Source organism: Malus domestica, chromosome 17 (genome assembly GCF_042453785.1).
Source record: "Malus domestica chromosome 17, GDT2T_hap1".
Lineage (NCBI taxonomy): Eukaryota > Viridiplantae > Streptophyta > Magnoliopsida > Rosales > Rosaceae > Malus > Malus domestica.
In genome coordinates this window covers 27,947,749-28,019,448 of record NC_091677.1, presented here as the reverse complement: position 1 = coordinate 28,019,448, position 71,700 = coordinate 27,947,749, and the positions used below count along the sequence as shown (strand labels likewise).

The 71,700-nt window shown below is 41.7% G+C and overlaps 3 protein-coding genes, 2 long non-coding RNA genes and 1 pseudogene across 6 annotated transcripts; 1 reads left to right on the top strand and 5 right to left on the bottom strand.

The window, feature by feature from the left end:
- Positions 1–18,021: 18,021 nt before the first annotated feature.
- Positions 18,022–21,182, bottom strand: LOC114822757 (chitinase-like protein PB1E7.04c). Its single transcript, XM_029097852.2, has one exon. The coding sequence runs from the start codon at positions 21,113–21,115 to the stop codon at positions 18,281–18,283; it is 2,835 nt and encodes a 944-aa protein (XP_028953685.2). The 5' UTR covers positions 21,116–21,182; the 3' UTR covers positions 18,022–18,280.
- A 1,740-nt stretch (positions 21,183–22,922) lies between these two features.
- LOC139193557 (uncharacterized) lies at positions 22,923–23,612 on the bottom strand. Its single transcript, XR_011577772.1, has 2 exons — positions 23,494–23,612; positions 22,923–23,307 (listed from the first exon to the last, which is right to left on the bottom strand). It is a non-coding gene; the product is annotated as an uncharacterized lncRNA (long non-coding RNA).
- Positions 23,613–34,434: 10,822 nt separating this feature from the next.
- Positions 34,435–35,790, bottom strand: LOC103426102 (fasciclin-like arabinogalactan protein 8). The gene has a single exon (XM_008364193.3). It carries the CDS (start codon positions 35,788–35,790, stop codon positions 34,435–34,437), a length of 1,356 nt encoding a protein of 451 aa, XP_008362415.3.
- An 18,783-nt stretch (positions 35,791–54,573) lies between these two features.
- Positions 54,574–55,410, top strand: LOC139193700 (uncharacterized). The gene is made up of 2 exons (XR_011578121.1): positions 54,574–54,848; positions 54,963–55,410. It is a non-coding gene; the product is annotated as an uncharacterized lncRNA (long non-coding RNA).
- A 339-nt stretch (positions 55,411–55,749) lies between these two features.
- LOC139187538 (cell division control protein 48 homolog D-like) lies at positions 55,750–59,779 on the bottom strand (annotated as a pseudogene).
- Positions 59,780–60,784: 1,005 nt separating this feature from the next.
- Positions 60,785–71,480, bottom strand: LOC103417315 (uncharacterized). Of its 2 annotated transcripts, none has more exons than XM_070817175.1 (21): positions 70,862–71,480; positions 70,148–70,402; positions 69,432–69,556; positions 69,254–69,298; positions 69,066–69,147; positions 68,905–68,973; positions 68,634–68,804; positions 68,474–68,539; positions 67,372–67,440; positions 67,101–67,223; positions 66,935–67,002; positions 66,546–66,773; positions 65,142–65,257; positions 64,032–64,126; positions 63,904–63,960; positions 62,454–62,612; positions 62,328–62,376; positions 62,185–62,243; positions 61,219–61,280; positions 61,071–61,129; positions 60,785–61,002 (listed from the first exon to the last, which is right to left on the bottom strand). In XM_070817175.1, exons 1-20 carry the CDS (start codon positions 71,024–71,026, stop codon positions 61,078–61,080), a joined length of 2,115 nt encoding a protein of 704 aa, XP_070673276.1. In that variant the 5' UTR covers positions 71,027–71,480; the 3' UTR covers positions 60,785–61,002; positions 61,071–61,077. The 2 variants fall into 2 exon arrangements, with proteins under 2 accessions (XP_070673276.1, XP_070673277.1); XM_070817176.1 differs by having other exon boundaries at positions 63,919–63,960.
- Positions 71,481–71,700: the final 220 nt, after the last annotated feature.

Here is a 71,700-nt window from a genome sequence, read left to right as displayed (position 1 = left end):
TCTACCTCTCATCTCTTTCTCCGTTCAAGGAATCCAAGCACACCTCAAAGTCAATGGCATCAAGCAAGGGACAAGCCGTTCTTGCAACCACTGAAGGAAGGATCCTAAGCACTTCTGCCGCAAACGGACAATCCATTGGCGCCACGACCGCTCCTCAACATGCCACTTCAAAATTGGTGCCGCTAAAAGAGCAAGGGGAGCATCCAAGGTGTGAGTCTGTCATCAACCTGACCTGGCTGGGGGCACCGAAACATGATGCTGAGGCACATAAGATGACATCCCAAAGCAGCCAACGACGTTTTTCATCAGCATCTTGGATGTCTAAAGGAAAGTCACGTCTATTGGTCGCACAAGTCATGACTATCGGCGTTACCTCCGTTGAAGAACAACTGGCTCAGATGAATGAAGCAATCGCAAGGCTAACCCGAACTGTGGAAGAAAAAGACTTGCAAATCGCTGCACTCGTCAGCCGACTGGAGCCACAGGACGACGAGAACCCTAACCCAGAAGATAAGCCTCAGGTGGAGAAAAACGATGCGAAGCCGGAGCCAGACCAAGCAGCGGCACTCATGGGATCTCTTTCTATCCAGCAGCTGCAAGAGATGATCACCAACACCATCAAGGCACAGTACGAAAAGAGCTTAAATACCTCCGGGTTGTACTCAAAGCCGTATTCAAAGAAGATCGACGCCTTAAGGATGCCGAGGGGTTATCAACCACCAAAGTTCATGCAATTTGATGGAAAGGGAAACCCGAAACAGCACGTGGCCCACTTCGTTGAAACTTGCAACAACGCGGGGACGGAGGGAGACTACCTCGCCAAGCAGTTTGTGTGCTCGCTGAAAGGAAATGTCTTTGAGTGGTACACGGACCTAGAGCCCGAGTCCATCAACAGCTGGGAGCAATTAGAGCGGGAATTCCTCAACCGTTTCTACAGCACCCGCCGCACTGTGAGCATGCTAGAGCTAACGAGCACAAAGCAGTGGAAGGACGAGCCAGTCATTGACTACATCAACAGGTGGCGGACTCTAAGCCTCGACTGTAAAGACAGGCTCTCAGAAACCTCTTCAATCGAGATGTGCATCCAAGGCATGCAATGGGGTTTGCAATACATCATTCAAGGCATTAAACCACGGACCTTCGAGGAATTGGCCACTCGCGCCCATGACATGGAGTTGAGCATCGCCCATCATGGGAAGAAAGAACCGATCGCCGACTACAAGAACGACAAAGCTCTTGGGACAAAGGTGGAAAAGGCTGCATGGAAACCCACCAAGGAAGCGATGACGGTCAACACATCTCCCGTCAAAATCTCCACACGAGGCAAGACGATTCAAACCAAAGCTTTTCGTGATCAAGAGATGCGTAGACGCACTTTGAAGGAGTTTGAGGAGAAGATTTATCCATTCCCCGACTCTGATGTAGTTGCCATGCTGGATGACCTGTTGGACAAGAAGGTGATCAGTTTGCCTGAGTGCAGACGGCCGGAAGAGATGAATCGTACCGACAACCCAAGATACTGTAAATTCCACCGCTTCATCAGTCATCCAACGGAAAAGTGCTTCGTACTGAAAGATCTCATCCTGAAGCTAGCACAGCAAGGGGAAATCGAGCTTGACCTCGAAGACACGGTGGCGGCACACACTACTACTATCGTGTTTGAATCACTCGATCCTGTGCATCTCCGAAGCATGCATGATCATTCCCGTCAATGTTCAAGTCACATGGCACCTCCTACACAACCATCACCGGGGGCAAGCAACCAAGATGCATCTACTGGTGATAAGAAATGGCGGACATCGGTGACCTACAAAAAAACGAGGAAGCCAAGACCACAAGCCACAAGGCCAAAAGAGGAGCCTAAACCCGCCCCTCGAACTTCAGTCTTCGAAAGACTGAATTATTCAAAACCTAGAATTGCAACACTTGATCGCATCAGTGGTCGAGACCAAACTTCTGTCTTCAAAAGGCTTGAGACGCCAACACCGCAAAGATCAGTCTTTGAAAGGTTATCAAAGCCCAAGAAACAAAGCGGCACAGCTAGATCTCATCTGCAACGGTCGGCTTTGGACAGACTTGAAGAAACTAAGAAGCCTTCTAGAAACAGGAAGACAACGCCAAAGGGAGAGAAGCTCGACAGTCTAGCAGGAAAAAACGATGTTCAAAGCTTGATTCCTTCAAGGATGAAGCGCCAAGCAACTTTGGAAGTCGACACAAAATGACCACTGAAGGTAAGGAGGCGCACCATCATCTACACCGGCCAATCTTCACGGCAACAAACCCAAGAGGACTGCACTGAAGAGAAGGCCCGAGAAGACAAAGAAGACAAAATCCTGGAAGAAGACGTCACTTCCGGCTCTGTCAACTCAAAATCTTCACCTCAATCGCTGGGGGCATGCTCCAAAAACATGCCAGTCAAGCCGAGTGAAGTTGAAGGATGGACTTATGCCACTCCGAAGAAATTGCACAAAAAGCATATGTCTTCTCCACAAGCTCACAAATGGGAAAGGGGGCAAAACAGCTCCTGTTCACCTCTAGAACAATGTGAAAGTGTTGGAGATAATGAAACTTTGACGCGAAGATCATCCATCCCCATCACGATGTGTGACATCTTCCCAGAAGACTTCTTCAACTACTCAGTCAAGGCTCCTTGCTATGAAGATTGCGAGGAACGACTCTCTCAGATCGCTTGACGAACCAAAGCTCATTGTCCGCACGAGCCTAAACTGTAGGACACAAAGCTCCTTGTCCGCACGAGCCTAAACTGTAGGACACAATGCTCCTCGCCCGCACGAGCCTAAACTGCATGGCACGAAGCTCCTGGTCTGCACGAGCATAAAAGGCAACACCAACGCTCCTGGTCCACACGAGCATAAAAGACGACAACAAACACTCCTTGCCTGCATGAGTTGAAACTGCAAACGGCACAAAAAGAAAATACCAAAAAAAATATGTATGTATTTGAACTACGTTTTGACTTGATCTCTTTCTTTGGAAGGGTATGTAGGCGGCTTGAATATTCAATTTCAAGTTCAGTCACATCAAAATAAAAAAAAATATAAATAAATGATTTATTAAATAAAGTCAAATTTATTACAAAAAAAAAAGAAAAAAAATGAATACTTATGTTATTATGTATTTACAAAAAAAAAAGATTTCTTTTACATACATATACATACATATACATACAAATATATATCTATATATATATATATATATATATATATAGATATATATATATGTATGTATATCCATCAGCAGCAAGCCTCTCAAAAAGAGGCCATCCAGGCCCAAGTGGCAGCCTCCAAGCCCGATTCGTCATCTCCCCCGCCTACACAAAGTCCAGTGAGAGAGTTGCCAAAAAATTCCACTCAAGTTGTGGAAGCAGTGCCGGTGTGGCAGGTAGAAAGGGAAATTGTAGCAACAGCTCAAGCAGCAATGACAGTACAAGCAGTGGTGTATTTGCAAGTTTATTCGCTTCCTCAACAACATCGGCAAGCTTGCAACCTCGTCAACAGCCTGCATTTACTGACTTAATTCGAGCCATGGGGCATCCAGATCGATCAACCAACCTAGCTCCATATTCTTGTCCTCTCAACCAGCCATGGATCCTCAATTTTCGAGTCTGCAGGGCAAGAGCGTAGGCAATATGCGCCCCCACCACAACCATCTGTCTGCAACAGCAATGGGATCTCAAGCAGGAGAATGACGACTGGGAAGTTCCTGGACCTCGAAGGCGGGCAAAGGCGGTGAAGCTCGCATAAGAGAAGAAGTTTGGGAAGATGAGTCAGTGCTCTGCTGTATGCGGAAGACTGCTGGGGATGTAGAAGAAGCTGCAGAGGCTGATCCGGAACATGTCCCGAGACCTCATGCGTGCACCACAATTCAACCTGTACTTGACCCGCATCCTCAAGCGCTTCCGCTGATGGCAGCCCAGAAAGCACCACCGGCCCGTCATGCTCCTCCAGCCTCGACTATGCACGCCAAGTGTTCGATCAAATTCCACCTGCAATTCCAAGAGTCGCGACCTGTAAAATCACTTCCTCTCCATCTCAGACTTGTTTAGGCACTCTGTGTGAATCATTCTCAGGTGTAAATTTGCATGGTTGATGTGAAACAAGTTCTGGAAAGCGATGCACCAAGACTCCTCCCTTGCAGCATGCGAAGCCCTCCTTCCTCCACAACAGTGAGCAAAAGGGCAGCCATTGTCACAGCCGCTAGTCATGAGCAGGACTTTTCATCACCACTTGGCTTTCCCATTCCTTTTGCCCAGCGAAGATGCTCCGCTCCAAGTCAGCCCACTGCATATTTTCCACCAGCTCTGCATCTTCCTCTGCAAGCCTTCTCTTTCTGCCCATCAGCTTCATCAGCAAGTGCAGCCCCTTCTCCTTCGTTTTTTCCTCGGACTCGGCCTGGGTTTTCACCCACGAACCCAGTTTGTAGAAAGCACCATATAAAGAAAAAATAATAATATAAAAAGAAAGGAAGGTGTTGGCCGACAAAAAAAAATATATATATATATATAATATAATATAAAAAAATTGTTTTGGGTGCTGGATCAACACCATTCTGATAAAAAAAAAATGTATAAAAATGTTTAAACTTTGGTGCGGCTAGCACCATGATTAAAGGCAAAAATATATATGTAATAAAAAAAAATGTACGATCTTTGGTGTGTCTAACACCATGATTAAAAAAAAAAAAAAAGGTTTGATCTTTGGTGCGTCTGCCACCATGTGAAAAAGTGGGTTGCACCATGATTAAAGACAATATATATATATATATATATATATATATATAAAATTTAAAATTTAAAAAAAAAATAAAAAAAATTTAAATTAAAAAATGTTTTATCTTTGGTGCGTCTGGCACATGATTAAAGAAAAAAAAAAAGTTTGATGTTTGGTGCTCTGGCACCATGTGTAAAAAAAGAAAAAAAAAAGGGAAAAGAAAGAAAAATATAAAAAAATGGATGGTGCATCTAGCACCATGTGAAAAAAGAAAAGAAAAAAAAAAACAACAAATGCATTAAGAGAAATAGAAGTTCATTTTATTTTTCTGGAAATTTTACATAAATGTGTACATACCTTAAAAAAAAAAAAAAAAAAAAAAAAAAAATCAAATCAACTCAAAATTACAAGAGGGGATCTTCAAGGACGATTAGGTGGCGCCTCACAACTCGGCGGAGCTCCAGGAAGAGTAGGTGTCGGAGGTTGACTGTTTGAAGCCTCAGCAGTCGGCAGAGCCTCAGAAGACGAAGGCAAATGCTGCTGGAACAAACCCACAAAACTCTGATGATCAAGTAAAATCTGACCATCAGATTCCTGCATCTGGTCAATCTTCCTCTTCATGTTTGTCGCATAGCTATGTGCGAGCTTATGCAACTGTTTGTTCTCCTGCTTGAGCCCTCTAATCTCCTGTTTGAGACTCATCACTTCAGCCGCCAATGATTCAACTTGACGGGTTCGAGCAAATAGGCGTTGGGCCATATTAGACACAGAACCTGCACACTGCACACTGAGAGCCAGAGAATCCTTAACAGCCAACTCATCAGACCGTTTGGAAAGTAGTCTGTTATCTCTAGGAGTGACAAGGTTCCGGGCCACCACCGCAGCGGTCATATCATTCTTCACCACTGAATCCCCAACGGTAAGAGGACCAGTGGGGGAAATGAAGGATGGGCGCCATATGTTGTCTGAAGAAGAAGGGACTGCCTCTTCACCAAGATTCAAGTCAAAACGACGATCGGAGGGGCCAGACATTTTCAAAGGTGTTAAAGAAAGAAGAGGTCGGACAAATCGAGATCTTAGAAGTGCAAGAAGGTACAAGCAAAAATTCAAGTGTGCTTTGAAATGAACTGCCTGCCTCTATAAAAAATCAGCATTCGACGGGATTTCAGATATCGAAGAGGCGAGCTCAGAATTCGAAGAGGCTATTCAAAAATTGAAGAGGCAAGCTTAGAAATCGGAGAAGCATCTTGCTTTTCCAAACGCGTCAGCACCCGTCACACGCAAACTCAGCTTTGCGGAAATCACGGGTAATTTGTCGAAGCGCCGATCCCAAATATCGAAGAGGCGCCAGTCTTTTTCAGCCGCGTCATCACCTGTCATATGCACACTCAACTTTGCGCAAATCACGGGCAATTTGTCGAAGATTTTCGGTGAAGGAGAAAGCACGTGAAAGTTTACTGTTCAATCACGCGTTAGTTGCCGACACAAGTGAAAGAATAGTACCTCTACAGGTATTAAGGGACCTCCTATAACTGTCCACCTTCACCTTCCAAAGCAAGGCAGACATACAGAACCTTTCTTCATCTCCGAGCATGCCTTCCCAACGAAGCCTCTCGAGTCACTTAGTGTTCCTTATTCCTTGGGGTACCTCTGTAAGCCAATAACTTCAAAGCAAAAGTATCTCATATCACCAGGGTAGAAAGCAAGAGTATCTCATATCATGTGTTCTCCCTGTCGTTTCCTTTGTCCTTGCTCCTACCTACAAAGACAAGGATAAAGAAAACAATATGCCGGAACTTCCACTCAAACTCGGGTAAGGAACCGACTGCTTGGAACCCTTCCCTGATTGCCTGCCTAGCACTGCTCTCAAGTACTCGTCTCCCACTGCTGCTGTACTTCCATAGAAGCTGTCACATATGTCTGGAGAACAGATAAGGCAAGTAAAAATGATACCTTGCAGCATGTGGAGACAACGTGCTGAAGAAACAAGCAGAGAAGAATGCGGCCTGCACAGTCAACTCAGCAGAAGGAGTCCGAGCTGAAGAACTCGAGAAGATGCCACATCTGCCTGGAGAACAAATAAGGAAATGCGGCATGCACAATCAACTCAGCAGAAGGAGTCTGAACTGAGAAACTCGAGCACATGCCACATTCTGCCAGAAGAATAGATAAGGCAAGGGAAATGATACATTGAAGCATGTGGAGACAAGCACAAAGCACGTGCCGATTCATCCGCTACTTCTTCAAAATCAAAAGTATCTCATATCATCAAAGTTGCAATCACTCTGTGTGGAGGACTCGTTTTGACCCTCAAATTCTTGGGTCGACTTACTAGACGTTGTGAGCTGCACGGGTCGATTCACCACCCTTGAATCAAATCCTTAAAGATCAAGTCACCGACTGGAAGAAAAGCCCATCAATCTTGAAGATCATACCGTTGACCAAACTGCTCAGGTGTGAATTAGAAAGATTGAACAAAGAAACAGGTTGCCACCTTTACCTCGTGCCTGCTTGCCATGTGTTCGAGTCAACCTTCAAGAATCAAGCCTCAACGACCCTTGAAGAAATTTCCAACCCAATTCAAGATCAAGCCTCGAACGGCCCTTGGATCGACATCTACAATAAGGGACTTCAAAACGCATCTCCTACACGTGACAAGCACATGTATACGACGTATCTTGAAGTGGGGGCATTTGTAGACATCGAAATTTCGGTAAATAAATGTTGACCGATAAATCAAAATGTCAACGCTCATGTATTACATAAATTTTACACGTAGCGTGTGACTCAACGAAAATTGAAATGAGTTGGAAAAGTCATCAAATGGGACACGTGTCAACACCTGGCAGAAACGACTTATTTCATCTGGGATATTATATTCAAAATTAGGCCTTGAAAATTTCTATAAATAGAAGCCAATTTCATTCATTTAAAGGAACCAATTCATATTACACCTTGAAGCTCTGAAGCTCTGAAACTCCGAAGCTCTCAAGCATCCAGGTTCCCGAAGAATCAAGAAAGCCTTCTTCGTTCTTCGTTCATCGTTCTTTCAAGATCAAGCCCCGACGGCCCTTGAAGAAAGTGTTCTTCGTTCATCGTTCACCCAAGATCAAGCCCCAACGGCCCTTTGGATCAACGAACGTCGACAAATCCATACATCCAACCGTTCTTCAAGATCAAGCCCAAAAGCCCTTGAAGACTCGTTCATCACTGTTCTTCAAGATCAAGCCCAAAAGCCCTTGAAGACCCGTTCATCACTGTTCTTCAAGATCAAGCCCAAAAGCCCTTGGAGATCCGTTCATCACTGTTCTTCAAAGATCAAGCCCAAAAGCCCATTTGAAGATCCGCTCAAAGCCACCTTCAAGATCAAGTCCCCGGCCCTTGAAGAACGTTCATCCTTAGATCAAGCCCAACGGCCCTTTGGATCAATCACACATCCACAAACACACACCTTACGGAGATCGAATCAGAGGATCAAAATAGAGAGAGATTGTAACCCAAAATCATCAAATACAAATATTTGTTTGTGCACGTTGTTCTTGTCTCTTTCGTTTCAGGAATTTTCCGTGTTTACAACAGTATATTATGATCAACATAATCACATTCCTTATTAAATTAGAACTGCAACACTCCCACTTGAGTATGTATTACTTAAGTAATCGGCGTAGATTTCCATGGATGATCTAGACGCAGTTAATGAAATCGTCTCGTTTAGTCTACACATATAGCAAATGTAAGTCTCAAATAGGGAATGCATATAAGAGTTAGTCTCACAAAATCTGGTAATGGTAAAACCCAAGATGTGACAAAACCCATAATTTAAGAAGAAAATTGAGTCAAAGCAATATGTCAACACTTAACATCTTTAGGACAAGTAGGAAGCACAAAAGGGTATGACCAACACAGAATGAGTGCATCATCAAAATCTCATCAGGCAACACAATCCAAATGGGATAAAATGATTTTTATCATAAAAAGGTACATTATGGTCAAATGAATATATTTTAGGATATACTTTCACTGAGTTTGACAAAACTCGTCCTGAGAACTACAAACATTGCAATTCAGATAATTTACACATACCAATTTTTTAAACAAGCTTCTGAAAATTTAACCTTGGTAGCGACTTTGAATAAGCTTATGATAATTTACCCATAGAGATACGTGGTTACCACCACTGGCGAAGCTACACAGAGGCAAGGAGGGGCGGTCGCCTCTCCTCTCGTCTGAAATCTCCACCAAGAGTAAGGATTCCGCCCCTCTACTCTTTAAATTTGCTGAATTTCTGGTTTTGGTTGTGTAGCGGCTTTACACTGGTGCGTTGATGTCTCTTGTGTTTTAATTTTTGGTGAACGGAATATGAAAAAAAAAAAATAGTTGCAAAGTGGCGGATCGAAACATGCGAAGAAGATGAAGCCTTCATGTGTTCTTCCTATATGGCATCGTTTGGCAAAAGTTTTGACCCCCACCCGTTTGTTTACCCATTTTTCACTTTTCTATTCTCTTCTGACCCCACATTTTCTCGTTTAACCATTTTTTTCCTTTTTTTTCATCTCTTTTGACCCCACCTTTTTTTGGTTTGTACCCTTTTTACTAATGTTTTATTTATTCTTGTAAGTTTTATTTTCCAGTTTTATTTTTTCTTTTCTCTTTTAAAATCCCCACTATATTTACCTTAAATTCACATTATATATAAATATTGTATTATTATTATAAAAAAATAACATAAATACTACTTAATGTTTATTCATACGATGTATAATAAATTAATTTAAATTCGCCTAGTCCGCTTATGCTCTCGTCTAGATCTTGCTTAGGCGCTAGATGCTAACCCACCCCCAGCTAGCACCCTAACATCTTTCAGAACTTAATCTTAGCCAATTTAAGCTTCTTACATTGGTTTTGATGTTACCGCTTATAGGATAATGCTATATGAACCAATTTTTTTAAACCAAATTCGGAAACCAAATGATGATTGGATTATTAGTTAGGTGTTGATTAACATGTTTATTTCCTATTTGTGACACATCATTTATTTTGCAAATTTGGTTTAAAATTTCGACATCCCTAACATTACTCCCGCTTACAACCGCTCTGGTGATAGAGTGTTTTCTGCTATGAATATTGTCAAAACTATGCACTTTTCAATGCGAAAGCAATCGCTTTGATTGAACTTTGCACACTTTTGAATTTCGCCCCTCCTTTCTACCAAACCTGCCTTCGCCACTGGTTACTACCTCCATAAGTTGCATATTCAGTTTTTTGGAACTACTAAACTGATAAGGTTGCTGCATGTTATGACGTCCACTATAGGGAATAGGTCTCCTCGCAACCAACCCCAGAGAATTTAAAGATGTCTTGCACAATGAGGTTGACTATTTCTGACACGCCCTGATCCCGATGTCCTTTGGACATCGGGATGGCCACGTGCTGGCCGATACCCGGGTAACGAAAGTCATTTAATGAGTGTATATGCTGAGAACATGTGAAACATGCATATAAATTTCGCTCGAACTAACCAAAATAATATAATATTCAATTGACAACATTGAAACCATAGTGATAATGCATGACATATTCAGAGTATACATCTAATTCAGAATACAAGCAGAAGGTGTTATTACAAGTAATGTCAAGGCAGAGAAGATGGTACGGAATCACTGGTAGGGGAATGCCTCGTAACTCGGATCGTATGCCTCGTTCCTATGTCCTGAGAAGGCGTAAATCAAACATGAGTGGACCAAGTTGATATATATATATATATATATATATAATACGAAAACAGTTATTCATCAACATACTAACCCCCAAAGTTTTATGAAAACTCATATAGCATAATAAGTAGTAGGTTTTCCGAAAACCCTAGCATGCCATAAAACTTCATAAAACATATATCATATATAATGTGCTAACTTGGTATCATAATCGACCCATAGGCCCCTACATCACTCGACCCGTAGGCCAAATATATAAATATCTTCCGACCCGTAGGCTCCTACATCACCCGACCGTAGGCCCCTACATCATCCGACCCGTAGGCCCCTACATCACTCGACTCGTAGGCCAATAAGTATCATCACCCATAGGTAGAACAGTGACCACTAGATAAGCGCAAAACATTGAATATAATCTTTCCAACATATGTACATATATCTCAAAACATCTTCATAGTATATAGTCATTCATCATATATAATACAAAGAGTGTAAAAACATGTTCATAAATACTATATAGTCATCCATCATATATACTACAAAGAACATAACTTCGATAAAGTATGGTATTCCAAAATATTATCAGTAAAGCATGATAATTATAAAGTGTAAATCTAATATACTCATAAAACGTAACCATTAAATCATGCTTTTTTATATATGCATTTCTACTATTAAAACGTGCATTTTAAAAAGGGTCCACTCATAAATACTCCGTCGTCGATGAGTTATGCGAAATAGGAAGGACCAAATCGCCACTAATAGTCGCACCTAAGCACATAAAGAGTCCAATTAATAAAACTCAATCATAACGATTGAATTTCAGGAAACAAACGTCAGAACAGATTTAGGACGTCAAAAAACATAAATGGGAACCTTAGGTACCCCCACGCACCGCCGTGGATCGCCGGAAAGTTGATGGAAAAATTCACCAATGTCGCCGTGAATGGCGGTGAGTGTGCTCCACATGCCGACATTGGTAGACCTTTACGCACTCCCACGTGGAGGCCCACGTGCGACTTGGGTTCTTGGGATTCGACTGGGTTGGGCTGAATCCAGGTCTGGGCTTGGGCCTAGGGTATTAGGTTGGTAACCCGGCCTAGGGGAAAAAGGTCATGGGTTCAACGGGTCGAAGGCCCTGGGTTGGTACAACCAGGCTTGGGCTTGAAAGCCTGACCCAAGGGTTTTTGGGTTGGGTTTAGGGTTAAACGGGCCGAGAGCCTGGGTCTTTTTGGGTTTGGGTTGTTGACCCGTTTTTCATCTGGAAAGAAGGCCGAAGCCTTCCGAGCTTCGGCTAACTCTGTCTCACCATTTTACCCTCCGATCCTACGAAATTGAACATAGAGACGAGGGGAAGAGTTTCGTACCTACGATACACCATGAAGTAGCTTGAGTCGGCATGATTCTGGGCTCGCCGAACCTGGGTTCTCAATTTCTTTGTGCTTCACAGAGACGAGGAAGAGGGAAAGAAGATCCACCATGGTAATGGTGGTGTTGTCGTGTTTCATCAGGTATGGGTGTTTGGGTGTGTGGATGGGTGTGTCACCGGGAATGAGAGAATAGTGAAAGAGGGAGAGGTTTGTGAGAATGAGAGAGATCCGAGAGAGTGACTCGGGGAGAAAAAAAGAGAAAGAAGAGAGGGACAATGATTTGCCACGTGGTAGGTAGAGAAAGGAAGAGAACCTTAGGGAATCCAAAAAAGGGGATCCGGATATAGTAGAAAGTAAGGGGGAAATGTAATTTTTATAGTTCCCTTAAGAATAGATTTTTATATATTTGGGACAGGGTTTTACAATTTCATTATTCTCACTATGCTTCCTTATGAAAACCGATTTGTATCCAACTAGCTTCACATTTTGGAGGTGTTAAAACTACAGGCCAAAAAACTTTGTGTTTCGTTGTGCTAAAGAATCAAGTTTGAATAAGATTGCATGTTTCTAGTTAGACCAATCTGTTAGAGCAACTCCAGTGTAGGAGCCCTCCCCCCAGGCTATTCACTATTTAATCCACCTAGTGAACAGTAATTGCCCTTAATGAACAGTGCATTCCCCTGGCAATTGTCTTTTGCATCTCCACCCCTGCATTGAATAGCCCTGGCAATTGGCAATAAAATATTATTACTTTTTTATTTATAAAATAATACATAACCCTAATAATTTTATTTGTAATTTCGGATAAGATTTTTAATCGTTCTCGTTGCGCCACGTGTCATTATCCGAAAAGCCAATAGCAATAAAATTTTTGTATTTTTGTATTTATAAAATAATTCAAAAGAATTTTATTTGTTATTTCGGATAAGATATTTAATCGTTCTCGTTGCGCCACGTGTCATTATCCGCAAAGACAATTATTGGTGATGGATTTCCGATAAGATTTTTAATCGTTGTGTCAAGGCACGTGTCATTATCTGAAAAGACAATTATTGATGATGGATTTCTGATAAGATTTGTAACCAATCACGTCGTGCTACATGTCACAATCTGATTACAATCTTTGAGGATAGATTTCCACCAGATTTTTAACGAATGACGGCATGCCACGTGGCATTATCTACAACCTAATCCTTTCTAAATCCTCCATATAATCCACCATCCATCCTCATAAATCTCACACCAATTTTCTCAAGATCTCTATCATTATTCATAGTTTCTACTTCCTTCTTCGCCAAAATCCCTATCATTATTCATAGTTTCTGGTTCCTTCTTCACCAAAATCCCTATCATTATTAATAGTTTTTGCTTCCTTCTTCACCAAAATCCATATCATTATTCATAGTTTATGTTTCCTTCTTACAATGTCTTCTTCTTCGTCTTCAAAGATGATGTGGGAAATCGAGCAAGAAGAGGAAGAATTGTTTAACCAATCAGAAGGAATGTTCAATGTTGGGGATTGGGCCCAAAATGAGATGGAAGAGGATGACGAGCGTAGACGAAGAGATGACGAATCAAGAATGGCAGGAGCCTCACAATCCCGTCGAGTCGTCCAAACTGTGGCTCATATCTGTAGGCCCAACCGTGCTGTAAACATTGATAGAAACAGGCAACGACGAGGTCAGGAGCTATTGGATGATTATTTTGTCCGTAACAGTGCATTCCCTGATACATACTTCCGACGTCGTTTTAGAATGGAACGACATTTGTTCAACAAAATCATGGGCGCTGTTTGCAACCATGATTCTTACTTTGTGCAAAAGCCGGATGCTTTTGGTGCTATGGGTCTCCTGCCTCAACAAAAAATTACTGCTGCCTTGCGGATGCTTGCATATGGAGCAGCTGCAGACCAAGTGGACGAGATAACGAGGATGAGAAAATCAACCATTCTTGAGTCCCTGATGAGGTTTTGTTCGGCAATCGAATCTATCTACACCGCAGAGTACCTCCGGAAACCTACTCATATGGACTTACAAAGGCTTCTGAAGAAAGGCGAGATGCGAGGTTTTCCAGGGATGATTGGAAGCATTGATTGTATGCACTGGACTTGGAAAAACTGTCCAAGTGCATGGCAAGGTGCTTATGGGGATAGAAAATGATCAAAAAGTATCATTTTGGAGGCGGTGGCATCTTTTGATACATGGATTTGGCACGCCTTTTTCGGGGTTCCGGGAGCTCAAAATGACCTCAACGTCATTGCCCAATCCCCAGTGTTCAACGATGTCCTGCAAGGAAAGGCACCAAAAGTCACGTGTGAGGTCAATGGACGTATGTACGACGGGCCATACTACCTAGCTGATGGCATTTACCCAAGGTGGTCAACATTTGTCAAAACAGTGCCACGTCCGCGCAGTGCAAAGGAAAAACACTTTGCAAGATGTCAAGAAGGGTGCAGGAAGGATGTGGAGCGTTGTTTCGGTATCCTCCAAGCTCGCTGGGCGATCATCAGGGGTGCTGCCAGATTGTTTGATGTAGAGTCGCTTCGATCCATCATGATGACGTGCATCATTATTCACAACATGATTGTGGAAGATGAGTACGATTATGAAGCCGTTGATGAATATGAGCCAGACACGATGAACAATTCAAGAACACGTATATATTGTGCTCATGACGCCACCGATGAGCCCATGCAACATGAGCCATTAGAAAGGGATGGACGTTACAATGAAAGGATCATCCAACGATATACTGCACTTCAAAGGTCATATATGCACAATGCCCGCCAACTTGACTTGATAGAGCACCAGTGGGAATTGAGGGGTGCTGACGATACTTAAGTTCATTAGTGTTTGTTTTTATTTGGTGTGTTTATTTTATTTTATGTGGTGTGTTTTTTTAGTTCATTTAGTGAGTTGAAATGTAATTTTATTTTATTTGGTGTTTGTTTTTATTTGGTGTGTTTATTTTATTTTATGTGGTGTGTTTTTTAGTTCATTTAGTGAGTTGAAATGTAATTTTATTTTATTTGGTGTTTGTTTTTATTTGGTGTGTTTTTTTGGTGTGTTGATGTTATTTTATTTGGTGTGTTTAAATGTGTTTTGAATAAAGTACTAAGTTCAATAAATTGGAAACAACATAAAGTACTCTATTCAATGAATAAGAAATTACAACCCGAATAAGAAATTACAACCCGAATTGATTGGAAAATTATGGGTTCGTGAATGGATGATAACCATCACCTAACCAATTTGTGGTGCTAGGATGATCTTCTCTTGTCGTGCTAGGATAATCTTCTCTTGTGGTGCTAGGACCATCTCCTCTTGCTCTCGCTTCTCTTGCACGCCTCCTTCGCACCACGTCCGCTTTCTCTGACTTCCAAAAATATTTAAAGTCTGGAGACTTCCCTTCTAAAGGCTCCTTCATAATGTCACGATCTCGTTCAACCATTCTTTCTTCTCTTCTATGTTCCCTTTCTTGCCGAAGTAGTTCTCTTTCTCTCTCATCAGCTTCAAATTTTCTCTCAAAAGCTGCAGCTTTTGCATCCTCTCTAGCCTTATCAGCCTCAAATTTAGCCATTTCCCAGGCCAAATTCAATTCACCTTGGCGGGCAAGATCTTCCATATACTTTGCATAATCATTCTTGGAAGCATTACCTTTTCTCTTTGAGGCCTTCTTACCTTGAGGCCTAATTGGAAAACGGGTCGACCCCGACGCTTGTTCAACGGGGGGCGTTTCAGGCACTTCTTCATAATCATCTTCATCATGATCATGCGAGGCATGCTCAGGTGTAGAGTGTAGAGGGGTGCTGTTCATGAAAACTTCTGGACCGACATGCACAACTCTAAATTTAGGACAATCTTTGACAATATTCCAACATTCAAACCGGGTGAATGTTTTGTTTTTGCTTTTGGTTTTGGCACCATACCAAGCTTGTGCTTGAAGTTCCTACACAAACAAATAATTATAATGAGAATAGGTAACAAATAAATAATTATAATGAAAGTATGTAACAAATAAATAATACAAACAAATAATTATAAATGAAAGTAGCTAACAAATAATTATAATGAAAGTAGGTAACAAATAATACAAACAAATAAATATAATGAAAGTAGCTAACAAATAATTATAATGAAAGTAGGTAACAAATAAATAATACAACCAAATAATTATAATGAAAGTAGGTAACAAATAAATAATACAAACAAATAATTATAATGAAAGTAGCTAACAAATAATTATAATGAAAGTAGGTAACAAATAATACAAACAAATAAATATAATGAAAGTAGCTAACAAATAATTATAATGAAAGAAGATAACAAATAAATAATACAAACAAATAAATATAATGAAAGTAGCTAACAAATAAATAATATATTGTTACCTGATCCGTTAAATTTTCCCCACTTCGAAGATTACCACTAGCTTGTGCCAAGGCGTCTCTCCACGTACTAAACGATTGACTAAGTAATTTCCAACGACTGGACATCGATTCTTTAGTTCTTTGCCCACCCATTTTCTCAAGATAATTGGTATGAATAAGACTCCACATTTCTCGCAACTGCATCTCATTACCCGTAATCGAATCATGAGTAACTTGAACCCAACTAGTACACAACGCAACATCTTCAAGAAGCGTCCAATTCGTACCTGGTTGAGTAGTCATTTTGTTGGAAAAAAATTGGATTGAAACTTTGAAAGAAAGATAGGAATGTGGTTGAAAGTAGTTGAGAAAATATGAAATTGTGGTGTAGGGTAGAAGATAATGAGAAGGTATTTATAGAAAAGTAAAATCAAAATTTTTTATAATTTTTCATAATTTTTTTCGGATTTTTAAGAATTTTTTTTACCTTTTTTTTAAATTTTTATTCACCTAATTAATCTCTGCCGTTGGATTTAAAAAATTTAAATTCCAACACTCCAGATTGTGCAACGTGTCACAACGGTAACATTTTAGATTTTTAAACAGTTTTTTCTTTTTTTATATAATTTACAAAGCCTAATAACGTGAACCGTTGATCTTAGATCAAACGGATGAAATTAAATGAGATTTTTAAATGTTTTTTACCGTTGGAAATCCAACGGTCCATAAAACATGACCGTTTCAATCGAACAGACATGGGGAAGCCACGTGGCTTCCCCAACGGTTACTTTTCAAAACTGAAATCGCAGGCCCCAGCCCTGTTTTTTTGTCGGACGACTCGCGCCCACGCGCGCGTGAAACGCAAGCGCCTGACGCAGCCCTCGGGCTCTCGGGCTGGCAATCTTTGACGGGCCTCGCCTGTTGCTCGGGCTTCCATACGCTGGAGCTCATCCCCCCAGCAATTTCCTACTGTTTGATCCACAGCCCCCGAGCAACCTCCCCCGCTGGAGGTGCTCTAACAGAACGAGGCTCGATTTATTTTTTTAGTTTTAAATTTTCAGTTTTCATTTAATTAAAAAGAAAACTCTTTTAGTAACTACTTTAATTTAGTCTTTAGCTTTCAAAATTGAAAGCCAAAGTTTGGAAACACTTGAAACTGATTGTACAGTTACAAAACGAGTTTTCAGTCAAATGAAATGGTTATTAAACAGTTGCGACATTTTTTAAGTTTTCAAATTTTGGCTTTCCATTTTTAGTGTTATATTTTATTTATTTTTTCAAAATTGAAAACAAATTGTTATAAACAGCTGCAACTTTTAAGAGTTTTTTCAAGTATGGCTTTTAGTTTGAATTTTATTTTGTTGAAAAGTGAAAACGAAATGGTTATCAAACAACTCCAAAGTTTTACATTTTAAATTTAATTACCAAACATATTTCTACTTTTATTTTTCTTTTGCAAAATATCATTATCGAATAAAACTATCATTTTGTAAAGAACAAATTTATAATTAAAAATCATTTTGTAAAACAATAACAAAGAGACCGTAAATGGAAAAAGCTCATGACCGCAGATGGCAAAAGCTCCTGACCGCAATGAGTCAATCAACCTGGACTCCTCTTATGGCCTTTGTTACAAATAGAAGGGTGGGCACTAGTAGGGTGCTCGATGACAAAGCATAGCAGCAACTTCTGGTGACCGGACCCCAGAACCAAAAGTTGGTTCAGTTTTAGAATTGATTTCAATTCCTCAAATGACTAGTTGTTGATCCATTGAAAATCACGAAAAGTAGAAAATCAAGCTCTGAATTCTGAACCATTGAAAAGTTAGCAAAGAAAAATGGAAAGCAATGAACAAATTTTATTGCTAAAGCGCTTTGTTTCTTGCAAAACAAAGCCAAAATTTATACAATCAACTACAAAAATGACTAACTCCAACTCTAGAAACTAATTAACACAATACAACTGAGAGCTGCACACATTTTTTTGCAGCTTATGTGTATCGTTTATCCACCAAGAACAAATTTCAATCACATGTTTGCTTTGCCATGCGATTCTTCGTCCTTATTCTAAGATCATGAACCACACTTTTCTTGCACCTCAAGTCAGTCTGATGCAAGTCAAAGAAAAAATAGTTACCAAAATTGTAGTTATAAACAAAACACAGTCAACGGAAAACCTTGCAGGACTCCCAGATGGGGCAGGAGCAGCTGTTGTTGTACCCTGTAAAGTACTCTCTGAGCTGGGTGCAACATCCGAACTCGGTGGTACATTAGATGCTGGTGCATTTATTGATGGAGCTTCACCTTGATTTAGTGTCTCAGGTGCTGTTGCATTTAATGATGGTATCGTTTCCCCTTGCTTTGGAGCACCGGGTGCCGTTGCATTTGATGCTGGTGGAGTTTCCCCTTGCTTTGGTTCCACGGGTGATGTTGCATTTAATGGTGATGAAGTTTCCCCTTGTTTTGGTGCGTTGGGTGGTGCTGCATTTGATGATGGTGGAGCTTCACCTTGCTTTGGTGCGTTAGGTGGTGCTACATTTGATGGTGATGGAGCTTCACCATGCTTTGGTGCCTCAGATGCAGGGCTGCCAGATGGAGCCTGGACTGGTGCAGCAGATCGTGCCTTACCTGGGGTTGAAGAAGGCGAGGGGGTTGAGGCTATAAAGCTTGAGGGGAATATTATATTACTAATTTGCACCACTGATATGTAAGAATGTTCATCAATAGCAACATCTCGAACAACCACTGCTTGGTCAGAACCAGCAGTTGAAACAATTGTGATTGTGTCCCCATTTGTAACATTCACCAAGCCTTGTAGGCCACTTGGTCGGTCAATAACTTGGAGCAGTGTTTTTATTCGAATAGTCTGTGAAGCAGGCAAGTTGTGGAAACTTTGGACAGTGTAGTAGTCCATGATAACATGAAGGCTTAATACTTTTTTCTTGATCTCCATGGGTTTGTTGACTAAAGAGGCCATTGCATCATTGTTGACCACGAAGACTGTCATGGTTTTCCGTTCATTGACTTGGTTAGCAACTTGGGTTTGAGTCAAGTAGGTGCTGAAGAGGCTAAAATCTGGGTTGTCGCTTAGAATTTTGATGATGTCAAAAGGACCTGATGGTGGTAGAGGATGAGGGGAAGGAAATGGTGTTGAGGTTGATGGAGAATGAGATGAAGGAGATGGAGATGGTACTGACGGAGAAGGAGATGGAGATGGAGATGGTACTGATGAAGAAGGTGAACTATTCGAGTCTGAAGGAATAATTAGATTGCTTATTTGCACGACTGATAATTTCAAGTTCTCTGTAAATATATCTTTAACAACCTTTGCTTTCTCAGAGCCAGCAGCAGAAACAATCGAGAATGTGTCCCCATTTGTGGCATTCAACAAACCTTCAAAGCCAATCGATTGGAAAGTATCTTGGAGCAATGTTGTCAGTTGAGTGGTTTGGGAGTTGGGGAAGCTTTTAAACTTTTCAAAGGTATAGTAGTCCGTAACAACGTGAAGGCTTAGTAACCTTTTCTTAACCTGGTTGGATTTTCCAACTAAATAGGACATGGCATCGTTGTTGACCACAAAGACTGTGATGGATCTGCGTACATTAATCTGGTCACAAACTTGGGTGTCGGTCAGGTAACTATTGAATTGGTTGAAATCTGGATAGTCGTTTAGAATTTTGGTTATATTGAGAGTTGATGAAGTAGGTGATGAAAGAGGAGATGATGGAGAAGGTGAAGGTACTGACGGAGAAGGTGAAGGTACTGATGGAGAAGGTGAAGGTACTGATGGAGAAGGTGATGAAGATGGTGAATTTAAGCCTGAGGGCATTATTATCTTGCTAATTTGCACCACCGATATATAATAATTTTCATCAGAAGCAATATCTCGAACTACTGTTGCTTGGTTAGAACCAGCAGCTGAAACAATCGAGATTGTGTCACCATTTGTGACATTCACGAAACCCTGTTGGCCACTTGGTTTATCAGAAGCTTCAAGTAGTGTGATTATTCGAGTTGACTGCGAAACAGGCAAGTTGTGGAACTTCGAGATGGTATAGTAGTCCAGTACAACCTGGGTGCTTAGCACCTTTCTAATCATGTCCATTGGTTGTCCTACTAAAGAGTACATGGCTTCATTATTGGGCACTAGGATCGTAAGGGTTCTGCGTTCATTGATCTGGTTACAAACTTGTGTTCGGGTCAGGTAGTCGTTGAAGATACTGAATTCTGGGTACTTGTTTAGAATTTGGGTGATGTTAAACATGGATGATGAAGGGGATGGAGAAGTAGTTGATGGAGAAGATGATGAAGAAGGTGATGAAGAAGGTGTCAATGGAGAAGGTGACGGGGCTGGAGAAGGTGATGATGGATGAGGTGTTGAAGTTGGTGAAAATGCTGATGGAGACGGTGAACTACTTAAGCTTGAAGGCATAATTAGATTGCTAACTTGCACCACTGATATCCTATAAATGTCATCAGGAGAAATGTCTCGAACTACCTCTACTTTTTCAGAACCGGCAGCAGAAACAATTGAGACAGAGCCCCCATTTGTGATGTTCAAGTAGCGTTGTTGGTCAGGAGATTCGAACAGTGTGGTCACTTGGGTGGTCTGTGATGTAGGCAAGCTCTTGAACTTGTTAAGGGTATAGGATTCCAGAAACACGTGGATGCGTATAACCTTGTTGATCACGTCCATTGATTTTCCTGCTAAAGAGGACATTGCAGCATTGTTGACAACTAAGACGGTCATAATTCTGTGCTCATTGATTTGGTTGCTAACTTCGGTTTTGGTGAGGTAGTCGTTGAAGATGCTGAAATCAGGGTACTTGCTGAGAACGTCCGTGATGTTATATGCAGACGATGACGAAAAGAAAACGAAAAGGAAAGATAGCAAGAGGTAAGCAACGGGTGCATTGAACTTTTGTAAATACATTTTGAGATTTGATTACAGATAGAGGAGCGAAGTTCAGATAAAGAATGAAAGAGGTGCTTATGAGTAGGTTGAAAGATGGATCTATTTATATGTGTTTGAGGAAGAGTGAGTCTTTGCCCCGCCAAATGTGCAGGAACATGTTATTGTTTGGTTGAAAAAGAAGGACAAGATGGATGGTCATGGTAAAGGAAGAGTCGGTCTGTCCGAGTTGACAATGTTTTCGCACTTGAAACTTGTCTAAAAATAAATCAACAATTTAGTACATTTTTATATCTACACATGTGCATATGCCCAATAATTTTTTCACTGCATAACATATTTTTTATCTCATGTCAAATTTTTTCACGATATTTATTTCACCTTCGCAACAATAGTGTTAGGACGTGAAGTGTTGTTCTCCATCTGTAAATTAAGAAACCGTTTAAGGACTTATAAAGAGTTGAGTCACTCTTAATTGTCAATTATTTTTTAATAATTTTTTCGTGTTACAAAGGTTAATTAGTTCATGTATGAAGCTTTACGGGTTAGAAAATAAAGAAACTTTGTGAGGGTTTACAACAAATTAGGTTAATCTATTATTGAAATTGGTTTTAGGGTGGAATATTAACTCTTCCGAATGACCAACACAAAAGTAGATGCCAGATGAAAATCTGCAGGAAAATCATATTAATCACGTTTAAAAATTTAACGACTCTGCAGTTTTGAGCGGTAATGGTAAATAATTCAGATAAATGTAAATAATTAAGAGATCCAAACTGATTCTTTGAGGTGGGTTTTCTAAGTATTTTTTTGGGGTGGCCGTAGTAAATAATTATGATAAATGTAAACGAAAGTTGGCAGATTCACACTCCAAAAAAAAAAAAAAAAAAAAAAAATTGTTGTCAAAAGATTATGTTTGCATGGCAATTGCAGAGACCACAAACAGTCCGGGTCTTATGTGCATCTAACTTTGGGTAAACTTTACCGCCTCTTACGTTTACCTTTCACATTCGTTTTTCCGTCCTCTTCCTCCACTTATTCCTCCCACTAAACATAAAAACTGATTACTGGCTTCTAAGTTTGTACAAGGAAGCAGACTTTTACCCACCCTTAACTTTTTTCTTTCCGTTTCTCATACACTTCTATTTATTTTTTACCATCAAATCAAATAAATGAAATGCATATAACGGATATGATTAAGCTTACAAGTATAAGACGAAAATAAGAGTGTGTGTATCATATCTTTTTGTTTAAATACATACAAATTAGGTCTTAGGTTCAATTATCGTCAAAAACGAATTTGAACCATATTATTGTTATCTCATTCTGAGACTTACCCCTACCCTCTTAATATAGATAATATAATTTGTTCAAAAAAAAAAATACTGACAAATTGCTTTACTTTGATGTGAAGTTGCAAAAATGACACAATCTAAAGCTAATCGTAACGGCTATGACACATTTTTCAATTTTCTTGTCATTTCATGTGGTCGAATATTCTAGATAATCAATTTTGTATTTACATTCAAATGTGGATTATTATTATTATTATTATTTGCATTCAACTTAGGGAAAGACTATTTACATTAATTTGTATTTACATTGCAGTCTGTTTGAATTTTAATCTAAAATTACATTGAGCCATAATTTTTTTTTTTTTTTGGAGGAGCCAGCCAGTAATACTAGGCTATTATTACTAACAAATAATTTTCCTTTATTTACGAATCAATTTGTTTTCTGATAAACCGCAATACTAGAAGGTATACAAAGGATCAAAACAGAAATATTAAGCAATAAAAACAGTAACGTGTTTGAGACAACTTGCTAGTTTCAGAGTGAAATCCCTGCGCTGATCTGAGTATGTTAATTCTTTTGACCTGTGACATGTACAGCCCTTCAACTTTCCTCTATATTTTGTACATTCCCTCAAGATTTGAACTTGTGTAAATTCCATGCATGAGCAAGAAGTAAGAATGCAACAGGAATCACGACAAGTTTTCGAGACTTTTCCCCTCCGAAAGGGACATCAAGCGTGTGGACATCTTTGGAAATGGAAAACATGATGCCTGCAGAAAATCCGCTGGAAAATCGCACTGTTCTGCAGAATGATGGGGACGACATGACCAAGCTGCCTTAAGCGAGAACCTCCCGAGTAGATGGGAGGAAGATAGATGGGATTCTTTAGAAGTACTTACAAGGCCAAGTAGTTGTATCTGCAAATTCGTACACACGAATACATTAATGAAATATGTATGATGATGATCGATGTGCTTATTTTTACAGGAAACTAAACGTATACACTTCAGCGCATGTTACCAATTAATGAAATTTCATGCAGTGGTTGAAAAAAAACAAAAAACAAAAAAAAAAACAAACAAATAACAAGTGAATAAATTTACCTCGCAACCACGAGCCTTGTTTTCCACTCTGTCCACAATTTCTTTCATGCCACCCATTTATACAATGATATAATGTTATTAATTGATGTAAATTGAACCGGCTCAAGTGTACCATTAGCTTTCCATTTTCCCTGCCCCTCTTCCCCCACTTCTTCCTCCTCACTCTAACAAGAGTATGAGATATACTCGTGGATTTGAAAAAGAGGTATTTATAGAAAACTTGGTCAATAAAACCGATGGTGGGTCGAAGCTTGTTCATATACGTACAGACAAATTGTTCATTAGTTTCACGTGAAGTTACAAAAACTACACATGTAGTTCCAAAAATCTAAAACTAATTGAAACAACTATTTTTTTTTATTATTTTTTTATTTTTATTTTTAACAGATGATAGCGATAATAGGTTAAATTGTTAAATTGTTAAATGTTAGGGAGAAGGGGGATGGGTGAGGATTGAACCCACATCAGGCCCGAGTGCATAGATATTATTGTTTTCCTCTACTGCTAAAGCGTCATCTAATAATTGAAACAACTTTTGACATACTTTCAATGTGAGAATGTGAAAGTAAAAAAGTCTCATATCGATGAAGGGAGAAACCTTGTAAAGGCTTACAAGAGGTTGGATGAATCCCCATATCGCTAATGGAACCCCAACTTCTTCATGGTATGAGAGCATGTTGCACCACGTGTGCTACCCGTGCTCCATGTCATGTGTTTGACTTAAAAAATCGCCATACATAAGAAGACATGTGATCACCAGAAAATTAAAAACTTGTTGAAATAAAGAGAACCTAGATATAGATGATACAACAACAAACAACAACAACAAAGCCTTTTCCCACTAAGTGGGGTCGGCTATATGAATCCTAGAACGCCATTGCGCTCGGTTTTGTGTCATGTCATCCGTTAGATCCAAGTACTCTAAGTCTTTTCTTAGAGTCTCTTCCAAAGTTTTCCTAGGTCTTCCTCTACCCCTTCGGCCCTGAACCTGTCCCGTAGTCACATCTTCGAACCGGAGTGTCAGTCGGCCTTCTTTGCACATGTCCAAATCACCGGAGCCGATTTTCTCTCATCTTTCCTACAATTTCGGCTACTCCTACTTTACCTCGGATATCCTCATTCCCAATCTTATCCTTTCTCGTGTGCCCACACATCCCACGAAGCATCCTCATCTCCGCTACACCCATTTTGTGTACGTGTTGATGCTTCACCGCCCAACATTCTGTGCCATACAACATCGCTGGCCTTATTGCCATCCTATAAAATTTTCCCTTGAGCTTCAGTGGCCTACGACGGTCACACAACACGCCGGATGCGCTCTTACACTTCATCCATCCAGCTCGTATTCTATGGTTGAGATTTCCATCTAATTCTCCGTTCTCTTGCAAGATAGATCCTAGGTAGCGAAAACGGTCGCTTTTTGTGATCTTCGCTAGATTGCTCCGGTCATTAGTGTGGATAAGTATATAAATGGATAGAGATAGGAAAGCAAACACAAGATGTACGTGGTTCACCCAGATTGGCTACGTCCAGGGAATAGAAGAGTTCTCATTAATTGTGAAGGGTTTACACAAGTACATAGGTTCAAGCTCTCCTTTAGTGAGTACAAGTGAATGATTTAGTACAAATGACATTAGGAAATATTGTGGGAGAATGATCTCGTAATCACGAAACTTCTAAGTATCGGAGTGTGGTGTCGTCTTGACTTGCCTTATCTGTCTCATAGGTAGATGTGGCATCTTCTCTGGAAGTACTTTTCCTCCATCCAGGGGTGGTATCTTTAACTGGTGGAGATGCACAAGGTAATGTATCAATTTCACTTGAAGCTTACTTGTAGTTTCAGGCTTGGTCAAGCGCGATACAAACCATGTAGTAGGAGTCCCCCAAGTCGCCGAGCTAGGGGGTCTGCTGAAAGAGGTGACAGACAAGGTAAGCAATCAGAGCTCCGACTGATTGTTCACCTTCTCCCCATCTTGCAACAGCATGAAGGATAAAGAGAAGAAAAATGAGAAGAGATGATATGAGATACTTTTGCTTTTGAAGAAGTAACTTTCCACAGGCTTATTCTTGAACTGAGCTGGAGGGTTTTCTGGTTTCCTCCAGAGTATAAGGCCGACTGAAGAATTTGAGGGTCAAAACAAGTCCATCAAATCTAGAGTACGTTCCACCCTGCTGATATGGGATACTTTTGCTTTTGACAGAGTAATGGATGTATCGGCACGTGTGCTGTTACGCTTGTCTCCACATGCTTCCTTGTATCCTTCGCACTTGCCCTATCTGTTCCTCAAGCAGATGCGGAATCTTCCTTGGAAACATAAGATGTTGAAGATGAGTACTCGAGAGCAATGCCAGGTAAGTAATCAGGTAAGGGGTTCCAGGCAGTCAGTTCCTGGCTGGAAGCTTGATTCCAAGTGCTGACTGATTGCTCTCTTTCTCCTTGTCTTGCAGGTAAAAACAAGGCCAAAGGAAAAGATAGGGAAAAAGCATGATATGGGATACTCTTGCTTTTAACCCTGATGATATGAGATATTCTTGCTCTAGTATAGCTTGTTTGCAGAGGTATTATCGGGGGGAAAGAAAGCTGAATATTTCGAAAGGCTTCGTTGGGAGTGCCCTCTCAGATATGATGAAGGGTTGAGCATTTTTGCAGGTCTGCCTGTCCGTTGGGGATGGAGGTTGACATATATAGGCGTCTCCCTAACAACAAGTAGTAATGCTATTCCTTTACCCTGCTTGGTCATAGCACGGTAGTGGGAGCTGTCAGTTTCACATGTTTTAACTCTGTCAGAGCACTTTGAAAAAGTGGTCTGTGGTATCTGGCTCTCGAGATTCGGAGAACGATGCCTCTTCGATTTTTGAGAAAGCAATCATGCTGGGGGTCTGGCTCTCGAGATTCGGAGGGCGGTGCCTCTTCGATTTTGGAGCAAGCAATCTTGTTGGGAGTGTTGTCTCGAATTTGAGTAAAGGTTGGGCATGTTTGCTAGTCTACCTTGCCACGAAGCACAAAGGTTGACACACAGGGACTTTCCAATTATCCAGCAATGGTACTGTTCCTTTACCCTCTCTTCGATTTTGAGAAAGTAGTCATGTTGGGAGTCTGGCTCTCGAGATTCGGAGGACGGTGCCTCTTCGATTTTGGAGCAAGCAATCTTGTTGGGAGTGTTTTCTCGAATGTGAGTAAAGGTTGGGCATGTTTGCTAGTCTACCTTGCCACGAAGCACAGAGGTTGACACACAGGGACTTTCCAATTATCCAGCAGTGGTACTGTTCCTTTACCCTTGTGGGTAATATTATGGTAGCTAGACCTTCAAAATTTATGTGTCTAAACTTTGTTAGTGCTGTTTCTTTGCTATTCTTTTACCTTTCTTGGTCAGAGCGATGTAGTGGGAGCTGCAAGCTTCACGTGCTCAACTTTGGCAGAGAACTTTGACAAAGTTATCTGTGGTACCCATGAGCTATTGTTGCGTGTGGGAAGTGGGTAATTGAACAGTAAGATTCATGTGCTTTCTACTTCACTAGAAATCTTCGACAGAATGCCCATAATTTCTGCAAAGCTGAGTGTGCGTGTGACAGGTGCTGACAAGGCTAGAAAAGTAGGTGCCTCTTCGATTTCTGAGATCGGCCCTCGTGGTCTCTGAGCAGCCCAGCTTTTGAGAAAGCGAGCGCCTCTTCGATTGATTCGGAGAACGATGCCTCATCGATTTTTGAGAAAACAATCATGCTGGGGGTTTGGCTCTCGAAGATTCGGGGAGCAGTGTCTCTTCGATTTTTGAGAAAGTAATCATGTTGGGAGTCTGGCTCTCGAGATTCGGAAGGCGGTGCCTCTTCGATTTTGGAGCAAACAATCTTGTTGGGAGTGTTTTCTCGAATGTGAGTAAAGGTTGGGCATGTTTGCTAGTCTACCTTGCCACGAAGCACAGAGGTTGACACACAGGGACTTTCCAATTATCCAGCAGTGGTACTGTTCCTTTACCCTTGTGGGTAATAATATGGTAGCTAGACCTTCAAAATTTATGGGTCTAAACTTTGTTAGTGCTGTTTCTTTGCTATTCTTTTACCCTTCTTGGTCAGAGCGATGTAGTGGGAGCTGCAAGCTTCACGTGCTCAACTTTGGCAGAGAACTTTGGCAAAGTTATCTGTGGTACCCATGAGCTATTGTTGCGTGTGGGAAGTGGGTGATTGAACAGTAAGATTCATGTGTTTTCTACTTCCCCAGAAGTCTTCGACAGAATGCCCATAATTTCCGCAAAGCTGAGTGTGCGTGTGACAGGTGCTGACAAGGCTGGAAAAATAGGTGCCTTTTCGATTTCTGAGATCGGCCCTCGTGGTCTCTGGGGAGCCCAGCTTTTGAGAAAGCGAGCGCCTCTTCGATTTCTGAGATCGGCCTTCGTGGTCTTTGAGCAGCCCAACTTTTGAGAAAGCAAAAGCCTCTTCGATTTCTGAGATCGGCCTTCGTGGTCTTTGAGCAGCCCAACTTTTGAGAAAGCAAAAGCCTCTTCGATTTCTGAGATCAACCCTCGTGATCTCTAAGCAGCTCAGCTTTTGAGAAAGCAAACGCCTCTTCGATTTCTGAGCAGGCGCTTCTTCGATTTCTGAAGCTCCGTCGAGTGCAGATTTTTATAGGGGCTGACATTAAGTTCTAAAGCACACTTGAATCTTCACCAGTAGAAGCTTCATTCTTGCACTTCTAAGATCTTGATTTGTCCGACCTCTTCTCTCTTCAACACCTTTGAAAATGTCTGGCCCCTCCGACCGTCGTTTTGACTTGAACCTTGTTGAAGAGGCAGCCCCGCCTTCTCCAGACAACATATGGCGCCCATCCTTCGTCTCCCCTACTGGTCCTCTTACCGTTGGGGATTCCGTGATGAAGAATGATATGACCGCTGCGGTGGTGGCCAGGAACCTTCTCACTCCCAAAGATAACAGACTACTTTCCAAACGGTCTGATGAGTTAGCTGTTAAGGATTCGCTGGCTCTCAGTGTTCAGTGTGCAGGTTCTGTGTCTAATATGGCCCAACGCCTATTTGCTTGAACCCGCCAAGTTGAATCATTGGCGGCTGAAGTGATGAGTCTCAAACAGGAGATTAGAGGGCTCAAGCATGAGAATAAACAGTTGCACCGGCTCGCACATGACTATGCTACAAACATGAAGAGGAAGCTTGACCAGATGAAGGAAACTGATGGTCAGGTTTTACTTGATCATCAGAGATTTGTGGGTTTGTTCCAAAGGCATTTATTGCCTTCGTCTTCTGGGGCTGTACCGCGTAATGAAGCTCCAAATGATCAACCTCTGATGCCTCCTCCTTCTAGGGTTCTGTCCAGTACTGAGGCTCCAAATGATCTCCCTCCGGTGCCTTCTCTTTCTGGGGCTCTACCGACTGCTGAGACTTCTCCTAAGCAACCTTTGTGAAGGCTCCCTCTTGTGTGTTTATTTTGACTCATGTATATGTACATATTTGTAGCTTATCGGGGATATCAATAAATAAGCTTTCCTTCATTTCAACGTATTGTGTTAAATACACCAAAGCCTTCTTCGCTAAGTTCTTTGAATTTTCTTTTGTTGAAGCTTGTATGTTGAAGCTTTCTGAGTGGAGCATGTAGGTTGGGGTAGTGTTCCCTTAATTTCCCGAGTGAGGAAAACTTCTCGGTTGGAGACTTGGAAAATCCAAGTCACTGAGTGGGATCGGCTATATGAATCTTAGAACGCCATTGTGCTCGATCCTGTGTCATGTCCTTCGTTAGATCCAAGTACTCTAAGTCTTTTCTTAGAGTCTCTTCCAAAGTTTTCCTAGGTCTTCCTCTACCCCTTCGGCCCTGAACCTCTGTCCCATAGTCGCATCTTCTAATTGGAGCGTCAGTAGGCCTTCTTTGCACATGTCCAAACCACCGTAACCGATTTTCTCTCATCTTTCCTTCAATTTCGGCTACTCCTACTTTACCCCGGATATCCTCATTCCTAATCTTATCCTTTCTCTCGTGCCCACACATCCAACGAAGCATCCTCATCTCCGCTACACCCATTTTGTGTACGTGTTGATGTTTCACCGCCCAACATTCTGTGCCATACAGCATCGCCGGCCTTATTGTCGTCCTATAAAATTTTCCCTTGAGCTTCAGTGGCATACGGCGGTCACACAACACGCCGGATGCACTCTTCCACTTCATCCATCCAGCTTGTATTCTATGGTTGAGATCTCAATCTAATTCTCCGTTCTTTTGCAAGATAGATCCTAGGTAACGAAAACGGTCGCTCTTTGGCATTTCTTGATCTCCGATCCTCACCCCTAACTCGTTTTGGCCTCCATTTGCACTGAACTTGCACTCCATATATTCTGTCTTTGATCGGCTTAGGCGAAGACCTTTAGATTCCAACACTTCTCTCCAAAGGTTAAGCTTTGCATTTACCCCTTCCTGAGTTTCATCTATCAACACTATATCGTCTGCGAAAAGCATACACCAAGGAATATTATCTTGAATATGTCCTGTTAACTCATCCATTACCAACGCAAAAAGGTAAGGACTTAAGGATGAGCCTTGATGTAATCCTACAGTTATGGGAAAGCTTTCGGTCTGTCCTTCATGAGTTCTTACGGCAGTCTTTGCTCCTTCATACATATCCTTTATAGCTTGGATATATGCTACTCGTACTCCTTTCTTCTCTAAAATCCTCCAAAGAATGTCTCTTGGGACCCTATCATACGCTTTTTCCAAATCTATAAAGACCATGTGTAAATCCTTTTTCCCATCTCTATATCTTTCCATCAATCTTCGTAAGAGATAGATTGCCTCCATGTTTGAGCGCCCTGGCATGAACCCGAATTGGTTGTCCGAAACCCGTGTCTCTTGCCTCAATCTATGCTCAATGACTCTCTCCCAGAGCTTCATTGTATGACTCATTAGCTTAATACCCCTATAGTTCATGCAATTTTGTACGTCGCCCTTATTCTTGTAGATAGGCACCAAAATGCTCGTTCGCCACTCATTTGGCATCTTCTTCGTTTTCAAAATCCTATTGAAAAGGTCAGTGAGCCATGTTATACCTGTCTCTCCCAAAAGTTTCCACACTTCGATTGGTATATCGTCTGGGCCTATTGCTTTTTTATGCTTCATCTTCTTCAAAGCTACAATCACTTCTTCCTTCCGAATTCGACGATAAAAAGAGTAGTTTCTACACTCTTCTGAGTTACTCAACTCCCCTAAAGAAGCACTCATTTCATGTCCTTCATTGAAAAGATTATGAAAATAACCTCTCCATCTGTCTTTAACCGCGTTCTCTGTAGCAAGAACCTTTCCATCCTTATCCTTGATGCACCTCACTTGGTTTAGGTCCCTTGTCTTCTTTTCCCTTGCTCTAGATAGTTTATAGATATCCAACTCTCCTTCTTTGGTATCTAGTCGTTTATACATATCGTCGTAAGCCGCTAACTTAGCTTCTCTGACAGCTTTCTTCGCCTCTTGCTTCGCTTTTCTATACCTTTCACCATTTTCATCGGTCCTCTCCTTGTATAAGGCTTTACAACATTCCTTCTTAGCCTTCACCTTCGTTTGTACATCCTCATTCCACCACCAAGATTCCTTTTGGTGTGGGGCAAAGCCCTTGGACTCTCCTAATACCTCTTTTGCTACTTTTCGGATACAACTAGCCATGGAATCCCACATTTGGCTAGCTTCCCCCTCTCTATCCCACACACATTGGGTGATTACCTTCTCTTTGAAAATGGCTTGTTTTTCTTCTTTTAGATTCCACCATCTAGTCCTTGGGCACTTCCAAGTCTTGTTCTTTTGTCTTACTCTTTTGATATGTACATCCATCACCAACAAGCGATGTTGATTAGCCACGCCCTCTCCTGGTATAACTTTGCAATCCTTACAAGTTATACGATCCCCTTTCCTCATTAGAAGAAAATCTATTTGTGTTTTTGACGACCCACTCTTGTAGGTGATCACATGTTCTTCTCTCTTCTTAAAGAAGGTGTTGGCTAAGAAGAGATCATATGCCATTGCAAAATCCAAGATAGCTTCCCCATCCTCGTTTCTCTCCCCAAAACCATGGCCACCATGAAAACCTCCATAGTTGCCTGTCTCCCTGCCCACGTGTCCATTTAAATCTCCTCCTATAAATAACTTCTCCGTTTGAGCAATTCCTTGCACCAAGTCTCCAAGATCTTCCCAAAATTTCTCCTTCGAACTCGTATCCAACCCTACTTGAGGTGCGTACGCACTAATCACATTGATAAGTTCTTGTCCTATTACAATCTTGAGGTGTGACTTTAACGACCCTTCCTGGTGATGCAATCCTTGTCTGTTTAGGTGTTACAATCACAATTTTCAAAGTAAGACTTACTTACTTTTTTATTCCGTTTGCGTTAGCAAACACATAGATGTCAGAATTAGACAAAATACTCAATACATTTCATATCGATTTCTGGTACAAGTAAACATGCTATTAGTGATTCACGAGCTTTTAAAATTTGTACATTGTTAAGTCTTTACTCCAAAGTGACTCTAGTCTCGATTGAGCAATCACTTTGCATAGTCACAGGTCTTGATTTAGCACAATTTAACATTTGTAACTGTAGAGCGTAGTTGGTGATATTTGAATTTGCCTGTGCAAAATTGGGAGAGATTTTGAGGTGCAAATATTTCACTGTCCATCTCTTTTTTGTTTGTTTGTGAAAAACTATAGGATAATTGAAATTACAGGGCGCATTTTACTTTCGTGGCGTAGTAAAACCATTTTCCTAGGCATTTGCCCAGTCCTTTTGGAGCCACATTTGACTTGCGTGCAAATCCATTTTGCCTAATTATTTCGAGATGCTTTAATCTATACTAAATTAATCGAAACTACAGGAAGGGAGATTGCTCTAGGCTTTAGCAAACGTGGCTGTAAGCCGGTTTGCACTATCCACCTCTCCTCTCTCCGTGTGACCACAACAGAGACCTAAAGTCTTGAGAGTGGTCAAAGATGAACTAATCTTTGTATTCATTGTCTAAAATTTTTAACTAGTTAGTCCTTAATTTCATACTAGTCTTAAGTCTGGGGTATAGGTGTCAAAGACTTTGGGTGCACGACAATTCATTAATAAAAGAGCAGATTTCGTGGATCTCCTATGGGAAGATTCATATGCATTCATTTAGGGATCACAATTGAGTAATTAAGTTTTATAGGATTATGATATTTAGCTAATTTATTTCTTTAATAGGAATAATTAATTAGTTATTTAAGGGAAAGATAATTATGTGTTTAAAAAAAATTATGTAGTCGTATTTCTTAGGCTTGTGAGTCCCTTTAAACAACCGGGTTTACATCGTTAAAAAATGGCTTGCATAACCCTTGAGTTTCATATTGCATTTGAGAGCAAAAGTGAGTTTCATTGTAAATCTTTGTGAGGCTTAAGAAATTTAACTATCATATTCATTCATAAGCAATCATTTGTTAGAAGAAACTGTGTGCAAACTTTTTGCTCGTGAGGAGGGCCTGTTGTGTGCGTCATGTTTGTGGAGATATAAATTAACCACATCTAATAAAAGGATACATGGACATTATTTCAATATGGTAATTTTACACTTGACGTCGTGAGTAGACCACATAACTACTCCAAGAGAATAAGACATAGTGTGCCCTAAGGTAATTGGTCTTTCATGCCATTAACGGTCCATGGGCTTTGCAAGCCATCCAGGGTGCAGATCATCGGATTTCCAGCACGTCTATAATACGTCTTGTATTCAGTCATACCCGATCCAATGGTGGTAAGGCACCAATTCTGAAGAGTCTCCCCTTGGGTGGTTGGCTCAACTACGCACTTACCAACATGGACCTTCAAGACTGCTAGCTAGCAAGACTGCGGAGACTACCTACATTATCGAGAATTGCCTAGTCTGCTATGCAGCCTCCCCTCCCAACTGTCTAGGGTTTTTCCTTATAAATAGCCAGGTAAAACATATGAACAGTAATCACCACTTACTACTCATAACTCTCTCAAGTTCTCTTTTCTCTCGACTATTTTTTTGACTTAGGCATCAGATGCCCTTTAGCTAGCACCCTTCCCTTTTTCGTGATGTTCATTAATTAGACTAACGGTGTTTGTTCTGTTATTGGTGAAATTTCTTCAATCCGACCATGTACGAAAGTTACATCCACAATGTTCATCTTAAAGAAAGCAAAGGAAGGACAGCGTGCTACAAGAACATAAGTAGAAGAGAGAAGTTCAAGGGTGGTAATTGTTTATCTTGGTGAGTCTTCAAAAGTACTTATTCCTCAGTGAATTCTTTAACCGGTTGTATTCATCGATTTTCCCCATTGTGTTTACCATTTGTCCATCTGCATATTTGTTTTAGTTCTTCACTGTTACGTAGTAGGATTGAAATCATTTTTCAATCCTACCTCGTCTGAAATTTAATTGAGATTTTTATCACTTGGGTTTGGGTTCCTCAATTCATCTACCTTTTCACTTTTTTTAATTGAGAAAGAATGTTTCACTGCGTCTCCAAAGTCTACATTTCGTGCAAAATCAGTAATCATGTAGATGTTGGTTTTGCACGATTAATATTTGGGAAATTTCTTCATAGGTCTCCACACAACCATTTGTAATTAGCAAGTTAGGCTATTTTAGTCATCATGACTTTACTCTCTCCCTCCCTCTCTCTCTCTCTCTCTCTCTCTCTCTCTCTCTCTCTCTCTTCTTTAATTTTACAATTAGAAAATGAAGTGTTATTAGCACTCCAAAAATTTCATTCTACAATCCTCACAAGTGTATTTTTCTTTCCCAATATAGAAAGTTTGGAGTGTAGAATAAGAGTTTTGGAGTGCTAATAACAATTCTCTTAAAAATATACCTCTGCTAGAAATATTTGAAAACAAACTCAAAAATGTTGAATGAGGGCTTCATTAATTTTTGAGACTTGATGGCATTATTTGAGCAAATTAAAAAATACTTCAACTCAAATGAGCATCACGGAAGTCAGAGACAAAGCGGACACAAAGATTATAGTTATCAGAGAATTAGTGGAAGCACGTGCAGATGAATGCGGGGCTGGAGCAACTGCAGTTGGACTCCGCGATAGAGCGTCGCCTAGCTTTGGTGCGGCTGCAATACTGTTAGACGGAGCCTTGACAGGCGTGGCAGATCGCGACTTGCCTGGGTTGGAAGAAGGTGCAGTTAATTCTGAAGGCAGTAGTAGGTTGCTTATCTGCACCACGGATATGTAAGTAGTTTTGTAGTTAGAAACGTCTCGAACTACCGTTGCTTGGTCAGAACCGGCAGCTGCAACAACCGAGATTGAGTTCCCATTTGTGACGTTCACGAAGCCTAGTTGACCACTTGGGTTGTCGGTAACTTGGAACAGCGTGTTTATTCGAATGGACTGCACACTAGGCAAGTTGTGGAAACTCTGGACGGTGTAGTAGTCCATGAGAACGTGAAGGCTCAGCACCTTTCTCTTAATCTCCATCGGTTTGTCGACTAAAGAGGCCATGGCGCCGTTGTTTACTACAAAGATTGTCATGGTTTTGCGTTCATTGATCTGGTTAGCGACTTGGGTTTGAGTCAGGTAGGTGCTGAAGAGGTTGAAATTTGAGTTGTCATTTAGAACATTGGTGATGTCATAAGGACCGGATGACGATGAAGGAGGAGGGGATGGGGATGGGGTTGGGGATGGGGATGGGGATGGTGCAGATGAAGGGGAAGGGGATGGAGAAGGCAACGACGAAGGTGATGGTGATGGCGAAGGAGAAGGTGAAGGTGATGATGGCGATGGCGAGGGAGAAATGCTTAAGCTTGAGGGCATAATAACATTGCTGACTTGCACCACAGATGTCATATAAATTTCATCTGGAGAAATATCTCGAACTAGCTCTACTTTAGTAGAACCAGCAGCGGAAACAATTGAGACGGAGTCCCCATTTGTGATGTTCAAGTAGCGTTGTTGGTCAGGAGATTCGAGCAGCGTGGTCACTTGGGTGATCTGCGAAGTAGGCAAGCTCTTGAACTTATTCAATGTTAAGTAGTCCAGAAAGACGTGGATGCGTATCACCTTGTTGATCACGTCCACTGATTTTCCATCTAGAGAGGACATGGCTGCATTATTGACAGCGAGGACGGTCAGAATTCTGTGTTCATTGATCTGGTTACAGACTCGGGTTTTTGTGAGGTAGTCGTTGAAGGTGCTGAAGTCGGGGTACTTGCTTAGAACGTCGGTGATGTTGTAAGCCGACGATGCAGAGAAGAAAAGGAAAAAGAAAGAGAGCAAGAGATGCGTGATGGGTGTGCTAAACTTGAACCTTCCGAGCAAATACATTTTGATCAATGGATCGATGTCGATCGAGACTTACAGAATTAACAAACAATGATGAGATCGATTGTGGTGCCTGTGAGTGGATTCAAGGGGTGCTTATTTATGTGTTTGAGGAAGAGTAAGTCTTCGTGCCGCCAAATTTGCAGGAAAATGTTTTTGTTTGGTTGAAAATGGACGAACAGATGGATGGTCTTGGTCACGTTGATTTGATTTCAACCTTAATTTGTAGGAAATTAAGTCATTCCCAGTTGAGAATGTATTCGCCGGCATGCACTCAACTTCTAAAAATAGATATGTACGTTAGTTAAATAGTTAACTCAGCCCACGCTGAACACATCTACTATATTAATAGACATAACAGTAAATGAACATTCAAGAGTTCTGTGAACACGGAAAATTCCTGAAACGAAAGAGACAAGAAACGACGTGCACAAACGAATATTTGTATTTGATGGTTTTGGGTTACAATCTCTCTCAAATTTATCCTCTGATTCGATCTCCGTAAGATGTTGATTGGTGGGTGTTTCGTTGATCCAAGGGCCGTCGAGGCTTGATCTTGGATGAACAGTTGGAAGTTTCTTCAAAGGGCCGTGGGCTTGATCTTTGAAGGTGGATTTGAGCGGATCTTCAAGGGCTTTTGGGGCTTGATCTTGAGGATGAATGTTTCTTTCAAGGGCCCTTTTGGGCTTGAACTCGAAGAACAGTGACGAACGGATCTTCGAGAGCTTTTGGGCTTGAACGGATCTTCGAGGGCTTTTGGGCTTGATCTCCAAGAACAGTGATGAACGATGAACGCTTTCTTCAAGGGCCGTCGAGGCTTGGGCTTGATGAACAGCGGATGAGCGGATTCGTTGATGTTGTCGATCCAAAGGGGCCGTCGGGGCTTGATCCTTGAGGATGAACAGTTGATGAACGATGAACGATGAACGCTTTCTTCAAGGGGCCGTTGAGGCTTGGGCTTGAAGGTGGATGATTGTTGATCCAAAGGGCCGTCGGGGCTTGATCTTGGAAGAACGATGAACGAAGAACGAATAAGGCTTTCTTGATTCTTCGAGAACCTGGATGCTTGAAAGCTTCGGAGTTTCAGAGCTTCAGAGCTTCAAGGTGTGATATGAATTGGTCCCCCTTAAATGAATGAAATGGGCTTGTATTTATAGAATTTTCCAAGGCCTAACTTTGAATATAATATTCCAGATGAAATAAGTCGTTTCTGCCAGGTGTTGACACGTGTCCTATTTGATGACTTTCCCAACTCATTTCAATTTTCTTTGACTCACATGCTACGTGTAACATTTATGTAATACATGAGCGTTGACACTTTGATTTATCGGTCAACATTTATTTACCGAAATTTCGATGTCTACAAATGCCCCCACTTCAAGGCACGTCGTATACATGTGCTTGTCACATGTAGGAGATGCGTTTTGAAGTCCCTTATTGTAGATGTCGATCCAAGGGCCGTCGAGGCTTGATCTTGAATTGGGCTGGAGATTTCTTCAAGGGCCGTTGAGGCTTGTTCTTGAACTTTTGTTTGAAATTTCTTCAAGGGCCGTCGAGACTTGATCTTGAAGGTTGAAATTGGACCACAAGGAGCTTCATGTGGTAGATGATCTTTGGCTTTGGTAGTGGGTGAATCGGCACATATTTTGTTGCGCTTGTTGACTTTCCACAGCTTTGATCTTGAACTGGGTTGGAGGATTTTCTGGATTCCTCCAATTGTTGATTTTCCACAGCTTATTCTTGAACTAGGTTTTGATTCAAGGGTGGTAGACACTTAATCTTGAATCAGACTTGTGATTTCCTTAAGGGCCGTCGAGGCTTGATCTTGAATTTGGTTGGAAACTTCTTCAAGGGCCGTTGAGGCTTGATTCTTGAAGGTTGACTCGAACACATGGCAAGCAGGCACGAGGTGAAGGTGACGACTTGTTGCTTTGCTCAATCTTTCCAATTCACACCTGAGCAGTTTGGTCAACGGTATGATCTTCAAGATTGATGGATTCTTCTTCCAGTTGGTGACTTGATCTTTAAGGATTCGATTCAAGGTTGGTGAATCGGCACGTGCAGCCCACAACGCCTAGTAAGCCGACCCAAGAATTTGAGGGTCAAAACGAATTCACCGTCAGAGTGATTGCAACTTTGATGATATGAGATACTCTTGCTTTTGAAGAAGTAGCAGATGAATCAGCACGTGCTTGGTTGCACTTGTCTCCACATGCTTCAAGGTATCATCTTCATTTCCTTTATCTGTTCCTCAGGCAGAGGTGGCATCTTCTCGAGTTCTTCGTCTCAGACTTTTTCTGCTGAGTTGACTGTTCATGTTGCATTCTTCTCTGCTTGTTTCTTCAGGCAGATATGGCAGCTTCTCGAGTTCCTCAGTTCGGACTCCTTCTGCTGAGTTGACTGTGCAGACCGCATTCTTCTCTGCTTGTTCCTTCCGCACGTTGTCTCCACATGCTTCAAGGTATCTTTTTTACTTGCCTTATCTGTTCTCCGGGCAGATGTGGCAACTTCTTTGAAAGTACAGCAGCAATGGGAGGGGGGTACTTGAGAGCAGTGCCAGGTAGGCAATCAGGGAAGGGTTTCAAGCAGTCGGTTCCTTACCCGAGTTTGAGTGGAGGTTCCGGCATATTGTTTTCTTTATCCTTGTCTTTGTAAGTAAGAACAAGGACAAAGGAAAGGACAGGGAGAATGCATGATATGAGATACTCTTGCTTTCTACCCTAGTGATATGAGATACTTTTGCTTTGGTGTCATTTGTTTGCCGAGGTACCCCAAGGAATAAGGAACACTGAATGACTCGAAAGGCTTCGTTGAGAAAGCATATTTGGAGATGAAGAAAGACTCTGTATGTTTGCCTTGCTATGGAAGGTGAAGGTGGACAGTTATAGGAGGTCCCTTAATACCTGTAGAGGTACTATTCTTTCACTTGTGTCGGCAACTAACGCGTGATTGAACAGTAAACTTTCACGTGTTTTCTCCTTCACTGAAAATCTTCGACAAATTGCCCGCGATTTGCGCAAAGTTGAGTGCGCATATGACAGGTGATGACGCGGCTGAAAATGACTGGCGCCTCTTCGATATCTGGGATTGGCGCTTCGACAAATTACCCGTGATTTCCGCAAAGCTGAGTTTGCGTGTGATGGGTGCGACGCGTCTGGAAAAGCAAGATGCTTCTCCGATTTCTGAGCTTGCCTCTTCGATTTTTGAATGGCCTCTTTGAATTCTGAGCGCGCCTCTTCGAGCTCTGAAATCCCGTCGAGCGCTGATTTTTATAGAGGCATGCAGTTCGTTTCAAAGCACACTTGATTTTTCACTTGTGAAAACTCCCTTCTTGCACTTCTAAGATCTTGATTTGTCCGATCTCTTATTTCTTCAACACTTTGAAAATGTCTGGACCCTCCGACCGTCGTTTTGACTTGAATCTTGGTGAAGAGGCAGTCCCGCCTTCTCCAGACAACATATGGCGCCCATCCTTCATATCCCCTACTGGTCCTCTTACCGTTGGGGATTCGGTGGTGAAGAATGATATGACTGCTGCGGTGGTGGCCCGGAACCTTGTCACTCCCAGAGATAACAGACTACTTTCCAAACGGTCTGATGAGTTGGCTGTTAAGGATTCTCTGGCTCTCAATGTGCAGTGTGCGGGTTCTGTGTCCAACATGGCCCAACGCCTATTTGCTCGAACCCGTCAAGTTGAATCGTTGGCGGCTGAAGTGATGAGTCTCAAACAGGAGATCAGAGGGCTCAAGCATGAGAATAAACAGCTGCACAAGCTCGCACACAACTATGCCACCAACATGAAGAGGAAAATCGACCAGATGCAGGAATCTGATGGTCAGATTTTACTTGATCATCGGAGGTTTGTGGGTTTGTTCCAGCAACATTTGCCTTCGTCTTCTGGGGCTGCACCGCGTAATGAAGCTCCGAATGATCAACTTCCGATACCTCTTCCTTCTGTGGCTCCACCGACCGCTGAAGCTCCGCCTGAGCAACCTTTGTGAAGGCTCTCATTCTCTCGTTTGTTTATTTTGACTTATGTATAGTTGCAATTTATCAAAACGTTTAATAAATGAACTTTATTTCTCTAAATGTCTATATACTTTTTTTTTTTTTTTCTTTTTTTTTTTTTTTTTTTTTGCAGTTCCACAAAGCATCGACGAAAATTTTGTTGTACTTTGATTGCGACGGGGCAAACTGAGCAGCCAAGCTCAAATGCACCCTTCTTAAACGTAACAGTGTAGTGATTGTTTACATCCGTTCCTTCGGGAAATATAAGAAGAGGGTTATTGTCTACCCCCAGCACACGGTCCCTTGATTTCTTTGTTACAATTTCCCGCTCCTTTGCCTCTGAACGATTGAACCAAATGCACCCTATGCTCTCCAAAATAGTGCTTTGCAACAATCCAACCCGTCCAGGATGCTTTTGCTTAATTACAGCAAATGCTGTCATTTGTTCCAAGGTGATGAAATCAATCATGAAAGTATGATTGGCCATAAAGACCTGCTTAGGCGGCCTGCTGGGCCGTGGTCCGTGGTACTTCACAACCCCAGTCCAAGATGCAACAAAGAAGCTACAAATTAACTCTACCAAGGGCCTTTCTAAATTCTTTCTTAATTTATCACGGCCCTTCAGCAGGAAGTGCCCTACGTGGTGATTTATTCGATCTGAAACATACAGCTAAAGCTGTATGTCCTTTGTTTTCTCCCCAAATATGCTGTCTCCTGGCAGGTAGGTATGGGCGTTTAAAGTCTCTCCATCTTTAACAAAAGATTGCTGCATGTGAATATCATCATTCGGCGGCATGTGCACTGTAGTGTTGGTCTGTTTTGGGTGTGTATAAGTAAGCCTTCCCGTAAGGCTTCCAGGCAGGCATTCAATCCTTTCCCCCTTTGCGGACTTGAACCGGAGCTCGGCGCGGCGAGCCTCAAATAAAAATATCGTCCTTCATTTCCATCCTCTTTTTTTTCTGGCTCGAATTCTCGAACCCATCTTCCGAATCCACCTTGCCCGGAGCAACTCCTTTCTCTAACTCGGCCAAAACAGGCTTTACCGCTTCTACGACACGAATATCATCCGGGTCGACTTCGTACCCCGCCTTTCGTGCTTGCCTGGCCATCCATTCCACGTGCTCCTTGACCTCAACGGAGGCGCCAACTGACGCGAGAGGCAGGACATCGAGAGCCGTGCTCGCGGCCCGACTCGAGACCCTGAACTGATTCGCCATGCAGCGGAGATATGGCTTCGCACGGATGAACTGCCGGGTATGTCAGAACCCGGCGACCTGACCCGTTTGATCTCTGAATCATTTTGAAAAGAATGGATAAAAGGTCTGATCCTTAGATTGGTGTCTTATTTGTTTGTTCGTCAGCTGCACGTATATGTATATATATATACCTTTGTCCGTCCCGAGAGCTGCATGCATATATATGTATATTTGTTTGCATGCGTATACGTATATATATATATTTGTTTGCATGCATATATGTACATATATTTGTTTGCCCCCTTATCTGTCCCGAGCTTGTTGATGGTCAGTTGAAGAACCTTCTCAAAGTATTTCTCAGGGAAGGTCAAGCTTTTGATTGTTAGCCTTAGTAGTTTGAGGAACTCATCATCTTTGTCAGCCTTCAACTCCTTGTTAATGGCGTTTCCAAACTCGTTGTTGTATTGATTAAGGGTTGCATTCAGCTGTGCTTGGCTCCTGGTAGTGAGGATCCTGATGAGCTCCTCATCACTGTGGGCTCTGTCAACAACTTCGTAGATTCATTAGCCAAAGAAAAAAAAAATGCATCTCACTCAGCAGAAGTCAGAGTCCACAGCACCACAGCCCTCTCAAAATTACTCGATAGTTCTTTGTCCAACAACTTGAGAAGATCTTCCCCATCGGTTTCGGCGTATGTCTGCCGAATCAATTTTCTCTGAGCTGCATTCCTTTGAGTCAGAATGGATATGATCAATCCCTCATTTGTGCCCCGTCCTGCAAAAGCTTTCCTGAGCTGCTCAGCGTCTTCCACTGGAGAAGGAACCACATTTGGCACCCTGCAACTCGCCATTCTTCCTCTCTGTCTGTTTTTTTGTATGTACGAAGGAACCATATTTGTCCAGTCAGCTGCGTGCGTATACATATATATGTTTATTTGTTTGTCTTATCATCTGCCTGCATTTGTCCCGAGAGCTGTATGCATATATATATATATATATATTCGTTTGTCTTATCATCCTCACTAATGGATTTCCTTGTCATACTGCTAGGGATCTTTAATTACGAAGCTTTCAGAGACGAGGCATTTGGAGTGAGCGGGGCGTGAGCATATTTATGCTTTCTACTACCTAGGGTTTGTGCCAGAGACTGCAACGGGGTTTCGCAGTGTAGTGCCTTTTGATCATAACTTTCCTTGGTGACGACGTCGAAGTGCCTCTTGTCGCCGCTTGGAAGGACTGTCTCGCAGCTACCCCCTTTGCCGTGCTGCTGCTGATTCATTTTTTTCGAGGTCATGGTATTTTTTAAGTGCTTTAAGGGTGGCACCCTTACCATTCTTGCGCAGGCAGGTGACTCGCAAGACAGAGGAACGACGTTGAAGCTTTACGAGCCCCTGACTGGTCCTAAAGCGCTTGCTCTTCCCGCGAAAGATAACTCCATGCATATTAAGTCGTGGTCTTCCGAAGTATCTTGGGATGTGGTGGATTCTGTCCAAGCAGATACGAAGAAGAAGGCGCGCCTCTCGAAGATTCTTATCTTGAATCCGTCGCACCACGCCGGTGACAATCATTCGGCCTCATTTGAGCTTCTTGGTGATCACATCCGCATCGGAGCTATGGCTTGGAATGGTACCCTGTCTACTGCTGGAGAGGCCGTTTTTGATAAGTTTTATTGGGAGTGGCTCGAAGATGTCTTAAGCCGATCCAAGGATATGCTTACTAAGGTGGGCCTTTACCACGCTGTGTATGCATCCTTGTTTAGTTACGATCGTCATCCTTCTGTTATTCGTGCGTTCTTAGAGTGTTGGTGTTCGGCCACCAACACACTTCACACAGCGCAAGGGGAGATGTTAATTTCACTTTGGGATCTTCACAGGATAGGAGGTTTGCCGATCCAAGGCAAGTTTTACGACGAGGTCGTTCCCAGCGCAGAGGACCTTTCGCTTTGCAATAACCGAGGATTGCCTGCAAGTTGCCGCTATTTGTTCTGGGCGTATCACAGGCTTTTCCAGGATGCTCGAGGTAAATCAGGCGTGAGGATTTCCTCATGGATCCGATTCTGGTACTGGGAGGCCATGAGGTATAAGAAGCCTTTGAAGAAAATTGGTCGTAACAAGACCACTAGGCCAAAGGGCGACTCAGACCCGTCCGGTGTTATTGGCGCAACCAGGCGTCGCTCTTCTGACAAGTTGAGAGCATTCGAGGATCTTGGCATAACACCAGAGCATGTGGAGGAGTCTTACCTGGCTGCTTTCTTAGCTTGTTGGCTTTGTAAATTTGTTTTCCCCGCAGGCGACGTCAACTTAGTTCGTCCTGAAGTTTTCAAAGTTGCTAGCAAGATGGCTGCAGGTGAGTCTTTTAGCCTCGCTATTCCGGTCTTAGCCAACATTTACAATGGCTTGAGCGTGGTTTCTGACTCGGCAAACACTGAAGATCGTGCTGCGGTGCTCCCTTACCACTATGTGTATGGTTGGTTGAGTGAATATTTTGGCACTCATTTTTCTCTGTCGACTCTGGATAAGTCAAGGCATTCTTCATCGTCCGGAGCCAAGCTAGTGCCTTTGATGACGAAGTATTCTGGTGTGCTTTCCGCGAAGAGCCTTGACGATTTGCAAGCGCGAGCGCTATTTAAAAGTTGTGAAGATTTGAGGATGGACCCCTTAGCGAGAGTTGGCTCGGTGCGGCGAGGCGTTGTAGACAACTCGCATCTCCGCTTCTCGGACTTGTCTTATCTTATAAGCCTTCGCTCAGGGTTTGTTTCTTTGCGGCAAGAAGACCGATGTATCATCCAGTCATATAGCCCCCACCGTTTCAGCAGGCAATTTGGTTTTGTCCAAAGCGAGCCAGGCAAGTTGAAGGAAAGGAACCCATTGGTATCCCTGCAAGCCGTGTACATGCATTGGGAGTCTTGTACCCGTTCATGCACAAATGCTGTTATTACGCTGCCGGCCAAGGATGAGTTCAGGAGTAATCCAGTGACCCGTGTTTACGCACGTTGGTGGTCAAAGACACATTATAAGAACTCGGGGACAGCAAGTGGCACCCGTTCTTCTCACTTAAGAGATGATACGTCGAGAGAGGGTTGTCCTGTGATTTCTATGCAACTGGTACCCCTTGATTGTGCAAGTGCGGCTCCCTTACAAGATAGACCTGTAGCTTTAACTCTTCAACGTCCATGCTTGTCCCCTCGACATCCGGATGCTTCCGAAGAGGCAGGGGATGAAGGTGACTCGCCCGAAGATGGACTCATTTTGCAGCAGCGTCCACAAGTTTCAACCAAGAGATCACTTGAGGATGCTCAGGCTGACAGTGATGTCAATTTTCGTCACAAGAAGAAAGAAGCGCTTAGAACTCCTCAATTCGATGACCGTGCGCCATTTGAGAGAGATGTATGTCCTTTATTTTCTCTCACGATTTCTTCTGCTTTTATCGTTTTGGCTTTTATTTCTAACCTCTTTCTCCGTCTTCTTTAGGTTGGGCCTTCCCGTCATTTTGATTTGGCAACTGCAGATGTTTATTCCTATACGAGGATGCTATTTGCAGGTAACCTACCTACAGACGGGGATATCGGGGATCCTCCTGGTGCAGAGCCTGTTCCAAATCCGTCGAACTTCCCGAGTTTGCCACGTGTAGGTGGGGGTATGCAAGAACCCGTCATGTGTCCAACGCCTTTGCCAGCTAGCTCTGAGATCTCTTTGAGAGGGCCGAATCTTAGCGGTACTGAGCGACTCATCCATCGCATAAGTCTTGGTGCGGCAATGGAGATCAAGGGCCATATTGAGGCGAGGATTTCTAAGTGTCCACTGGAAGACCTCCCGTTGCTTAATGAGGATTTGTCGAAGTTTGTTTCGGTGATTGACAACCTTAACGTTGATTCCTCCCCCTTGAAGATCAAGATTGCCGAACTCATGGCCGCCTCAACTGAATATTCTTCCTTGCGTGCTATTTCCTTAGAGAAGTTGAGTCCAGATGTCAGAGCTCATCAGCTAACCATGATAGACTCCTCACTGGCTCAAGTCTGGTCATTTCAGCAAGCTGTTTCAGGAGATTATCAAGCCACGGAGGCTTCGTTAACTTCTGTCCAAGGGCGTCTAGATGCATTGGCGCGAGAGCGAGAGTAGTTGGTAGTCGAGGCATTACAACTTGAAAGTGTCCTCGCAGAGCAGGGAACTGCACTTTCTCAGTACCAAGAAGAGATTTCACGCCTAGAACGAGAGAAAAACACGACTATAGAGTTACCCATCTTGTCTCCCACCGAGGTAGAGACTTTGAAGACCTTGGAAGGCTCGCTTGGAGATTGCCTTCGTAGTTTTAGAGACATAGTTTTCAAGTAATATTTCTTGTAATAAGGCCTTGGAGCCAACTCCTTCTTTCAAAGAAATAAAGCATTTATGTTCTTGAATTTGCTCCTCGATCCTCAAAGTGTTTACTTATTATTACTATTATTTCTTTTAGATGGTGTGACTGTACTTGAAGTTTTGACACTTCGAGTTGCCTACGTACCCTTTGTTGAGGAGGGATCAAGTCATAACGTAGTTCAAAATACATTTTATATATATATATATATATATATTTTTTTTTTTTGCCGTTTGCAGTTTCAGCTCGTGCAGACCAGTAGCGTTGTGCCATGCAGTTTAGGCTCGTGCAGGCGAGGAGCTTTGGTTCGTGCAGTTTAGGCTCGTGCGAACAAGGAGCATGAATTTGTTGCTTTTCAGGGGTAGTAGCGCTTCAAGAATCTGCCGTTGATAGGGCCGATCTTTAAGCCGTCTTCCGCCATGATTAAATAGGCACCATTGGTGTAGACTTCTTGTACTACGTATGGTCCATCCCATTTTGACGTGAACTTGCTCTTTGTCTTGTGAGTTGTGATGATAGGCCTACGCAATGAAAGGACGAGATCTCCCATTTGAAAAGACCGAGGGAGAACTTTCTTGTTGAAGGCTTTAGAAAGTCGAGCTTGATAACACTCCAGGTGTTGCTGGGCTTCGAGTCTTTTCTCATCCAGTGCCTCCAGTTCTTGAAGACGCAACTTTGCATTCTCTTCGTCAGTCAAGCCTTCTTGTATAGCCATCCTTAGCGAGGGGATTTGACTTTCGAGTGGTAGAACAGCTTCTACGCCATATACAAGAGAATAAGGTGTGGCTTGGGTAGGCGTTCTATATGTTGTCCTGTATGCCCATAAGGCTTCGCCTATCCTTTCATGCCAGTCTTTCTTTGTTCTACCGATTACCTTCTTCAGGAGGTTGCACAATGTCTTGTTGAATGCTTCTGCAAGACCGTTGGCCGGAGCATGATACATGGAGGATTTGCGCTGCTTGAACTTGTATTTCTCGCAGAGCTCGTCCATGAGTCGGTTTGAGAACTGCTTTCCGTTATCGGTGACAATGTAGCGAGGCACCCCATATCGATGGATGATATGTCCCTTGATGAAACAGACGACAGTTTCTTTCTTGACTTCCTTCAGGGGTATGGCCTCAGCCCACTTAGAGAAGTAATCTGTTGCAGCCAGGATGTAAGCCTCTCCCGTAGATGACTTTGGCGCAATTGGTCCTACGACATCCAATCCCCATGCATCGAACGGCCATGAAGTAGCTGTGGGGTGTAATGGTTCAGGCGGTTGATGTATGAAGTTGGCGTGAAACTGGCAGGCTTGGCACCTTTTGGCGTATTCTAGGCAGTCATTTACCATGCTTGGCCAGTAATAACCCATTCTTTTGAGCTGGTAATGAAGCTTTGGTCCGGACTGGTGCGCTCCACATATTCCTGAGTGTGCTTCTTCCATGGCTTGATTGGCTTCTTCCTCGCCTAGGCATCTCAGAAGTACCCCTTTAAAAGATCGCCGGTATAGTGTCCCTTTGTAATAGAGGAAGCGATGTGCTCGTCGACGTACTTCAGAGCGGTGTTTCGGATCATCTGGAAGCATTCCGTGCTCCAGGTAGTTGATCAGAGGCTGTCTCCATTCTTCAACATTGACCGGAAGTATTGAAATAACGTTTGCATCACTTAGTACTATTTCAGTGACAAGCGGGATTACCCATCTTTGGCATACTGGCACGTTTGTAGCTTCGTCTCCTCCTAATGTCATGCTCGAGGCTAGGTTGGCGAGAGCGTCTGCCATTTGATTCTCTTTTCTTGGCACGTGTTCTAGTGTTACGGCCTCAAACCTTTGTAGCAACTGCGTTGCCAGCCGGAAGTATGGGACGAGGTCATCTTTCCTCACCTCGTATTCAGTCAGGAGTTGATTAATTATGAGCTTGGAGTCGCCGTATATCTCAAGGGCTGTGATTTCCATGTTGATTGCCATTTGGAGCCCGAGGATCAGTGCTTGGTACTCAGCGACGTTGTTAGAGCATAACTCGCTTAGCTGGAATGAATAAGGTAGTACTTGCCTTTGTGGCGACATGAATACTACTCCTGCCCCCGCTCCGTCTGCTCGTGCAGATCCGTCGAAGAACATCGTCCATGTCGGGAATACGTCGATGCAGAACACTTCTTCGTCGGGCAAGTCGTCTGAGATTTTCCAATCGGCTGGGATTGGATGGTCGGCAAGGAAGTCTGCTAGCGCTTGTCCCTTGACGGCTTTAGCTGGGACGTAAATGATCTCGTATTGATTGAGAAGTAATGCCCATTTAGCTAGTCGCCCTGTCAAAACTGGCTTGGACATGACGTATTTGACCGGGTCAGCTTTAGCAACCAAGTGGATGGTGTAAGCATGCATGTAATGTCTGAGCTTCTGGATGGCAAACATCAAGGCCAGGCACATTTTCTCTATTGGGGAGTAGTTCAATTCAGCGCCGGTAAGCGTTCGACTGAGGTAGTAGAGCGCTCCTTCTTTCTGGGCCTCATTTTCCTGTGCCAAGAGTGCTCCGACTGAACTTTCCTGAGCAGCAATGTACAATATGAGCGGTTTCCCTGGTACAGGTGCCCCCAGGACAGGTGGACTTGATAAATATTTCTTTATGCTTTCAAAAGCATTGTTGCATGCTTTGTCCCATACGAACGGAACATCTTTCTTCATGAGTCGACTGAACGGTTGACAACGCCCTGCGAGGTTGGAGATGAAGCGTCTGATGAAGGCTAGCCGTCCTTGTAGACTTTTCAACTCGTGCAGGTTTCTTGGCTCGGGCATGCTTTGAATGGCCTTGATCTTTGATTGGTCCACTTCAATGCCACGATGCTTGACAATGAAGCCAAGGAACTTTCCAGATGTGACGCCAAATGCACACTTTAGTGGGTTCATCTTGAGGTTGTATTTTCGTAACCTTTCGAACACTACTCGCAAATCCTTCAAGTGATTTGATTCTTTGTCTTGACCACCACATCGTCTACATAACATTCTACGCTCTTGTGTAGCATGTCATTGAAGATCTTCTGCATTGCGCGTTGATATGTAGCTCCAGCATTCTTCAGACCAAAGGGCATCACCTTATAGCAGTAGATACCTTTTGGAGTGCGGAAGGCTGTTAGTTCCTCATCTTCAAGAGCCATACGAATTTGATTGTATCCAGAAGAGCCGTCCATGAATGATAGTGCCTCATGGCCAGTGGTTGCGTCCACCATGATTTCAATGATTGGCAAGGGGAAGTCATCCTTTGGGCAAGCATTATTGAGATCTCGGAAGTCCACGCAAACACGTATTTGTCCGGATTTCTTAAGGACTATGACGATGTTGGAGATCCACTTGGGGTATTGCACCTCTCGAATGAAGCCTGCTTCGATCAACTTGTCAATCTCGGCCTCAATTTGTGGGATGAGCTCAGATCGATAGCGTCTTTGAGTTTGCTTTATTGGTCGCGTTCCAGGCTTGACTGCAAGATGATGCACCGCAATGATAGGGTCGAGGCCGGGCATTTCCTTATAGGTCCACGCAAAGACATCCTTGAACTCTAATAGCAGCTGGTAATACTTCCCTATCTCGTCTGTACTTAGTAATGCACTCACGAAGATAGGCTTCGGTTCCTCACTTGTGCCTAAGTTGAGTTCTTTGAGATTGTCAACTGTGGCTTGCCCCCCATCTTCGAGTTGTGACGGTGCTGCAATGACATCTTCCTCGAGGCTTTCATCTTCTTCATCTTCTTGGATTGTGATGTGGAAGATGTCTTGGGCTTCTTCTTCGGTGTTAACCTCTCGAGCTAGTTGGCATGAAGATTGTCCAGTGTGAATGATGGTGCGCATTTTCACTTTCAGTGATCCAACTGTGTTAACCTCCAAAATTGCTTGGCGCTTCATTCTTGAAGGAATGGAACTTCGAACGTCATCCCTTTCTGCCAGGCAATCGATCTCTTCTACTTCTGGTGTAGTCTTTCTCCTTTTGGAATGCTCTTGGGCTTCTCCAAGTCTTTCCATAACTGACTGTCGTGGAGGAAAGCTAGTCGTATTGCTTTGCTTTTTAGGTTTTGATAACCTTTTGAAAACAGAGCCTCGAGATACTGACGTGTTAAGCCTTTTGAAGATGGAAGTTTTGTTTTGACCGCCAATGAGTTTAGGTGCCGAAACTCTGGGCTTTGAACAATTCATTCTACCGAATACTGATGTCCGGGGGGCAGGTTGAGTCTCCTCTTTATCTTGTATAATGCTTACGCTGATGTGTTGAGCGCTAGCATTTTTTGCCTTGCTGGAGATCTTCACCGGTGCATTTGGTGTGAAGCCAAGTCCAGCTTTGTTGTTGCTAACCCCGTAACCATGCTTCTCCAACTTCTTCTGAGTTTTAGTGAGATCACGTTCGTTGTCTTTGACGGTGTTCAAATCATTCTTTCCCAAATTTGCAGAGGAGGTGAAGTTATACCCAGCTTTCGACATAAGTTTGTAGGCGTTTGGATCAAAACCTTCTTCGGTCCTTTTGGTTGGGAGAAAGCTTGGTTCTACCCCCTTTGGCAGGCTTTTTACGAAGCCCTGTGACGGTTTTGCATCCTTAGTGTCGCCTAGCTGGGTCAGAGGAAAAACTGCATTTGTTTTGAGCAACTTTACATTATCTATGTGCCACTGTGCATCGGCTTTGCTCGCTGCAGTTTCGAACGGGGATTGACCATTCTTTCTTCTCGACGTCGGGATGTATCGGAAGACGGGTACGCTTGGTCCATTTGAGGTCGTCCTACTTCCTCTGGTTGTTGCAGGTTTAGAAAACTCATCGTCGTTTTTGCTTGAAGATGGCATAGCCTCTTCTTCTTGCTTCTTGGGCATCGCTTGCCATTCCTGTTTTTTAGGTGCTGCTTTGCTCATGGATTTAATCTCTTTTGGAAGAGTTTCGGGCACCGTGTCTTCATTCATGTAGAACTTGGCGTCTGCGAAATGTGATTCGGCTTCGGTGAATGGCTTGGTGTCGCCATAGATCACCTTCACTCGGTAAAATTTTAAACATTGGTGAAGGGTGGACGGTACTACTCCGTTCGCATGGATCCAAGGCCTTCCTAAGAGCAGACCGTAGGAAGTTCTTGCATCAATCACGTGGAACATCACGCTTGACTTGAGTTCACCAATGGTCATCTCCACTCGGATCATGCCCATCGCTCTTTGTCCTCCTTGGTTGAAACCTTGGATTAGTAGACGGCTTAGGGATAGTTCATCTACCTTGATGCCGATTGCGGTCATTGTTGACTTTGGCATGATATTTATGGCTGACCCACCGTCCACAAGCATGCGGCTGACTTTGTGCTCCCTTACGTACCCAGAGACGAAGAGAGGTCGGTTGTGAGGCTTGGATCCTAGCAGCAAGTCTTCGTCGGCGAAGTGGATTGTGTCATCGGCGACACAGCATGTGGCACACTCGTGTGGCCAAAGGCTCAAGCCTTCGTTCTTGCTTTCTTGCACTTCGTGGTCGTTTGAACTCGCTAGAACCGTTGCCAACGCCCTTCGTATCTTCTTTGGCAATTGTAGCGCTTCCTCGATGCTAAAGTGTATTGGCAGACCTTCTTCAGGTGTCGGAGTATTTTCTCCCTCAGCGGCGACAATTTTTTCCTTTGAGGGTTCTTCCATTTCTACTTCGACCATGTGACATGCGGTGATAGTGCAATGTTGGAAGAAGTCCTCCGGGAAGTACTCGTGCAATGAGACGGGAATGCGTGGCTTTTGCTCCGCAGGTTCCCCAACATATATTGGCTTAGTAGCTCTTATGTTTCTCTTAGGCTTCCTATTGCCGCGACGGCGGTGCTTTTTCCCTTGTTCCCCCTTTTGCTTTATAGCTTGCGGTTTTGGTTTCCTTGTCCTCTTATAGGTTACCAATGTCCATCCTTTGTCATCGTCAGTAGGTGCGTCCTGGTTGCTTGCCCCCAGTGATGGTGGTGCAGAATGTGCAGAGTGATTTGAGTATTGCCGGGCATGGTCAGGCATTTCTTGAAGAAGCACGGGATCAAAGGATCCGAACACGACTGTAGTGGTGTGCGTCGCAGCTGTGTCTTCTAGGTCGAGCTCAATCTGTCCTTGTTGTGCCAGCTTCATGATGAGTTCTTTTAGGATGAAACACTTGCCCACATGATGACCCACGATACGATGGTACTTGCAGTACTTGGGATCATTGATACGATTCATTTCTTCAGGGCGTTTGCATTCGGGTAACTCAATCACCTTCTTCTCCAGCAGGTCGTCCAGCATTGCGTCCATGTCGGAGTCCGGAAAAGGGTATACCTTTTGCTCCAATTCCCTCAAGGTGTTTTTGTACCTATCTTGGGTGTGGGAAGGCTCACCTTTTTTTGTCTCCCTTGCTTTATTGAAAGAGATTTTGACGGGCGCGGACGAGGTCTTGATAGGGGTGGTATTGGTGGTAAAAGCTTCCTTGGCGGGCTTTTTTCCATGATTGTCTGCTCTTGAAGTGAACACCTTATCCCTTTTGAAATCGGTGATTGGCTCTTTCTTTCCGTGGTGGGCGATGCTCAACTCCATATCGTGGGCACGGGTGGCTAATTCTTCAAAAGTGCGTGGTTTGATACCTTGAAGGATGTATTGTAAACCCCATTGCATGCCCTGGATGCACATCTCGATTGAAGAAATCTCGGAGAGTCTGTCCTTACAGTCGAGGCTTAGGTTACGCCATCGGTTGATGTAATCCATGACTGGCTCGTCCTTCCACTGCTTTGTGCTTGTTAGCTCTAGCATGCTCACAGTGCGGCGGGTGCTGTAGAAGCGGTTGAGGAATTCCCGCTCCAATTGCTCCCAACTGTTGATGGACTCAGGCTCCAGATCCGTGTACCACTCAAAGGCGTTTCCTTTCAGCGAGCGCACAAACTGCTTGGCGAGGTAATCACCTTCGGTTCCTGCGTTGTTGCAAGTTTCAACGAAGTGGGCGACGTGCTATTTCGGGTTTCCCTTTCCATCAAATTGCATGAACTTTGGTGGTTGATAACCCCTCGGCATCCTCAAGGCGTCGATCTTCTTTGAATACGGCTTTGAGTACAACCCGGAGGTATATGAGCTCCCTTCGTACTGTGCCTTGATGGTATTGGTGATCATCTCCTGCAGCTGCTGGATAGAAAGAGACCCCATGAGCGCCGCTGCTGGGTCTGGTTTCGGCTTTCCATCGATTTTCTTCACCGGGGGTTCTTCGTCCCCGCCAACTCCCTTTAGTGGATCATCCTCTGGGTCGGGTTTCTCGCTGTCCTGCGCCTCCAGTCGGTTGACTAATGCTGCGATTTGCAAGTCTTTTTCCTCCACAGTTCGAGTTAGTCTTGCGATTGCTTCATTCATTTGAGCAATTTGTTCCTCGATTGAAGTTGCTCCAGCGGTCATGACTTGCATGGCTGAACTGCCGCTTGAATCGTCATCGGAGAGCATGGATTCGGAGTATTCCCTTGGTTTTTCCCCCCTTGGTGCCCTTAGTGAGGCTAAGGTGATCACAGGCTCGTGCCTGGGGTACTCTCGTTCCCATGGCAGAGTTGATGCAGAGGTGAAAGAGGTGGCAGAAGTAGCTTTTGCTTTGCTTCGAGTCGTGATACCCAACGTGACACCACTTGCGACGAGGGCGCCTTTGTTCTTTGCGCCGGTTATGGGAACAGCTTGAGCCTTCCTTGACGTCATTGATTTTGGAAGTGTGCTTATATTCCTTGAACGGGGGAAGAGATGAGAGGTAGAGATTGTCCCACTGGGCGTGCCAATTTGTGAACACGGAAAATTCCTGAAACGAAAGAGACAAGAACAAACGTGCACAAACAAATATTTGTATTTGATGATTTTGGGTTACAATCTCTCTCTATTTTGATCCTCTGATTCGATCTCCGTAAGGTGTGTATTTGTGGGTGTTTCGTTGATCCAAGGGCCGTCGAGGCTTGATCTTGGATGAACAGTTGGAAGTTTCTTCAAAGGGCCGTGGGCTTGATCTTTGAAGGTGGATTTGAGCGGATCTTCAAGGGCTTTTGGGGCTTGATCTTGAGGATGAATGTTTCTTTCAAGGGCCCTTTTGGGCTTGAACTCGAAGAACAGTGACGAACGGATCTTCGAGAGCTTTTGGGCTTGAACGGATCTTCGAGGGCTTTTGGGCTTGATCTCCAAGAACAGTGATGAACGATGAACGCTTTCTTCAAGGGCCGTCGAGGCTTGGGCTTGATGAACAGCGGATGAGCGGATTCGTTGATGTTGTCGATCCAAAGGGGCCGTCGGGGCTTGATCCTTGAGGATGAACAGTTGATGAACGATGAACGATGAACGCTTTCTTCAAGGGGCCGTTGAGGCTTGGGCTTGAAGGTGGATGATTGTTGATCCAAAGGGCCGTCGGGGCTTGATCTTGGAAGAACGATGAACGAAGAACGAATAAGGCTTTCTTGATTCTTCGAGAACCTGGATGCTTGAAAGCTTCGGAGTTTCAGAGCTTCAGAGCTTCAAGGTGTGATATGAATTGGTCCCCCTTAAATGAATGAAATGGGCTTGTATTTATAGAATTTTCCAAGGCCTAACTTTGAATATAATATTCCAGATGAAATAAGTCGTTTCTGCCAGGTGTTGACACGTGTCCTATTTGATGACTTTTCCAACTCATTTCAATTTTCTTTGACTCACATGCTACGTGTAACATTTATGTAATACATGAGCGTTGACACTTTGATTTATCGGTCAACATTTATTTACCGAAATTTCGATGTCTACAAGTTCAACAAAACCTCAATGGAAAGTATTAACTAATTACGTATATGATATGGTGGTATAGAGAGGGGAAGCCAGAAATCTGAACCAAGGGGACCTCATACAAAGAAAAAAAATAAAAAAATATTTATTTAAAAAACAAAATATTTCATTGATACATATGAAAATTCACAATTCAAGCATAATACTAAGAAATATAACAAAAAGCCAATACAAAGGTAGTATACTACAAGTCAAAACAATTTTTAACGTGAGAAACTGATCGGTTTTGCCGCTCATTTATTATTTTACTAGAATTTTCTATTTCTTGGTTTTTTTTTCTAATAAAAAAATTATTTGAATTATTCGGTCACGTGAAAAGACATAAATACTGAAAAATGTGTCATGAGTTGTTTCGATTAGTTTTTGTGACTTCATGTGAAACCGGTGAATAATTTGACAGTACAGTTGACCAATCAGCGACCCAACATCGGTTTTATCGGCAAAGTTTTCTATAAATACCTCCTTGTCGAATGCATGAAGGTGCTCATACATTGTTCATAGTTTCTTCCTTTGATGATGATCACCAATTTAGAACTAGAGAATCGGTACTTCTATTTAGGAGAGAGGAGGAAGAAGTGGAGGAAAAGTAGCAGGGAAAAGGGAAAAGCGAGAGGCAAACTGAGACAGTCCAGTTTACATCAGTTAAGAACCTTATGTTACTGTAAAAATGGGTGGCATGGGAGAAATCGGAGGACAAGGGAAATAGAAAGAGGAGCATCGAGCTAGCTTCTCCACCATGGCTCATGGCTGCAGGGTATATTTCTTCACCTTTTATTTCCTATAAATATTTTAAAATTTTAATTAGTCTCGTATGAAAGTAAGCACATTATCATTAACATTGAATTTATTCATTTGTGCAAATCTGCAGACACAACCCTGCAGATATATACTTGTATTTCTCCCCAATCCTCTCCGGAGGTTCTCACACAAGCCATCGTTTGCAAAGTTAACAACTGGCTTAACGTCCCTTTGGGAAGGCAAAATCCCAAATCTGGTGAAACTGTTGCAAGAATGTAAACCAGCAAGTTGTCTCAAAATGTTATTGCTTCTATGGTTTTAGGCATTTGCAAGCTTCCACCGAAGAAACGCAACGTAGTAGAAGAAAAGGCAGCTATGAAAGGACCTTGAAGACTATGATTTTATAAAAATGTCTTTATGGAATGCTCAAATGTAAAAAGGAAAAGAGAAAGAAAAAAAAAACAATTTGTACACCGTGCGTAGTGCGCTAGGATGTAAAAAAAGCCTTTCGCATGTAGAAAGGCTATTGTAAATAATCCTTTCAAGTGTGTAATACTGGATATTTGTATGCTTTCTACGTTGCGGGTGTTCTGTCCTATTAGTGTTCATGTTTTATCAGAAAACAAGTTGATAGGCGATTAAAAGAAAATCACTTAGATGTGTATTAAAAACCACAGAGATTTATCGAAGCAAGTAATATTTGTAACAAACTTACGAAATGAAAAGAAAGAAAATCATATTTTATGCTGTAAACCACTTCCAAATTTATCTATGAGAAATATGATCGTTATTTTGGGTACAACACTTAGTAAACACAGGACACTTCCACGTTTCTAACTTCTAACACATATGGATATAATCCGAAACGCAGAGCTAGAATTCAAACTCGAAAAAGACGCGTAATTCATGAGACTATACTAATTGTAAAGGTCATCTTCATGAGCCCCTGAAGCAGCTGTTGCAACAGAGTCGTATGCAGCACCTCCCCCAGAAGCACTGCCTACGAACCTGAACTCCGTTCCAAACCCTCTTGACTGCTGCAATGTCTACGCAAATGCCTGGTACTTGCGGATATCAGCATTACTAACACTCCTATGAGCATGCTTCATCGATTCTTCAAAATGAGCTGCCTTGATCTCTGCTACTTCATCATCAGCATCCACCTCCATTGCCTCAGGATTCTCACTTCTCATCCTCTCCCTCTCAATATCCTTCTCAATATTCTCTCTTATCGCATATTTGCAAGCACGCTGGCATATTTCTGTTATATCCGCACCACTAAATCCTTTGGTGTATTCGGCAAGGGCTCTGATGTCCACATCTTTAGAAAATGGGGACTTCCTCAAGCAAGACTTGAATATTTGATAGCGAGATTCCACATTAGGGAGAGGGATTTAAATCAACTGATCCAGGCGGCCTGGACGCAAAAGTGCAGGGCCTATAATGTCAGGTCTGTTGGTGGCCCCAATGATGAAAACAGTTTTCTTTGCTGATATCCCATCCATTTCTATAAGGAGTTGATTCAAAACCCTATCGGCAACACCCCCAGCATCACCTACACTACTCCCTCTCTGAGTTGCAATGGAATCAAGTTCATCAAAGAACAGGATACAAGGGGCAGATCCACGGGCCTTGTCAAAGATTTCACGTACATTGGCCTCACTCTCTCCAAACCACATCGTAAGCAATTCAGGTCCCTTGATACTGATAAAGTTTGTTTGACACTCGTTGGCAATAGCTTTGGCGAGAAGCGTTTTGCCACATCCCGGAGGGCCATAGAAAAGAACTCCCTTTGAGGGGGACATTCCAAATTTCTCAGGATGCTCCACATGATATTGAACGGTCTCTTGAAGTTCGTTCTTAACAGTCTCGAGACCTCCAATATCTTCCCAACTAACATTTGGCACTTCAAGAACTGTTTCGCGAAGAGCAGCAAGGCTGCTGGTGCAAAGAGCAGTCTGCAGGTTCTGGTTTGTAACTGCCATTGAATTAAGAATCTTAGCATCTATTTCCTCATCTTCTAAGTCAATCACATCCATCTTCTCTCTGATGCATTGAAGCGCACCCTCAGTACACAAAGCAGTTAGATCGGCACCAACATAGCCATGCGTGTCCTTAGCTATCTTTTTCAAATCAACATCTTCAGTGAGCTTCATGTTCTTGGTATGAATGCGCAGAACCTCATGACGTCCCACTTCATCGGGCACACCAATATCAATTTCCCTATCAAATCTTCCAAACCTTCTAAGAACCAGATCACTGCTATTTGGACGATTTGTAGCCCCCATAACAATTACATGTGCATGGGATTTGAGTCTATCCATGAATGTCAAGAGCTGGGAAACAATCATCCTCTCAACTTCTCCATGTGTCTTCTCTCTGTTGGGAGTAATTGAGTCAATCTCATCAATAAAGATAATGGATGGTGCATTCTTCTCTGCTTCCTCAAAAGCTTTCCTGAGGTAGCTTTCACTCTCTCCCGCCATCTTCGACATGATTTATGGTCCATTGATGCAGAAAAAAAACGCCCCAGTTTCATTAGCCACAGCTGAGGCAATTAGAGTCTTGCCAGTGCCAGGAGGTTCATACAGCAGAATGCCCTTTGGCGACTTCACACCAATTGATTTAAACAGTTGAGGATGCCTCAGTGGCAGTTCCATCAATTCGCGAATCTGAGCCATCTGTTTCCTCACTCCACCAACGTCGTCATAGCCAACCTTATTTAACGTTATTTCCTCATCCTCCATTCTCACAGGTTCCCCTTCACAGAAGATTTCAATGTCGGGAGCAACCACACAGTACTCAGTGTTGGGGTTAAAACTTAAACTTTGGCCACGAAAAGGGAGTTGGCCCAAAAAGAGAAGAGAGGCCTGAAGTCCAGCCCAAGCCCAGAAGGCAGAAAAGGTCTTTCTCAACTAGGTGCAGACCATTTGCACCACTTGCTCACCTACCCAAAGACTAAGTGGTATAGACCAGCCAGCTAATCAGCCCAAAAGTACTTTATAGTGGCAATACAAGTAAATAGCTGATGAGTCACTATCCTTCAAACTGCATTCGGGCAAGTTTACTGCTGCAGGAGGCCAAGCCAAAATGTCTATAAAAGAAGAAAGAGAAATCAGAGTTGAAGACACTCAAACAAACAAACAAATACAAGCACAAACTCTGCTCAAAAGCCAGATTTGCCTTCAAACGAAGCTGTAGTCAGCCCAAGCATTCATCCATTTCGGGATAAACCCTCACTCAAGCCTTTGTAATAGCTCTGCTACCCTGTTCAATTCTTGCTATAGTATCGATTTCTTTCTGTAAACTCATCTCCCTACCCCTTTTTCTAAAACTCTCAACCCCCTTGATAAACCACAAAGATAGGAAGTTGCAAGACGATCAGCCTTGCCCGACAAGGTTAAACCTTGCCCGATCCTCTTTGTTTCTGTCTTTTCATTCATTAACCTAGCAATATGTTGTATACTTCAAGTTGTATCCAAGTTATTTCTAGTAAGATGGCTATTAAAAGACTCTCTCAGTGCTTAAATCCGATTTGAATATGTCTTCACAGTTCAAACCAGATCTAAGTTCTAAGCCCTCGGGCATGTAAGATTTGATCACTTAAAAGTCCTTGGCCTCAAGGCATAAAAAAGAACCTTATGTGGACTTAACCCATCCACGACAAGCTTTGATAACAAGAAGTCCGAAGTTACTTGGGGCGCAAGTAATCGACCTATTCCTTAGTTTTATTTCTATTATATTATGATTACCATAGAACGTTTGAGTATAGAAGGAATTCCGATGGGAAGCCTCAAGGCCTATATCTAAGGCCCTACAAAGGCACCTATTTGGATTCATTCTATTCCTCGGGCTAGAACGTTTGAGTATAGAAGGGATTCTGATGGGAAGCCTCAAGGCCTATATCTAAGGCTCTACAAAGGCACCTATTTGAATTCATTCTGCTCTTCGGGCTCAGGTAATCAGAAGTATAATGGTTATAAGACTCATACAATCAATGAAACAAACATTATATGTTCGAGTACTGAGTTAGTTATTGACTGGAAGCCTCAAGGCCTACACCTAAGGCCCCATAAAGGCACCTTTCATAACTAACATAGTCTCTCGGGTATATATACAACTAGAACTCAACATCCGTTTTACATCTGCCATGCTGAAGATGGCAGTGGCACGCCTGAGCACTTAAAAGTTAATTTTGATTATGAGCCTCAAGGCCTACACCTAAGGCCCCACGAAGGCACCTTTCAAAGTTAACTATGTCCTTCTCTTTCAGCTTTGCCCGACAAGCTTTGCCCGATAAGCCCACCAGTGAAGCAGAAGCCTGACAGAAAGCATCAACCGGCGCCAACCTCTCGGGGAGCTGTGTGCTCGTCGGCCAGGGAACATCCCCGACGGAAATTCCTACCACGAACACTCAGGAGGGTCGGTTTCAACAACCTTGAACTCTACAGTCCTCATTCCTCCTCTCACAAGGAAGAGATCACCCTCCCTCACCGGGCGGAAGGCCTCGAAGAAATAAGGTTTCAAATATGCATCAAACAGATTTCCAGTGACCCCTTCAATACTGTCGTCCACAGGAAGAATGTGGACGCGCTTTCCATACTTTATATCAGCGCATTGATGAACCGAAACAACGTCCCCAAGCATAGCCCTCAGGTTGCTCCTGACAAACTTGTTGATCCTTATCTTTGGTTCGTCACATGTATCATCAGCAACAACAACGCTGATTGTGTCCCTCCTTTTCTTTCCCTTGATCAAGACCGTGTCGCCGGAAAAGAGCTGGAGCTTTTCCATAGTGTCCCGGTGCAGCGCTACGACGGAGTTGTTGTCGTGGACAGTGTCATACACAAGAAGCCGGTTGGCAGCCTTCTGGCGCTCAAGTAACGCCGTACTGAAGTCCCTCGTCTTTCCCATACTGTCAGAATATTCTGGTTTATCCGCGAGCATCGTGACGGCGGAGCAGAAGACCGAAGAACACACAACGTAAAGAGAGCAGTTGAGATTGTTTTGTAGATTGAAGAATAGTAGTGAGAGCAAAGCACGTAGGGGTTGCGATATTTATAAGTGGAGGGTGGCAACTCCTCCTCCTTGTCGTAATAGGAAAAGGTTTCCTAATGCGTCTCTGGTTCGTCTTTTGTTAATTAGGAAAGGTTTCCTAAACAGGAAAGGTAATTACCGTAATTTGTTTAAAAAACAAACAAACAATAAGGTAAATGTCTCCTAATCTAACTTTTTTTTTTTATTAAATAAACTCCTTTTCTTGTTAGGATAGAATGTTGTTTCAAATTTTTAATTTTAAATCACTTAAAAGAGAGGAGCCCATATGAAGCTAACTTTGCAAAATATTTTTGTGGTTGAAACGTTTAGTGTGTATTTTCTCTAACGTCATTGCCAAAAAAAAAATTACTCAAATCCAAAACACTTGACCACTAAATCAAATGTCATTTTAGTGGTTTTTTAAAATACAATGACAGTTATTAAGGTCGTGGCTAGCCATGGTGCGAGATTCCGACATAGTAGCTCACGTGACCACTTAAACTACAAGTCCGTTGCAATGTTGTCTACCTCCTTAAACCCTAAACAATACATTACATGCATCTTTCCATTCCCTAAAGTACTAAAAACAATACACTAGTTCACAATCGAAGTACTCGATACGTTAATTCACAAAATCAAACATGTTTTCGGGTCAATTTAATCCTCGCGCATAGCGAGCGGAGATGAACGGTTACTTTCAGAAGTCGAGTCGAGCAACGATGAACGATTACTTTCAGAGGTGGAGGTAGAAAATACTTATTACAGACATAGCACAACGGCAGTTAGGAAGAAGACGCAGGATTAACTTCAATAAAAATAAATTAAATAAATAATGAGGGAAAAACAAATGCAGAGCGTTGAGCAGAAATATGGCAGACAGAACTAAATCTATATATACAAATTGCAAGCAGAGCATGAAGAAAATAACCGGACTAATTTATTACTGAAGCTGGATTAGTTGGAAACCTATAAAAATAATTTTATCATCACCTTAACAAGTAAACTTAGCTTCTTATCTTTAACGATACACCGTCAGTCAAATTCTTTTTCCTTCTTTGTAGATTTGTCACTATTGTCGCGTTCGAAGAACTTCCGTACGTCATCCAAGCGCCGGTTGGATAATGAAATCACACCTGAAACTGGTATGTTAGAATCTGATATCCGTAACGAAAACTTGAGCAGTAGGATATCAGATAATAACCTGAGTTTTAAGCAGTATCTACTTTCAACTTTTGAAGCTCATCTTGCGCAGCCATGAGCCTATATATGCCAAAAAAAAAAAAAGTCTAAGATTACTAGCAAAATAAACATAATAATTAGGCATGGCGTGTATTGGTTGCTATTTTTACCTCCTCTGCAGCTCAGTTATTTCATTGAGTAACTCGGTTTCCCTCTCTCGAGCTGCTTGAGGCTGCAAGAACAGACATGCCACTTTATGTTTATGAAAAAAATCACCCAACACTTTAAAAGTAAACTCATAAAAGACTAATAGCAACGGCATATCAGCCTAAGCAGAAGGTTTCTCATTCGAAAGCAAATTTTTCACTAGTATCTTTATCATACTGCCAACAACTTAGAATCATGTGTGGACTTGCAATTCCATAGCTAGCAACATTTCAGAGGCATGGAGCAAACACAAAGCCGAAGATTCTAAGCTATCTGTGGTATCTAAGAATGAGAAAGTTGAACTTACAGAGGGTGAACTTTTGACATAATTATAATACATTTTAGAACCTCAAACATTTTTGCTAACTTTCAAATGTAATTGTGAAAGTTCATTGACCCGATTGCCCCCAACATTACAAAACATATAGCACTCTACAGAGCGAGACCATCAGCATTTCGAATTTTTAGTGCTATGTCATATTGTCAAACTAGTTCTAGTTCAACTCATTCTTGACATTCGTACTTGCTCATTTTCCTTATGTCACCTTAAAAGAATAAGAATAAACCATATACATTTATCTTATTGGTTATATGAAATTTAGTATTCTATGAATCTATTGGCAAAGAGGTCGGACTTGGTGCGATGGCAAGTGCCTTCGCCCATGAGCGGTAGGTCTCGGGTTCGAGACTTGGGAGCATCCTCTCCATAAATGGGGGTAAGGCTAGCCGACATTCACCTCTCCCAGACCCTGCGTAAAGCCGGAGCCTTGTGCACTGGGTACGACCTTTTTTTTCTTTTTTTTTTTTATGAATCTATTGGCAACTTATCCTAAGAATAGATGGAAACTTGATAAAATAGCAACTGAATTTGGAGCCGGAATAGTTTGTTTGGAAGGCATAGCATACACATTAAACTCTTTATAACATACCAATGATTTCTCCAAACCATTAGTAGCCTGGGTGGATCCTACATCACTTGCACGGTTGGCTGGAGTAAGGTTTTACAACAACACGTTAGGATCATCTAAATTGAATAAAATTCTAAAACTGAAAGAGCAATAATTGCTTGAACCTGTGAAATCGCCATTAGCAACTTGCTTCATTATACTTAAAATACTCTCCTGTTAAGAAGAAATGACGAATAAATTACTATCATATATGAAACATAAATAAGCGAAAAGTATTTGCCAACACATACCCTCTGAATAATATTTGTCTGCAAAATAGAGTTTAACATTGGAAAAAGAGAGTAGCCAGAAAGAGCTGGTGCGGTAGCATCAGAAGGTGATGTTAGAGGTGATGGTAGGGGTGATGGAAGAGCTGATTGTAGAGGATTTGCAGGATTGAAGCTAATCACCTACATAACCAGTAAAAGTGCCGTAAGACATTTAGTAAAAGTTAATAAATATAATCTTATGCGCTTAAGATATAAATTCACAATATATCTGACAAGATGTTTTCATAGCCGTACAAGTCACCAAGCATCGAGGAAGGGAAAGAAGGAATGGGAATGGGATCAACAAGCACCCAGAGATGATAGGATTCTTGGTTTTTCAGGTATTGGATTACGGATATTAATAAGGAAACCATCTTTTAATTCCATGTGTGCTAGTAACACGTGGTGAAATCAGGAATTTCAATGATTCCAACGCCCATGTTTTAGTAAACTCCGTTAAATCAAGAATTGGTAATAATTCCAATACCCATTCCGTGTAAGTAAACATGCCATAAGTTTCTGTACATATCTCTAAAGAATTCCTGGCTGGACCTAGGTCCGAAATAATAAAGTCAAAAAACTGATACTGCAGATTATTTCCTAAAGTGTTGTGAAGGCCGACATTACGTGACAACCATACTAAAAAAATTAAGTATTGTCTCACAAAGGAAAACAGAGACTCAGAGAAACATGCAATCAATTCATGAAATCTTAAGACCAAAAAAATCAGTCCAAGGTACCGTTTTATAGTTTTCGTTTCTTTTATGGAATGTTAATATTTGATTCTTGACAGAGTAAACCATTAGAGAATTACATTCATGTGAAAACAAGCTTATGTCTTTTAATCGTTTATCAAAGGTTTTTGGATGCAATTACCATCAAGTCATTTGACAAGTGAGATTATACTCAACTCTAAATGCTAAGCGTGATGATGCTTTTAATAAATCAAAACAATATCTAGAAACCTGAGTAGTTGAGGCATGCCTAGCATTCTATGATCAAAACGGTCAGTATGATCGATTTATCACTAATGATATTTTCAGAAAGCTTTGTCTTTCCACTTCTAGCCACCAAGGGTTTTCTGAATGACTAGGAACTTTCAATAACCCTATGTTTGGATGAGGAATTTCAAAATACCAAGGAACATCAGACTCAATTGTTAAAAATGTAATACAAGGAGTCAAGGACAATAAACAAGGGACCTTCAAAGTACCAATGAACTACTTGAGAACAAGAATGCCACTACTTAAACACTACTAATGCACCATAAAGACACTAAACAAAGGACTTACAAAAATGACACCTTGATAGATGTGTCATGTAAAGTTTTCTCAAATATCTTATATCTACTAATGCAGGTAAGGTAACTGAATTCTCAGACAAGAGGCTAGCAGAAAAAATTAAATAGGCACTTTGGCACAATTGTGCTAACCTCAGAACTACAAACCTGCAAGCTGTGACTCTTTTGCAGAATAGGAGCCGGAACCACCTGAAAGAAAAGATAAGTTGTCCACAGAGTTCACATGAAGAAAACACTAAACCCAGCATTATAAAACCCACCTTTTCTGAGTCATGATTCTCAGATGTGACTTTAAAACGTCCTTTCTGCTGTACAACTGGTGCCTTTGCTTTCTCATCGAGTTCACCACTGTGAGCTGCATGAATAACTTCATCAGTTAATACGGCAGAGTTTACCTGAGATCAGGAAAAAACATGATTCTTGTCTATGATCTTTAATTAAATGCTTAACATTCTTAAAGCCTTTTCCTCAACACAATCTAATGCAGTCCCGCATTCTCTGACCTTCTATAATCTTCCACCACTTTATTGGCCACAAGAAGCACGTCTCCCTCTCAATGTAGTTACAAGAGCATCTAAACTTAATCACCAAAACCTCTCACCATGGATACGACAGATCATAAACTAATACTTTAGAAATACCTGAAACCAAACTGGCAGGTTGCTATCACTAACCTTCACTAATCTACATTTACCACCAATTTATTACAAAGTTCCTCACACCATAACACCTTCCTCCATCATATCACAAAAAGAGAACCTTCCTTCATCATATTGCAAAAGGAAACCATAGGACAATCAGGCCCTGGCAATACCTTACAACATATAAGCAATCACTCCTACTCAAGAGCCTGAAAAGGGATTCCTCGCAGGTTAAAGAACCAAGTCCACTTTCTCAACAACAAAAAATCTATTGGCCACCAAGCCAATAGGCCTTCAAAACCTCCACTTAAATACATCCTCTCAAGAACGAACAAATAACAAAACCTATCACCTCCAACCCAATTAAGTTTCCCTTAACAAGCCTTCCATCCCCTAGCATCCCTCTTTATGTTATTTCTATCTCCCTCCCCCTCCATCTCCCAAGAAACTCTCTTTCTGTCTCAGAAAGGAAATTTCCTCTAAAATCATTTCCCTCAAATTCATTATATCATGATAAAATTTTGGACCTATTCTTAATTATTGGACCAAGATGCAGCTCATCCACTATGCGTCTTCACCCATATCTGACCTATAAACTGAGCATCAATTACTTGACCACACACATGCGCACACACACACACATAGATGAAGTCCAAAAAAAAGGAGAAATTGTTTTTCATGGAGACAACGATCAATAAATCCAGGGACAGCTATAATATCAGAACATGCCTGGTGACTTAGATGCTTTAGGAGGAACTTCAGTAAGTACATCATCTGCTAGTTGTGGAACTACTGCCGCATTTTCCTTTGAATTACTTTGGGGCTGATGATTTTGCAATTTATCACTGGAGATTCCAGTAATTTAAGTTAACTTCGGCAAAGACAAAAAGAAGAAAAAACGAAAAGAAATACCATGGAAAATTGAAAATTCAAAGTGAAGTTCATCGAGAATAATCATAACTTCAGTCTGAAACAAACACTAAGCAGACAAACAGATATGAAGAATGAGCTACTGCTGCTAGTTAAATAATAGATGAGTTTTCATCATGTATGAAATTGAAGAGTATTTTTTTTCTTAGGAGAATTTTCCCCAGGAACTTCAATGCTGTGTTTTATGACGCATTATATTTGGTTAAGAGTTAGTTTCATATTGTATTGCTTCTTTTGGGCTAAGACAGTTACCTAGTAAGACAGCAGAGATTGGAAACCCAAATATCATATCCGCATGCTAACAAATTTATTTTTTCCACAAACCTAAAACCCACTTACCAAGAACCTGGATTCTGGACCTAAAACCCACTTACCAATAATCTGGATTCTGGACATTTCTCTGGAAAAATCAAAGAAAACAGAACTTTCTTGCGTTGCATCATTAGTAAGAACTTTGTCACACAAAGAGGGAAAAAAAACATATCTTTTATCTCAATAGTTCCTTTAAGTTTTTTTTGTATTTCCTTCCATTACTTACCAGTTTATTATTAACAGAACTCTATCAAACATCACAATTGACACAAGAAAATGATGATCTTAAGTTACATTAGCATTCTTCTTCTGTTAACAGATTTCAAGTCGTGAAATTCTAAATTATAAATGGCACATCAGACAATATGACACTTGGTTCACAAATGCATGGTAAACAGTCAATTAAAACTGGAGTTGATATCAACAATCATGTTCATCTTGGAAATTTAGTCTGAAGACGGCTTAACCAATCTGCTACAACTCCAAAACCATAGGGGAAACTTCAAATGGAGTTTGGATTTCAAAGTAAAGTAAAGCTATATAGTTCTATAGAGAACTTGTGAAATATTGTAAATTAGGAAGTTTACAGAGTCCTTCCATGCATACATTTCATATCACTTTGTTCCACTTGATGACCTCCATTTTTTATTGAATTTCTGATTTATTCATGTGTCTAGTTTATCAGGATAATTCTCACGTTTGCCACATGTAAATGTCCACTGAACGGCCATGTCGGACCAATTTCACCAGGAATCCAGAAAAAAAGAATGGAGTATGGACAAGTTATTTTTCTCCCTGGAACTATCTTGTAGGAACCATGATATGCTAATCACAAGAGTAAAGGCTAACTGATTCAGTCAGAGACATTATAGTGTCAATTAAATGGCATACCTGTCTCCTTTAATAAGAGGATCAGTAACTTCTGGTAAACCACTGCTGCCTGATGAGCACTGCCCTTTATGTTGAGAATTCAAAGCTGTCGCCTCCATAAGTTTCCCGATATTATCTACATTGGGATTTTCACCCCGTTCAGTACGATCATCATGACGAGGTGAAGTATGTGGTTCATGGCTAGGACTGGCAATGCTAGAATCATCATCAGATTTGTCACTTCTAAACCTGGTAGATAAAAAGTGCTACAACATAAATAATCAAAATATGGATCTACAGGTATTAATCATTTATACAACACCTTTTTTGTGTTATGGGAATCAAGACTTGAAAAAGTAGAGCTAAATATTAGCAACACATATTAAAAACAGATATCACAGATGAAATACTTGGCATCGTATAAAGCTGTGTTAATGTATGCAGTAGCTTGTTGGTTCCGAGTCACATCATTGTCTTCCTGTGAAACATTAATCCATGAGTAACCAGAAACAGCTATTATGATATGTATGCAAGTGCTTCAAACTACCATAAATGTCCAGCCAATTTGATAAATACCATATCTGCAACTGGTTCTAAGTTTCGACATAGTGATGGCTTTTGTTGCACATCAAGAGCAGACAGAGAAGTCGAACTCCCTGTCTGATTGTTATCAGGTACAGGGTCATCAACATCCTGAATCTGATAGAAAGAAAACGTATATCAAGAAAGAAATGAATTTTTGTTGCTTCTGACAATAAAATGAAAATATCATATTTTAGACCATCATTATATTTTTTTTAGGAATCATATAAATAAAAATATGTGAAGATTCAAGATGGACAATTACCAGGGAAGCTTGAGCCTTCATGTCGTCAAGATTGAAGTTCCAACCACTAATTCCTCTTTTATATTCATTCTGCAATATAACTTTTTAAAATGAGAACTAATTAATAAGTAAAAAACTAAGGATTCTTAAATATCAAAAATCCTAGCTCCATTGATCCTTTTGCGGGTTTAAATCAGTAGATTTAATAGATTTAAGGGCCAAAAAGAAACAAAAAGCAGGATCAACTGGAACCCATTACCACAAAACAATAGAAAATTACAGAGCAAACTGGATTTGTCTGTACAAGATTTAATTATCGAAGCTTTTTAGGAATATAAATATGTCAGAAAGGAAAATAGCATCTGTTAACAGTTATAGTTACTACTAAATGAAATATACATTTACCATATGAATGTTTATTCGAGAATCGATATTGGGGCGTGGTAAAATCGAACACCAATTTAGGGGGAGAGTTGCACCTTCACATTGCCATTATGGGGTGAAACTAGCCCCTATGATAGGAAGATCATATTGTATCTTATGTCTCCATTCCATTTGTCGGTAGAGACAGAACAGGAAATTTCATCCAGGTTCAGATAAAATAATGAATAGATTTTGTGAATTAAAAAGAATACGGAAGAAGTGATGTCATCAATGATTCACCACGCAACTAGATTAATGAGGCAATGCAAAGATTATAATGAAGGCAATGCTGGTTATGGGTTGTGGATCCTTCATTACATTTCCCATGGTAACCGATGAGTATCTGATGAGAGTAGCTTCTCTTAGTCGCTACTCCACACCCTATCAGATACTTCCTACAATTTTCAGCTGACAAATGCCTCATCTTTCCTAAGATTCTGTTTAGAACGAAATGGTATGTTCTAATGGTATCTAACCTAAAATGTAAATCTAAGCAATGAAAAATTTTACTGACTTTATACTGCAAACCAATTTACTTGCGGTAATAAAGATTTATTGAATGCATGATTTTAAGTGACCTTCATTAAGTATCTTATCTTAATAAAAGCAAGCAAAACAAAACAGAATAATCACAGTACCAGTTTTTTTTTTATCAAAATATCAGCAACATTCTTATTGATTAAAGAGAGAAGATTCCTGCCTGTGATAGTTCCTCCATTTGTCCATCTGGCATCTTCTTTTGTGCAAGCATATACTCTTCCTTTCGCTATCATAGGATAAACATGGGATGTTAAGTATATAAAACCCATAACTATAGCATGAAAATGAATAAGTGTTAAGAGTCGTATATGACTTGCTACCTTTAACTCCTTGATGCGATCACCAAGAACAGGCAGGCCCTCCAGAAGTGTTCTTGAGATATAATCATTCGACCGAGCTTGCTTGAAGAAGGAATGCTTCAACAACTTCTTAGCAGAAGGTCGTTTTGAAGGATCCTTTACCAAGCAACTAGCAATCATCTGCTTAAAGGACTGAAGAAAAAGAAAAAGGCATTTCCTTGTGAAAACTACAATATCAGAGGTGTGAAAACTATAATATCGGAGGAAAACTCAATACAAATTATTGTCATACCTTAGAAAACTTCCTATCCCTTTCATAATCAAGACCAGGTGGTGCATTTTGCAAGGTCATCAGCAGTACCTATAAAAATATAAGATTTGCAATATGTTCAATGATCTGATAAATGATCGAAAAGTTGCTCACAAAAGGATACAGTGTCATTTGATATACACCTTCATTGGAGGATACTTTGAGAAAGGAGCATGACCATGGGCAAGCTCCAATGCAGTTATACCAAAAGACCAGATATCCGCCCTGCACGAATATGACAACCAAATATTAACTCCATGATGCTTAAGAATTTTGTTTTCATAAAAAGAAGCAGAAAAGATAGCAATAAGTTTACAAAGAACAAACTCACTTGAAATCATAACCATGTAATTGCTCCATAACCTCTGGTGCCATCCTACAAGACAAAGATATAAAACTTGTTGATTAAACAACACAAAGTAATAAGAAAAGTAAGACTGAGGAATCAAGCTTATGCTATTTGGATGGTAAAAATTAATTTTCTTAGCTAAATGTTAAAAATAGCATACCAGCAAGGCGTTCCCACAAATGTATTTCTCATACGCTGCCTATCACCTGAATCAAAAAGGCAAGCAGAAACACCGAAGTCTCCAAGCTTGATTGCCCCACGTGAGTCAATGAGAATATTTCCAGCCTATAAGAAGTATTTGTAAGACAAAGAAGAGTAAAGGAATTAAAGGTGCCCAACTGTATTATAAATGCACTAAATAAATAAAAACAATAGTTGTTGCCAGTCCGAGTATTCCAGTATATAGCAAACATGCAATTCCACAGAATGTACAGAAGTGAAATATTTATGCATAAGAATTGTCACTAGACTCACTACCCTACTGAATATGGGGTAAGAGGGATCAAGAATGTGTTTTCGATTGGAAAGGCTCTGTTTGACATGACTCAAGCAACCTACAAATTATTGTAAGTGACTTTTGGACAACACTGATCCAGTTGTAAAATGACCATAAAAGTTTTGGATGAAAAGTCTTAAAGAGTGAAAGGATATTTAAGTGGAAAAAAAAAAGGGTGACCGTCTTCAGATACGAGATTTTAACCGTGAATACAGTACACAGACAGTCAAATGACAGTATTATTAAAACTAGTTACCATACCCTAAAAAATATAACAAGATCAAGACAATACAACAAAGAAACAATTTGCTGATTTGTCCATCTAGGCCTGCGACGCAACATAAAAATATTTGAATGATGCTGAATGTTAACATACTTACTTTGACATCTCGATGAATGTGGCCATGATGATGAAGATACTCTAAACCTTTCAAACTCTCACGTAATATGGTGGCTATAACAACTTCCTCAAAACCATCTGGGTATGCTGCCTTCAAAATGTGAAGACAAGAACCCCCAGCCATGAATGGCATGACAACCCACAGATTATGATCACTAACAAAGGAACAATGCGATCTGAGGACATTAGCATGGTCGACGAGGAACATTGTTTGCGCTTCCCGATAAATGTTGTTCTGTAGAAAGCAAGAATACACAAGACAATGCTCAAAAACCAATACCACCATGGAAACAAAAATCATGGGATTGAACAATCTAAGCAAAAAACATTTGATAGCTAGAGTAATTTCGAATGGGGTCATGAAAAATATCAATAAAACCGGAACTAAATGTCCGTATTCTAAAAAATTATAAACAGTAGCAACACCACATGAACTTCTCTAAGTACCAATACAATTCAAATTCCAAAACCGAAAACGGAAGCTGAAATTAGCTGCTATTCGTAAAAATTGAATCCGTTCTCAATAGCCTTATGCAATTTTTCACAGAACTGTAAAAATTCAAAATACAAAAAGGTGTCCGCATTGCCTTCTTAGGCCTTTTACCAATCAAATTACCAAATGAAACCGATTAATACATAAAAATAAACAAAATAAAATTACAAACAAAAATGAAAGATTGAAAATTGGGAGTACCAGATCGCAATTGTCCCGTTCGAAATCGAGGATCTTGATGGCGACAACCTCCTCGAAGGGCTTACAGAGAGCACGGTGTACGGAAGCGCTGACGCCTTGCCCGACCTCCTCATACAGAATGTAGTGATCCGGTCCTATCGGATACTTCTTCTTCTCCTTCTCCATCCCCAATCACACCAAAATTTACACCCAAAAAAATCCTTCCTTTTCTGGTTTGTTTGGATCAAACGAAATCGCAGCAGCCGCAGTAGCTCATTGTGCGGCGTACAGAGAAGATGAAGAAGAAGAAGAAGAAGAAGAAGAAGGGGGCTGAATGCAGACTAGGAAATATCTCGGCCGAGAGAGCTTTAATGGCGGTCACATGAGTTGTTGTTGCTGTAATCAAACGGTTTCTCGTGAGGAAACAAAAAGAGAAATTAAAAGCAGAGCTCAGGATTTTCTTTCTTTTTCTTCAAAATTTGATGATTTTTGGGGGAGAGAAAGAAATGGGAATCATGGAAGAAGTCACGAAGCTACCGGGTCGCCGCTAAAACTGGAGAAGACAGAGAGAAAGAGAGAGAGAGGAGACGTTTGTATGCAGGAATCCCGCCAGGCAGCCACTTGTTTGTTAAGCACAGTCAATCTTTCAATTTGCTTTTCTTCCGCTTTTTCTCCACATTTTGCTTTTTCTACCTCCACGTGTCTTAGTCATATTTGTTTGTTTTGCCTTTTTGTTTTTATTCGGTTTCATATAAGCCGATTGTACGTGCAGTTTCTTTCCCCTCCTCGCTACAAAACTCTCCTCTAGAACCTTTTTTTGGGGGGCTCTTTGTGAGAGTTTTAGAGATTCGTAAATTACA

Coding starts and splice junctions, on each gene's coding strand:
- LOC114822757 (XM_029097852.2), bottom strand. CDS start 21,115: ATGTATTTACAAAAGTTCAATGCACCCGTTGCTTACCTCTTGCTATCT.
- LOC103426102 (XM_008364193.3), bottom strand. CDS start 35,790: ATGTATTTGCTCGGAAGGTTCAAGTTTAGCACACCCATCACGCATCTC.
- LOC103417315 (XM_070817175.1), bottom strand. CDS start 71,026: ATGGAGAAGGAGAAGAAGAAGTATCCGATAGGACCGGATCACTACATT. Junction 66,774..66,934: donor ACAGCTTTATACGATGCCAA/GTATTTCATCTG, acceptor TTTATCTACCAG/GTTTAGAAGTGACAAATCTG. Junction 62,377..62,453: donor AGACAAATATTATTCAGAGG/GTATGTGTTGGC, acceptor TCTTCTTAACAG/GAGAGTATTTTAAGTATAAT.